Source organism: Silene latifolia, chromosome Y (assembly GCF_048544455.1).
Source record: "Silene latifolia isolate original U9 population chromosome Y, ASM4854445v1, whole genome shotgun sequence".
In the NCBI taxonomy this organism is placed as follows: domain Eukaryota; kingdom Viridiplantae; phylum Streptophyta; class Magnoliopsida; order Caryophyllales; family Caryophyllaceae; genus Silene; species Silene latifolia.
The window spans coordinates 323,221,406-323,280,833 of record NC_133538.1 but is presented as its reverse complement, the minus strand read 5'-3'; the positions used below and the strand labels follow the sequence as shown (position 1 = coordinate 323,280,833).

Sequence of the window (59,428 nt, the reverse complement as noted above, 5' to 3'; positions counted from 1 at the left end):
TGTCGGCATACCAAGGAGTATTGGCTTCCAACATCATCAAAACATCATCGACGAAAGAATCATCAATAGGTATATCAATACCTCCATCATCATAATTTAATCGCGATAGGTGATCGGCAACAACATTTTCAGCCCCTTTCTTGTCCCGAATCTCAAGATCAAATTCTTGTAAGAGCAAGATCCATCTTATGAGCCTTGGCTCGGCCTCTTGTTTGACTAGGAGATGCTTCAAAGCGGCATGATAAGTATGAACAATGACTTTGGAACCACTCAAATAAGAACGGATTTGTCTAAGGCATAGACAATGGCAAGTAGCTCTTTCTCCGTGGTGGCTTAATTGATTTGAGCCACATCCGAGATTTTGCTAGCATAGTACATAGCATGGAGCACCATGTATTTTCTTTGTCCTAGCAAGGCGCCTACCGCATAGTCACTTGCATCACTCATAAGCTCGAATGGCAAGTCCCAATCCGGTGATTGGATGATAGGTGCGGAGATCAAAGCCTTCTCGATCCTATTAAAAGACTCAAGACAATCATTAGTAAACACAAATGGAGCATCTTTTAAAAGAAGCTCTGTAAGGGGTTTGACAATCTTAGAAGAGTCTTTGATAAAACGGCGGTACAATCTCGCATGGCCAAAGAAACTCCTTACACTTTTGACATTTACCGGTGGGGGTAGTTGTTCAATAACTTTGACCTTAGCACGGTCCATTTCAATTCCTCTTTCGGACACAATGTGACCAAGTACCACTCTTTCATTCACCATGAAGTGGCACTTTTCCCAATTCAATACCAAATCAACCTCTTCACAACGCTTCAAAACTGTTGTCAAGTTAGCCAAGCATGCATTAAATGAATAACCATAAACTTTAAAATCATCCATAAACACCTCTGTAATAGATTCAATGAAATCAGAAAAGATGTTTATCATGCAACGTTTGAAGGTAGCGGGGGTATTACAAAGACTAAAGGGCATTCTACGGTAGGCAAAGGTACCATAGGGACATGTAAATGTGGTGTTCTCTTGGTCATCCGGGTGAATGGGTATTTGAAAGAACCCGGAATAACCATCTAAGTAGCAAAAGTACTTGTGACATGCCAACCTTTCATCGTTTGAACCGAGCACTAGACTAAATGTGGTTTATTTTAGATTTTAACTTGACTCAATGAGTGATCAAGAGGGATAGATGACGAGTAGCATCTCGAAAGAGATGCCCCCAGAGTGAGAAGATGGCAATTTGGTAAAAGCAAGAATCGGCAACACCTTCAAGAAGAAGCCCCTAGTAGAAAGGTAAAAGATTAAATTTTTAGCTGAGTGAGCTGGTTTTGAGGATTGATGGTGATGATTGAGACTGAAAGGGGTTGTTTTAAGGGATTAAAATGATGTATTGGAAGTGATGGACTGGGATTTACGTTGGGAAGGGATGGTTATATGGGATTGGAATTGGAATTGGAAATGAAAAGTTGTAAAATGAGTGTCTTTATGAAAGGGGTGCGGTTGTGAAAAGGGTGCGGTTGTGAAAAGGGTGCAATTGTGAAAAGGGTACAGTTGTGTCCTTGTAATAGGACTTCTTACGTATTCACGTGACATGAAATCAAACCAGATCGTAGTTCTTTCTTTGTTTGAAAAATGGATTATAAATTGAAGGTGTGTGGGGGTGTGGTTGTGTCCTTGTATTAGGACTGACTACGTATTCGCGTGCTGCAAAACAAACCAAATCGTAGGTCTTGCGTGTGTACCTAAGCTAGCGGTTAGGACCTTAAAGTGTGAGGGTCACGACGGTATATTCCGTTTGATGACTCGAAAAATTGATTTGAGAGATTTCTCACTTGATCATGAATCGAAGAGGTATAATTTATGAAATTGTTCCTTGTCATGTGAGCACACTAAAAAGTGGACCCTAAGAATGAATTGGGCATGTCCCATGCTTGGTAGCAAAGTATGCGAAGACTCCGTATCTAGGTCAGGGTGAAAATAGCTTTGTCATTTTGGAATGTGAAGCTTGGTAATAAGAGGCTTGTTTGACAGATAAAAATTTAGAGCTTGTATTTTTGTGGTGTTTAGGCTGACGGGTTTCAGCTTGTGATGTGGTGGGGAATGGGGTCTCAGGCTTAATGTGGCCCAAGCACGAAAGGGTTTGCAAATAATGCGGGATCAGATTTCCATGTCTGGACCTTAAAGGTTAAGATGTGATATTTCGAGCTTGAGGGAATCCACATAATCCTAGATTGGTCTTCTTGTAACAATCTCTAGAAGGACTTCGGGTGAAGCAACGGTTGGGTGTGATCTTGCAGTAAATCCCTAAGATTATAGATATGTCTCCTCATGGCAATCTCTCGGAGGATTTAGGGGTGAAGAAAGGTTGGGTGTGTTGTTAGTTGACCAGTCTTGAGATCTTATTTTAGCTCTTTGACATCAAGGTTTGGTGTGATGGTGTCTTAGACTTATTGACCTTGGACTTTCGTGTAAGAAAAGATTGGGTATGTTGTTAATTGATCAGTCTTGTACTCTTATTTTAGCTCTTTGATCTCAAGTTTTAGTGTTTGCTGTTTTGGAATTATTGATCCTGGATTTTGCTCCGATGCTGTCTTTGGATTCGGCCGTTTGAAAAAGGTTTCGGTCTTGTTTTCTTTTGATTTTGGATTGGGTCTTAGCCTTTGCCTTGAGCGAGTAGCTTTTCGCTTTGGCTTTTGCTTTGGGTGAATTGGCTTTGGCAGCGGCCTTTGGGTGAATTGGCTTTGTCTTTGTCTTTGGCTTTAGGTGAATGGCTTTTTTTTCCTTCGGCTTTGCTTTGGCTTTTGCTTTATCTTTGGCTTTGGCTTTGGCTTTGGCTTTGGCCTTTTGTTTTGGCTTTGGCTTTGGGTGAATGGCTTTTTGGCTTTGGTTTTTGCTTTGGCTTTGGCCGTGGCCATTGGGTGAATTGCTTTTTTCTTTGGCTTTGGGTGAATTGCATTTTGACTTTGGCTTCGGCTTTGGCTTTTTGACTTTAGGTGAATGGCATTTGGGATGTTAGGTCTTCTGAATAAGACCTTTGTTTTAGGAAATTGGGATGGTGGCTTGTCCCTTTTGTGCTGTCATTGTTTTGACAGGTTAGTGCTATCTATTGTTCTTGCACTTGGTCACGATCGAATTCACGACCATTGTGGAGTTCTAGTCCATTGGATCCTCCTCCAAGGGCATCAGAGTACTAGACTACTTTAAGGTTTTGAATTTTTATTCTGGTTAGACAAACATTTTTGTTAGATGTTTGTTTGTGTTTTTTGGGTGTTTCTTTTTCGTGAAGGAATGTGCCATTCTTGAAAGATATAGGTTGGTGTTTTTGATGGGATCTTTTCGTGGGGATTGGGTAATTCTTGCAAGATGCAAGTTGGTGTTTTGTGATGGGATGTTTTTGTGGGGAATGGGCTTGCCTTCCGTCATTGATTACGAACAAAGAGATGTTTTGGGTTTGTTATCTAGGTTCGTCATAGAATTCCTTTGATAAAAGATCGCTTTATATTGGGTCATAATGTAAGGTTTCTATTGCCAGACATGGTAAAGGTAAAGAAAATGGACACAGAGTTTCAGGCCCTTTGCAGTTCAGACTGGGACATCACTTAAGTGTACTCATACTGTGAATACTACGGTTTTCTAAGTGGGCTACTAGGCCGAATATGGCTTACTCGGCCGAGTAAGTGTGTCGTGTGTTTCTGGACAGTTTACTGCCCAAGAATACTCGGCCGAGTATGGGAATACTCGACCGAGTAGAGGATACTCGGCCGAGTATACTCTATACTCGACCGAGTATCCGGTCTGACGGAGATTATTTTCGCGGTTTGATTAGAGATGGTTAGAGTTATAAATTAAGATTCACTGCTTCACTTATTACGTTTGACAAAACCTAAAACATTCTACGTAACTCTAATCCTCTCTAATCTCTCCCAAGAGCATTGATGGTTCGTGAGTCCCTATGCTTTTCTCTCTTGCGTCGATTTCATTGGTAAGTCTCTTATGCCTTGTAATCAGTTAATAGGTTGTCTGTTAGGGTTTTGCCTAATTATTGTTTTGGGTTAATTTGGGGGTTTAGGGTTTAGTCATCATATATATGTTGATTGATGGTTATCATTGTTGTAGGTGACGATGTGGTATTTTTTATGCATATTGTATAATTGATTGCAGCATAGCGGATTGCGAAAATTGGTAGAGTTTCCCTACTCAGTTCCTGTTTAATTGATTTGAGATTATGTGGTATTGCGTACGATTGGTTGTCTGCTAATCATGGTTGGAGTTTTGGTGTGGTGTTGGTGTGGTTATGTTGTTGGTGTTGTGATGATTATGGTGGAGTTACTTGCGGGAGTGGCTTCACACCCTAGTTCGCCCTGCGTGGAACTAGCCACGGGAGGGGATGTGCACATTAAGGGACAGGGATATCGCTCGTTGATGAGTGGGGTTTAGGTGGGGATTAGCTGCAGTCCCCCACTGGCGGCGAGGATTACCTGTTGTGATGGGTAATCTGGCACAGCTACACACTTCGGTGTGTATTCGGTTACTGTGTGAGTTCGGGAGACCGGAGGAGGATGATGATCAGCTGGTTACCTAAGTACTCGTGTTGCTTTAATTATTCAGTAACTGACCCCATTGTTGTTTTGTAAAATCTGTGGTGATCTATTCGGGGATGGTAAGCAGATTGTGACAGGTGATGCTGTCGTTTAGCTTTGGGGCAGTCATGGGGAGTCACCACGCAAGCTTAGCTTCCACTGTCAAGAGTTCTAGTCGCAATTTTGTAGTTTTTGGTTTTTAGATAGTTCTTTAATGTCGGATTTTGAGATTTTGTAAACCTTAAATCTTTCGTAGTTTAATAAATGTGATTTGGATTTTTACTTTTGATATACTAACATTGGGCAACCGAGATGGTAACAGCCTTTCATTCTAGGGTAGTCCTTGGTAATGTACCTTGGTATGAGGGGGTGTTACAAAGTGGTATTAGAGCCGACGATTCTGGCACCTAAAAGGAATGAACCCAATGAACATAGAGAGTCTAGATAAAATGAACCCGGGGAGAGATGTTTGGAGCTACCGCAAAGACTTGGGAGACGTCCCAAAGCCGCATTAAGGCCCTTACGATCTCAAGCCGGTCACTTGGGGGGGCTGTTGTGTGTCGAGTCATGTGTGTGAAGTACTTGTGGCATAAGTATTGTGCATGGTTGAATGAAAAGACGAAGGAAGTAGCACGTGATAGTAGTTGAAAGATGTATCGGAAATTTATTGATGTTAAACTTTGAGCATGGAATATGTTGGCATGTTAAATGTGTATTATGTGGCTTTCAAAAGGGTAGTGGTACAAGCGTATATGATCATGATAATGGTCATGTTTGATTGTTGGTAGTAGCATGTGATTAAGGTCATGTGTCTTTATACATGAATGTCGTGTTTAATTTTCATGTGGGTATGATAAAGCTTCATCTATGTACTGGTTTCTTGAAGTATTGGGTCGTTATTGTTTGTTTTATCCATGTTTAAGTTGTTTTGTTAAGAAAAAATGATTTGTATGAAAACCAATTTTGGAAGGGTTGTCTTAAAACTGTCATAAGTCGAGTTCTAAAAATGATATTGCTATAATTCCAATTGGAGGTAATAGCTTGTCTTCTTATGATTCTAACGATAGGTCACACGCCTGAAATGACCAAGTAATAAGTGCGAAATGACTTTTTTACGAAAACTGGACGATGCTGAGAACTATGTTGGTACTCGACCGAGTAAAGTAATACTCGACCGAGTAAGGGCTACTCGGCCGAGTATTCCCAATACTCGACTGAGTAATCCTTCTGCGACAATTGGGTTAGCTTCTGGAATCGAAAACTCGTCGAGTAATATAGTTACTCGACCGAGTACCCTGTACTCGACCTAGTATAATATGTACTCGACCGAGTACCTCAGTGGACGGTCATATTGAGTCGGCTATGTTCTTACATTGTTTTGAGTCGTAGTGTATGTACACATGTATGTTTTGGGTCTTAAAGCGTTCTTTTATATATGTGACGGTCTTGATACGTAAGTTACCAAATGCTATGATAGGGAGAATGCCGGCTTGTGAGGGATACGTGTTGGATAGGAAGGACCTGAGTTATATGTGATTGTGAGGGATATCGAAAAAAAAAGAAAGGGAAGATTGATGAGTTAATCGAGGCAAGGAGCATGTTTTGTGAGATATGATGAGTGAGATAGTCGTGTGTTGAGTAATATAAAAGTAAGTGTATATGGGCAAGGGTGATGTAAGTGTAAAGAAATGTGAGAATGAAAGATTGAGATGAGGGATATGAATAGTGGCATATTGGGATGTGTAAGGATTTATGGAGGGAGACGATTAGGATTGAGTTGCTTAAGGATATATGTAATAAAAGGTTGTTATAGAGGGATAGAGAAGAGGGGTATGTAGTGAACTTAGATGGAGTTATGCCGCGACGTCGATTTGTAGATAGTGACTGAGTTTGGTAGTTTGGATTATCAGGAGGTGAGCCTAGTGTATGATTCTTTGGACAATTAAGGGTTTGGGGTGAATGGTTGGTTTTCTAGGGATACGAAAGAAAGATACAACTAATTAAAGGGTAGCCGTTAGTTGTGGGGACTTGAGGGTGACAAGTGTGAGTGAGTAGTATGATGAGAGGGGATCAGTGATAAAGAAGAATATGAAGATATTTATATGAATTAATGGAAATTGAGTTGTAGAGCAACAAGAAGGTAATCGGAGTACTAAAAAGTTAGATAGAAGAAGAAAGGAGATGAATTATATATATATATATATATATATATATATATATATATATATATATATATATATATATATATATGTATGTATATATATGTATATATACATACATATATATATATATATATAATATATATATATATATATATATATATATATAATATAATATATATATATATAAATATATATATGTATATACATATATACATATATATATGTATATACATATATATATGTATATACATATATATATATATATACATATATATATATATATATGTATATATATATATATACATATATATATATGTATATATATATATATACATATATATATATGTATATATATATATGTACATATATATATATATATATATATATATATATATATATATATATATATATATATATATATATATATATATGTATATATATATATAAAAGCTGGGTTGAAGCGTTGTGGATGCGCCACGTGTCAACCCAGTTTTAAATACAAGTATTAATTACAGATGAACATTAAATATAAACATAATAAACGCTGTATAAATCTCAGCAAAATATTAATTATAACTTAATAAATTTTATTATAAAATTACATCAAATAATTATGATGATTTGATTCTAAATTTATTAAAAAAATATTTTGATAAAAATTCTAAAATGTAAATAATTACGTTTATTGCGAAAAATGCTTCAAATTGAGTATAATTTTCATTATATTTATTGAAAACTTTTAATTTGTAGAGATGATTAAAGTGAGTGTCTCATAATATTTTATGTTTACGTAAAAAGACATTTTTAGAAAGGTATAAAACTTAGACCATTAAATCATAAGAAAAATATATTTGGAAGAGTCATTGTATTTCTTAAAAACATAATTTAAAGAAAACTACTTAGAGATAAATTTTTATGTGGGACGGAAAAAAATTATATTGCGAGAAATTGAATAGATATGTGATTTTGGTAGGTTTAAATAGTGTGATAGCGAGTATGTGTATGAGTATGTATGTACACAGTGATCGCGAATGCATTTGGATAATCAAAACAAAAGTAATGATTATTAAATAATATAGTATTATAAAAGACATGAAAAAGTAGAAAAAAAACGTTACATTTTCCTTTAATATCTTTAATTAAAATACGTATACGTCAAGTATAAATATTGATTATGTCTAACTAAATATTACTTTTAGTTAAATATTTTATATGTTATATTTTAAATACTTAGAAGTTAATTCTCAAAAAATATTATTTGAGAAAGTTTAACCTATTTTATTTACAGTTAACTCTTAAACATCATTTTTATATAGTTGTTTAAAAATACAAAAGGTGCAATTTTTATAGATATGTTTGACACATAACAGATGCAAAACACAATCAAAACATTTGAATAGTTGAGTTTGAACTCTATATATTAATACATAAATATCACACGTTATAGAATAAAAGAATTAAAAATTACATAAAATTATATTCAAATTATTTTGAACAAATATTAATTAATTTGGAACCTAACGTATTGTGAAATGATATAATTTGAAAACTTAATGTTGATTGTTCCATTATTCGAATAAATTTTATTTTAATTAATATGATATTTGATGAGTCACAAAATAATTTATAAAACTTTGATCAACATAATTAATCATCACTTATAAATTTTAATTTAAATTGTATGTATTTTATTTTAAAATATTGTAAATAAACCTATAAAAATTAAATTTGAGAAAATTTAATTTATTTTTATTTATAAGTAAAATTATTAAAGGTCATATATAAATTATGTTATTTATCTTCAATTATATTTATTAAATTTTAAAACAGGCCGCGCAAAGCGCGGGATACTACCTAGTTAATTGGTATTATTGAGTGAAAATGGGGTAAGAGGGATGGAAGTAAGCTCAGAAAACGTTGACCGAAGTTAAGGAGCATGAAAGTGTAGGAAACCATGGAAATGTACGATAGCCTCATTAGAGGGTGTGAGTTAATGGTTATATAGGAGAACAGGACGACATGTTAGCCGCGAGTTTCGAGGTATTAAGGGAATAAGAAGCTTATAGAGTGTTTGCACGATCTGAAATTTTGGTGGAGAGTTAGGTGACGATACGATAAAGGATAGAATTGGGAATAATCTTGAGGTAATTTTTGTTGGTGGATTTGACATTCGTTATTGGGATGACAACCAAAGAGAGAAAACGATTGTTACATTAAGAAGTGATAGTAAGGGTGTAGTCACATGAGCAATGGTGATGTTGTGGTGTTGTCACTAGTGGTTAAGGGTGATGATAAATAGGAAAGATAGTCATTCTAAAGAGGTTGATTTTTGTAGAGGCCTGATTGGTATGAGGGGGTGTTACAAGGTGGTATCAGAGTAAAGGATGGATTTGTGTTGGGGTTGGTTTATTATAGATAATGGCAGTGCTTGTAGTAGTATGATGTTTACGAGTGTGAGTAAACTTCGAGGACGAAGTTCGTTTTAATGGTGGTGGAATGTAACATTCCGTTTTGATGGTTGATCTTGTTTGGTGGATTGTCTTGGTATTGAGTTTGCTTGTGAATCTTATGGAAGTAAGACAAAGTTGGTAACACTTATGTTTTGGGTATCCGATAGTATTATGGAGTTAGTATTGGGAGTCTATGCTATAGTTGAGACAATATCCTGAGCCATGTTGTGGAAGGAAGCGTGGTTGGTGGAGTTAGCGTTAGGTGTCCATCTTTTATAGGTTGGGTTGGAACTTCGGGGATGAAGTTCTTTTTAAGGGGGGAAGACTGTAATACTACGGTTTTCTAAGTGGGCTACTCGCCCAAATATGGCTTACTCGGCCGAGTAAGTGTGTCGTGTGTTTCTGGACAGTTTACTGCCCAGGATTACTCGGCCGAGTATGGGAATACTTGACCGAGTAGAGGATACTCGGCCGAGTATACTCTATACTCGACCGAGTATCCGGTCTTACGGAGATTATTTCCGAGGTTTGATTAGAGACGGTTAGAGTTATAAATTAAGATTCACTGCTTCACTTGTTACGTTTGACAAAACCTAAAACATTCTACGTAACTCTAATCCTCTCTAATCTCTCCCAAGAGCATTGATGGTTCATGAGCCCCTGTGCTTTTCTCTCTTTCGTCGATTTCATTGGTAAGTCTCTTATGCCTTGTAATCAGTTAATCGGTTGTCTGTTTGGGTTTTGCCTAATTATTGTTTTGGTTTTATTTGGGGGTTTAGGGTTTGGTCATCATATATGTGTTGATTGATGGTTATCATTGTTGTAGGTGACGATGTGGTATTTGTTATGCATATTGTATGATTGATTGCAGCATAGAGGATTGCGAAAAGGTAGGGTTTCCCTACTCAGTTCCTGTTTAATTTATTTAAGATTATGTGGTATTGCGTACGATTGGTTGTCTGCTGATCATTGTTGGAGTGTTGGTGTGGTGTTGGTGTGGTGTTGTTGTTGGTGTTGTGATGATTGTGGTGGAGTCACTTGCGGGAGTGGCTTCACACCCTAGTTCGCCTTCCGTGGAACCCGCCATGAGAGGGGATGTGCACATTAAGGGACAGGGATATCGCTCGTTGATGAGCGGGGTTTAGGTGAGGATTGGTTGCGGTCCCCCACTGGCGGCAAGGATTACCTGTTGCGATGGGTAATCTGGCATAGCTACATACTTCGGTGTGTAGTCGGTTACTGTGTGAGTTCGGGAGACCGGAGGAGGATGATGATCAGCTGGTTACCTTTGTACTCGTCTTGCTTTAATTATTCAGTAACTAACCCCGTTGTTTTTTTTTTGTAATATATGTGGTGATCCATTTGGGGATGGTGAGAAGATTGTGACAGGTGATGCAGTCGTTTAGCTTTGGGGCAGTCATGGGGAGTCACCACGCAAGCTTAGCCTTCCACTGTCAAGAGTTCTAGTCGCCATTTTGTTGTTGTTGGTTTTTGGATAGTTCTTTAATGTCGGATTTTGAGATTATGTAAACCTTAAATCTTTCGTAGTTTAATAAATGTGTTTTGGATTGTTGCTTTTGATATACTAACCTCGGGCAGCTGAGATGGTAACAGCCTTTCATGCTAGGGTAGTCCTTGGTAAGGTACCTTGGTATGAGGGGGTGTAACATACTGAATTAGAACATGTTGTTTTAAAATCAATTTTCAAATCAATTATCGTTGTCAGAAGAAATGGTAAAGGAACAGAAAAAGAATATATGAGTTGAAAGTTGTGCTTTTATTTAGATAAATATGAGGTTAACAAAGACTCGAAGAACTTACATGACTCATAGGTAAAGCCCCTAGTTGTCACTTAGGAATAGAAAGACCGACACTAGGATAGATCTGAGAAAGCTTAAGACTCGGACAAGGACTCTGACTCAATCTCAGAAATGGACACCTAATCATCACTTTCCTTCTCGAAGGTCTCTGCTTCAGCATCCAGCGGGATGAATGTTTGGTCTTGAGCATTGACCCACTTGCCCACTTCATTGACGTTGTTTGGGACGATAGGAGGACAATAGTCTATGAGACTTTCATGTCCATATAGAATGAGACACCCGTTAGGGTTGTCTTATTCACTTGGTCAGCTTAAGGATTAGACCATCATATCATGGTTGTCGATCATATCTTGAATAACACGTTTCAGTTTGTAACATGTTTCTGTGTCATGACCTTTTCCTTGATGATAGTGGCAATATATATTGCCATCCCAGAAACAGGTTTTCTTGTTGGTAGATGGATCTGGAGTGGGTCCAATTGGTTGTAGCTTCCCTTCAGTCATAAGCCTTTGAAGAGCTACGGCATAAGTTATGTCGAGGTTGGTAAATGTCCTTTGAGAGCATTCAACTTTGCAGTTTGACTTGAGACATCCAAGTTGATTGTCTTGACTGCGAGGCGCGGCCATGATTTTGCCAGTTTCGATCATATCTTGAATGAAATTCTTCAGCTTGTAACACGCTTCGGTATCATGGCCCTTGCCTTGATTGTATAAACAATAGGCATTTCCATTCCAGAAACGGGTTCTCTTGTGTTCAGGTGGGTCCGAAGTCGGACCAAAGGCTTGTAGTAGTCCTCTTGAAGCTAGTATCTCTAAAGCGGTGTCATATGACATTTCTAGATCTCTGAATACCCTTTGGTGTTTCCCATGGTTCCCACATTGGTATTTTTAGGGATGTTTTTCTTAGTTTTGTTTTTGTCAACCCTAGACGGAAACAGGATTTGGTCATTGTCAATGGGCAGTCTTTGAGATGTTACTTGGTATTTTGATGGGTATTTTGGTGAGGCATTTTCATGTTCTTTGTTGATGGGTTCTTGGATGTCGGAACCATCGGATAATACCTCATTTTCAGCAGTTATCGGCTGGTCAATCGAGCACTTGTTTTCTCCTTAATAGCCAGGTTCACTTTCGACATTACCAAACCTTTTCTCCAAATTAGCTACCCGAGTGTTCAAATCATAGATGACCACTTGCAGCTTTGAGAATGTGTTGTTGATGGAGACGGAGAGTATGAGTATACCGCTTTGAATTCCATCTTCATCAATTCCATGAATTTTCTCATCGTTAGGAGGGAGGAGGTGAGAGTAGTCTACGAAAGGTTCCTGACTGTGTTCAACAGGGATTTCAGGAGGGTTTTTCTTGTTGCTTGTTGAGGGACGTAGTGGTAAATCACCCTTTTCAATCATATAATGGATGACGCCTTTCAGAGGGAGACACATCTCAGTATCATATTCGCAACCTTGGTGATATTGACAATATTGTTCTTTGTTCCATCTTCGTCCCCGCTTGTGTGGAAGTGGATCCGGAGTTAGAACAATCGGCTTGAGATTTCCTTTGGAGATTAGCCTTTCCAAAGCTGTGGCGTAAGGTATGCCCAAATCAGGGAAGGACCTATGGGGCCTTCTGGTTGTTTTTGGTAGGATAGCTAAGGGATTGGCTTCAGTGGTGTTGATTGTCATCCAATTGGGGTTGGTTTTGTCATTGGCAAGCAGTCGGCTTTCAAGGAGCTTAACCCTTTACTGAATATCAGAAGAAGGAAAATTCCCAGTTGCAAGTTTGTCCTCAACACGGGAGAGACGAGTGTTCAAGTTTTCGACGGCTAATGTAGATTTATTGCCTTTTTAAGTTTCTTGTTTACAATCGATGGCACCCAAGGGTTTCATATTTGACAGAATGATAGGCGTTATAACTTGTCTTGGCAAGGAATTGCACAAACAAAGGCAACTACGACACATACGTACAAAAGGAAATTTTATCGTGAGGACAACACAATGTGACAAGATTATGAGTTCATGACAAATCATGAATGACTTCTCGTGTTTGGACTCATGGTGCGTGGTTTTGAATTTAGACTCGAGCGTCGACTTTGACATAGTGATGCCTAGACGGACGACTTCTGACGGGATTTGGAGGTTTGTTGATGGCGAGACGCCATTGGACAAGACATGTATACAAACTTAACCTATGCCCCGTAGTATAGGGGAAAGGTGGGTTTATTACCTGACAGGTATTGACTCTAGCAACGCCATTGGAGATGTCGTGACAACTAGGCGACACGACCTAGAACAAAGGGCAGGTAATCACTTCGGCGAAGACTCGACGTTACCTAGACGTTTTTTATTCGAACTCGACTCGAGGCTAAATCAGAAAAGTGGATTGATATGTAGGATGTTATTATTTTTAGAGGATTTTTGAAAATAGATAACTTCAAAAAGCGAGATTTACTTAGGATTGTCTTTTGAAAAAGGTTAAGTTTATTTTTAGAAGACGGGCTTGAAATAATTGGGGTTGCTACGGTTTAGAAAACGGTGTGTTATTTTCAAAGATGGTTTTTAAAATTCAAATTAGCGGGTTTCAAAATCGATAATCGAAAGTTTGTATGTTGAAATCGTTATGACCTAGAAGATGGTGCGTTGTTTTCGAAGACGGTTTTCGAAATCGAGGTTTCGAGGATTGAAACGGCCATTATATCGGCGCAAAAAGTGCATTTTCAAATGGTTCGAAAACCGAGTTTTGAAATTGCCATTATGACGACAGAGAAAACGGCTAAATTTTACTATGTGAGCAACAAGAGGAGACTCATGATCATAATTTTTTTCCAATGACCTTTCTCAGTTGCTGTTTGGTCTGATACTCTGACCTGGATGGGCATAAATCGTGTTGGTAAGGATCTCCTTCAGGAATTGGCGACTACTCTAGCCTGTCCAAGAAATGATAGGTGGAAAATAGCTTGGTTTCACATATCATTGCCGAGTGATGTTTATCAGCTATGGAAGGAGTGAAATGCTAGGATTTTCAAGCAACTTTTGACTAGTGATGCTGCTATTGTTCGTAGAGTTAATTACCTTATTGCTATTAGGGTGCTGATGAGATCCTCTAGTTTTGATCAAGCTTCTATTCTTCATAGCTTAAATAGCTAGCTTCTCCACTATTGGACCATTCCTAGTGTACTCTCTACTGGTTATTGCTTTTGCAAAATGTAATTTCCTTTCACATTTGAAATGAAATGATAATTTTTTGTAAAAAACAAAAAAAAAACGGTTAAATTCGTTTACAAAAGATTTGAAATTGGATTGAAAATTGTGAGGATTGAATTTGTCATTGCGACGGATTAGAAATCGGTTTTGATCTTTGAAAGATGGTATGGAAATTGAAAATTGTGAGCATTGAAATCGTCATTACGGCAGCTTAGAAAAGCTAAATTTTGTTTCTATAAAGATGGTTTGAAATTTGAAAATTTAGGAATTTAAATTGTCATTACCGCGGCTTGAAAAACGGTCAATCTTGTTTAACAAACGGGATTTGAAAGAATTGCGGGAATTGAAATCGTCGTTACGATGGCTTGGAAAAGCGGTGTTTCTCGATTTGAAAAATGATTTTTAATTTTGATAATTCGAGGGTAAAATTCGTCTTGGGAAAATGCGCTTTGATTTTGAAATTGAGGATCAAAATTATCATTACGACAACGTAAAAAGGGTTTTGAAATGTTTTGAAAATCGTGGATAGAAATCTTTATTACGACGACGTAAAAACGGTTTGAGGAGTTTTGAAAATTGAGGATATAAAAATTTGAAATTGTTGTGGTCTCAAAATAGTGTGTCGTTTCTGACGACGGTTTTCAAGTGGTCTCGAATACGGTGCATCGCTCTCGGGATTTGAAATGTCCTCAAAAACAATGTGTCGTTCTCAGAATTTGAAATGTCCATTATGCCGACGAAAAAGTGCTTTTTGAAATGGTTTGTAAGAACTAAGTTTTGGAATCATCATTACGACGACATGAAAAGGTGTTTTGAAATGGTTATGAAAATCGAGTATTGAAATCGTCATTATGATGGCATGAAAATGTGCTTTTTGGAACGGTCAGCAAAAGACCAAGTGTAGGCACGGAAAATTTATTAATGTGCCGAATAAATAAAATAAATTAATTATTTTGAGTTAATGCCAAATTTTAACTTAATTTAATTAATTTGTCCCGTTTAAATGAAATATGGGTCGATTCGGATTACAAAAGGAGTTATTCGGATCACTAAACCTAGAAAGAATCAAATTTGGGCCAAGGTTGCTAATAAACCCACAAATGGGCCTGTGACCGCCAAAGTCGAACAAGGAGGTTTGAAACTCTATAAATAGAGCTCTCCTTATTCATTCAAAGGGTTGAAAATTCATAATTGCAAAGGAGCTAGAGAGAACAAGGTACAAAATTCCTACAAATCCTCTCTGTCAAAATCATTGCAAGCAGTCAACAAGCACATCAAATCGTGCCGCCTGCGTTGAAGATTCAATCACAAATTCAAACCTTCAAGAGAGATTCAAGTCATCGCGACCCTCTCAAGAAATCAAATCTACATCGCGTGTATGGCAATTAAATTTGTCTACACGCGCACCCCTTACGTGCACCCCGTACACGTACCCCTTACGGCATATTAGAATCAGAGGATACATTAGAGATTGTACATGTACTTTTGATATTTATTAATAAAATTTAATTGTTTCCTTGTTTTGTATTTCAGTTATCGCAATACAAAATTTGCTGTTACAAATTTTGGTGAACCCGACGTGAAAGTCTCTACCTCTCATCTCTACTGCTGTTTTATTCAAGTCTACCAAAACAAGAAGATGTCTACCAAGCAAAGCACCTCCTCCAGTCCATCCAAGAAGACCTACATAGACATCCTGCAGGGTACCCCCATTGTTGCTACCTCCCCTGCTACGCAGTCAGTTGGCATCTCCACAAGAGGAATGGCGAAGAAGGCTCCTGTCAATGCTGCTGCTGCCAGTCTACGCTCTTCACACGTCCCAACTAGGCCGCGCAAGTTCTCTGTCGTCTCCATAGCTGCTGCCGCTACAGCACTCTTGGCTGCCTCATCTCCTTCACGCGAGGAGGGTAGAAGTGTTAAGGCTGACAAAAAAGCTTCTCCCTGCAAATCCAAGGCGTCGCCAAAGAAGAAAGAAACATCAACTCCTAGCGTCGCTTCAGTCATGGTGATACTCTTGAGGATCGAATGCAGAAAATGAATGAACTCCTTGAGAAGATGATGAAGGAGAATGAAGAAAAGAACAAAAAAATTGATGCGCTCCAAAAAGAGGTGGTGGCACTCTGTGACAGGAAGGCCGAGAGCGAGCATGGTGACACCGATAGGGATGCTGATAGCGATAGAGAAGTTGGCGATGATTGGGAAAAGCCAAACAATGAGATCAACAACTTCACTGAAGAGAAGCTGCAGGAGTTAATAGCCAAGACGATCAAGTGTCAGTTGGATAATAGCTCGACAAGTAGTGGACGCTACATCAAGCCTTACACTAAGAGGATTGATAGCCTGCGTATGCCATCCGGCTATCAGCCTCCAAAATTTCAACAGTTCGACGGGAAGGGGAACCCAAAGCAAAACATCACCCACTTCGTTGAGACATGCAACAATGCTGGAACAGAAGGTGATCGTTTGGTGAAGCAGTTTGTTCGTTCGCTCAAAAGGATCGCGTTCGACTGGTACACAGATCTGAACTCTAAGTCAATTGACAGCTGGGGTCACATGGAAGATGAATTCCTCAACAGGTTCTACAGCACCAGACGTGTCGTCAGCATGAGCGAATTGACAAAGACAACTCAATGGCAAGATGACCCTATCGTCGATTACATCAACAGCTGGCGTGCGTTGAGTCTGGAATGCAAGGATCGCCTAAGTGAAGCGTCGACAGTTGAAATGTGTGTCAACGGGATGAAATGGGACATTCTTTACATCCTGAAAGGGATCATGCCGAAGAGCTTCAAAGACCTGGCTACCCGCGCCCATGACATGGAGATCACAATCAAAGAACATGGTAGTGCTCGACCAACTTCTTCCAAGGCGCCAAGTGAAAAAAAAGGAGTTCAAGAAAACTGACAAGGGCGTCAAGTCATCGACAAAGGAGACAATGGTCGTCGAAACCAGCAGTGCACCTGTGAAAATCTCGTCAAAGCCTAAGTATGAAAAGAAGAAAGAGTCATTCTCTTATAACTACCAACGAGATAGGCCTACATTGAAAGAGTTGCAGGCTAAGAAACACCCATTCCCAGATTCTGACTTGTCCGGAATGCTTGATAACCTCTTGGAAAAGAAGGTTATACAATTACCAGAGTCCAAGCGCCCTCAGCAAGCAAACAAGACAAACGATCCCAATTACTGTCGTTATCACAGGCTGGTGAGTCATCCTATTGAAAAGTGTATAACACTCAAGGAAAAGATCATGCAGCTCTACAAGGAAGGGAAGATCATTGTTGACTTGGATGACACAGTAACCATAAATCAAACTACTGTAGTCCTGGAGCAAACTGACGAGCCAATTATACAGCAAGGACAGTGTGTGTATATGTTGCAGTTCGGAAGTTTTGAGCCTGTGGCATTACGGATCCAAGGGTCATTGCCGTCGCTACCTCCGATGTCATTGGAAGAAAAACTACCTTCTCGGGATAACAATGAGGAGAAGAAGCATGAAGATCACGATGAAGGTTGGACTTTGGTTACACGCAAGAAGTCAAAGAAACAAATAAGGCAGACAGCGCAACCTATTCACTGTCGAAGAAAACAATCAAAGAAGACTAAAACTCGCAAGACGGAGGGAAAGAAAAAGTCCAAAATAGTTGTCAAACCACATGTCTTGCCAATTGATTTGCTGGAGCAAGAACCACTAAGTCCCGTCACCTTAGAAGAATTCTTCCCACGAGATTTCATGAACAAGGTTACTGCGTGCACCATCTCAGCTACTGAAGGTGGCGACGATGAAAAGAAGAATGAGGAAAGAGGCCTAGATGTGCGGTATCACCACAACGGTCTCATACTGAAAAAGAGAACGAAATAGCGGCTAATCTCGACGCCCTTCCTACAAATATGGGGTGGAAGCAAATCTTTCATCTACCTAAAGAGAAGCGTCAGCTGATAATTCAAGGACTTGCGAAGCCAGAACTGTACGCGGGCAAGATGAAAGACAAAATCGAGCCTCCTGAGCAAACGACTGGATATGTGTCATGCAATGCAGCCTTGAGTTTTTCAGATGAGGATTTACTTCTTGGATCCAAGCCTCACAACAGGCCACTTTATGTGTCTGGGTACATCCGGGGGCAAAGGGTCAAGCGCATCTTAATAGATGGAGAATCAGGAGTCAATCTCATGCCAAAAGCAACCATGAACGAATTAGGGATCTTAATGGATGAACTCTCCAGTAGTCGAACAATGATTCATGGTTTCAACTTGAATGGGGAGCGCGCGGTTGGCATGATCCGTGTGAACCTTACCATGGGTGATATTTCTTCCGACACATTGTTCCATGTCATGGATGGTAAGACATCGTTCAAACTATTGCTGGGACGACCTTGGAAGCACGAGAATGGAGTTGTCGCCTCAACCCTCCATCAATGCTTGAAATATTATCGTGGTTGTGAAAGGAAGATAGACGGAGACGCCAAACCCTTCTCTAAGGTCGACTCTTTCTTTGCTGATGCAAAATTCTTTGAAGAGAATGGTACTTCTAGTGAGTTCATGCCAACCACCATCTCTTCAACAGGAAAAGGAGGTAAGCGGGAAAAGAATATCATCAAAGAAGATGGAGCTACAAGTCCTGCTAAAAAAAATGTTGTTAAGAAAGATGCAGATAAGGCCAACAAAACAGCTACTTTTGTTGCGTCACCCAAGAAGCAAGAGATGACGCAGAAAACTACACCACCAGTACTACGCTACATCCCAAAGTCTCGCCACAAAGATGGAGAGAGTCCTTTTGCAGAGTGTCTAATACCAAAGACAGAGCCTAAGGATTAAAAGTCAAGTCTGGTGTTCAAGCAGGAATGGGTGGCCAAAGTCGTTACACCTCTACCAAGTTCATCTCAAACGAAGATTGTGAGACCTCCTCCAACTGGTTTCGTCTGTTTATCCAGTCAATTATCAAGTGAGGAAAACAAGGGGATATTTGATTCCAATGCTTATAAGCTACTTGCGAAGGCTGGATATGACTTTACAAATCCGACTCCTCTCGGCAAAGTTATAGAAGTTGAGCCGTACGGTCTTAACAAAGCGCAACATGAAGTGTTCAAGCAAGATGGGAGCTTCATGGTGACCAAGGCCGGGCTGAGATATGAGTCTCCTGCGCCTGTGAAGATTGGTGCTCGTAGAAAAAGGGGCTACTACATCTTCTCAACAGATCACAGTGGAAGAGGTCGAAGAAAATGAAGAAGAAGAAAAGATACATTCATCTTCAGTCTTTGATCGAATAAGTCAACCTGCAGGAAAATCTCGTCCTTCTGTATTTACAAGGCTGGGAAGGCCAAGTGCTCCAATCAAACACACTTCTGTTTTTCCTAGGCTGGGCAATCAAGGTGAGAGTGAAGTCAGAACATCAACATCCTCGTTGCGCACAAGCAAGAAATGCACAATCTATGATCGCTCCATAAAAAATGGTCTTCAGTCGACTAGGGGATCCCAAGAAGATTTTTGATGAGGGCCGTCCTCTCTCAATTTATGCAAAACAAAATGAAGAGGAAGTAAGAGTAAGTGATGACTTGAGAAGCGCAATACCATCTCGCATGAAGCGTATCCAAGTAGTGGATATCATCCAACATGATCCACTCAAAACACGGAGGTGCGTAATAGTTCTCACAGGCCAGTAAAAAAATGTTGAAGAGCCTGCTTCTTCATATTCACGTCCCTCTGGTGCAAAGAAGCCAAGAGATTCAGAAGTTACAACGTCGTCATATCACATCACAGTAGAAGAGATACCTGACGAGAATGAAGAAGGTGAGACCAACGACGACCCTAAAACACTTGAAGACGGAGGGCAATCTACTGTAGATGAACTCAAGGAACTCAACTTGGGAACTAATGAAGATCCTCGACCTATTTATGTCAGTGCTTTGCTAACTAAAGAAGAAGAAGAAGAGTACTACAAGGTTTTGGTCGAGTACAAAGATGTCTTTGCTTGGAGCTATAAAGAGATGCCTGGACTCAGCCCAAAAATTGCAGTTCATCGCCTAGCAATCAAGAAGGGCACTGATGCGTGTCATTTATATGATGTTTTACACCTCATTTTACACGCATTTCAGAGCTCATTTATGTAGTTTAAGCTACCATTTCCCCTGTTTCCGTCTACTTTCGTGTTTTTGTACATTATTGCAGAAATGTGAAGAATTCAACGGAAATCAAGCTAAATCCGTCCCCGAGTATCCTGCATTGCATTTGACGTGAAGTATTCACTTAAGGAACGAGCTTGGTGCGCATTTCAAGGCCCAAAATACAAATCCACGAGATTTTAGAAGTCAAGTACCAGCTAAAGCAGTCGATCGACCAGTACCCTTAGTCGATCGACCAACCCACTGGATCCAAGCTCTCAGACATCGCATCCCAGTCGATCGACCGGTCCCAGCAGTCGATCGACCACACCGCTACTTCAGAAGAGAATTAAAAAGATCTAGATTTATCAAGCCCATGAGTTATTAGGTTTAGGAATAATAGCTGCGTACTTTTCTTATATAACGTAGCATGAGTTTTCAGACCAGCTATCTAGTTTTGACCTCGCTATACATTCAGTTTTAGTTTATCAAATAATTAGGGTTCTTAATATTATTTCATACTAATACTTTTGCATTCGGTTCTTGGATCCCTCTCTGCAATTCAATCGGTATTCTTCTGCTAATAATTCAGTTTGCTTTATTATCGTTTTGTAAGATAGAATTGCTAGTTAGTTTCCCGAAACCGAATTACCGTTTATGTTAATTGTTTGTCCTATTATTTCAAGCATGAATTCTTTTGCTTATTTCATTAATTTTATTGTTGCCTTTAATTTCAGTATGAGTAGCTAAATTGCTTGTGCTAGGATGTAGGGGAACTATAGTATAGGCGGCAATAGAATGAACACGGCCTGAATCGCGTGTCAGTCGATCGACTGCCATACCTGATCGATCGACTGACCACGTGAGGTTTTACCTTCGTTTTAATTGTTTTAATTCTTTATTCGACGAATCGAGTGCACACGACTAGTTGAATGTTTAGGATGTGACTGACCCATTAGATCGATAGATAGGGAAAGTTGTTAGATCACCAATTAAAATGACTAAACTATGCTGAGATCGAAAGATAGGTAAAGTTTAGATTATTAGTCACTTTTCAGGACGAGAGTCAGTATTAGTGATATTAGGGACTTATAGCGAGATCGAAAGATGCTATCTGTTGAGAGTGGACCGAGAGGACCTCTTGTTTTCCCGCCTCATGTGTTTGATTTAGACCAACTTAGTTTGCTGCCGCCGAAACTATAATGAACCGACCTTCCTAATACCCTTCTTTTTATTTTATTTAATATATTTCTTTAGTTTAATTTTTATTGTTATTAGCTATAGACCAAATCAACTCAACCCCAACTCTTGTTACCTTAGATTAAATTTAGACAACTTTTAATTACCTTCGCCTCCTTGTGGTTCGACCCTGTTACCACTAGCCTAGGTTAGTTTTAATAGGAATTATAAATATTATTTTTGGTACTCACAACGACGGGTATCAAATTTTGGCGCCGTTGCCGGGGAGGCAATTGTTCTAATTTTTAGTTGTTTATTTTTAGTCTTTCTTAGTTTAAGGGACATCTGTTCCTTAAACTTTTCTTATATTGTTTTTGTACTTTCTTCTTATGCATAGGTCACAGGGTGGTGAACTAGTACCGTTCAATCCTGAGATTGAGAAATCCTTGCGCGAGTTGAGACGATCATCAAGGGTGTTGCCGACAGAGGAAGAGCTGAGTACTCTGTCAAGTTACTACGAGAACGCTCTGTTCGAGGAAGATCCACCTACATCTCATGCTTCTATTTCATCAGCTGAGACAGTCACTTCTCCAGAAATTCCAGTCATGGCTGAAGAAGCAACTATAGCAAGTCATTCTGAGCAGAAAGCTGAAAATCTTTACAAGGGGTTCGAATTACCTGGAGCTGATAGGAAATTCGAACCGAAGCCTTCCTATATCAACTTAGTTGAGAGGAACCAGTTCGGGGGAGCTTCAAATGAAGATGCAGACAAGCATATGGAGATATTTATCGATTACTGCTGCTCTATACCCCCGCCGACCGGTGTGACCCAGGATCAGATAAAGGAGACCATGTTCATATTCTCACTCCGTGATGCTGCAAGGGAGTGGTATAGAGATCTGGACCGAGCCGCTCATGGGATCACCGACTGGAATTCCTTAGCCCTGACATTTTATAAGAAGTACTTCTCTGCCTCGAAGACGAATGCCATTAGAGCTCAAATCATGAGCTTTAAACAAGGGCCGGATGAGAATTTTCATGAGGCATGGGTCCGTTTCAAGAAGCTGGTGCGAACCATACCGCACCATGGGTTCGAAAAATGGAGTCTTTGCAATCAGTTCTATAACGGGCTGTATGACGATCAGAGGGCTATTTTGGATGCTGCAGCCAATGGCCGATTTGCTGAGAATATGGGAGAGACTAAGGGGTGGAAGATCATTGATGACTTAGCCACCCACAAGGCTGAGTATGGGAATTCTAGAGGGAATCAAAGGAGGAGTGGTTAATCTCCTTCTGGAGCTGCACTTGAAGCTCTCACTGCGAGATTTGACAAGTATGAACTGGGAGGAGCTTCAAAAGGAGGTATTTACCAGGTGAATGCTGTTTTAGACGGTCCTTTCGTCTGTAGAAGATGTGGAGCTGAGGGACATGTCTCAGAAAATTGTCCTAGTACCTTTGAGTCTTGTGCTGCCTTTCAACATTATAGGCAGACAAACACCTACTATGAGCCTAATGTTCATCCCAACTTGAGGTGGAGTATCCAGAATGTCCTAAATCCAACTCCACCTCCGCAGCAGCAGCAACATCAGCAAGCCTATGTGCCCCCTCATCATAAGCAACAACAATATCAAAAACCGCCCTATGTGACACAACAGCAACAATCCCAAAATTCTGAGTTTGCTGAATTGAAGAATATGTTGCAAAAGGAGTCCCAAGCTAGAGAGGCCGGAATGAAGCTTTTAGAAAGCCAAATTGCTCAATTGGCTAGCAAGATTACCACTCGAGCTCCGGGACACTTACCGACTCAAACTGACCAGAAAGAGACCGTAAATGCCATTACTTTGAGGAGTGGGTCCACCCTGGAGGGGCCTGCTATGGTCGAGGATGCCCCTGAAAAGAATGAGGCAGAACCGAGTCAAAAGAAAGCTGTAACGAAAAATAGCAAGAACAAGGCGTCTACCAGGTATATCAGTCGATCGACTAATGTACCCGGTCGATCGACTGAAGTGTGGGTTACAGGAGCTTCTGGAACTGTAGACCTCAGTCGATCGACTGAGCAAGGTGGTCGATCGACCGAGGCCACTGCTGATATTGAGAATTTCGTCCTCCAACGCCCAATAATTTGAGAGACCATTTGTTTCGGGCTACGACAACTCCGAAAGTATTGGGGCAAGACCCGAGTGCCGATGGGTTCGTCCCGGTTTCGAAGTACGACCCAATGTCGATCAATGGTTCCTATTTGAGACGGTCTGAAGAGGGGTCAAGCTTCAATAAGGAGAAGGTAGTGGACTTCCAGCCTAAGTCCACGGATGCCGGCATGCGAGACTTAGAGGAGAGGGCTAAGCTACTTCTTTCAGCCCCTTATCCAGAGAGACTAGTGCCGACAAAGAAACATATATCTTTCAATAAATTTGAAAATGTTGTTCGTAGTCTTAACGTACAAGTACCTTTCCTTGAATTAGTGAATCAAGTGCCCGCTTATATGAAGTTCATGAAGCAATTGCTTTCTAAAAAGAGGTCACTTGAAACAGTGCATACTGTCGCACTCACTAAAGAGTCATGTTCTTATCTGACTCACACTGCACCCCATAAGTTAGAGGACCCGGGTAGCTTTTCCGTTCCTTGTAATATAGGTACCTTCTCTATTGAGAAGGCATTATGTGACCTAGGAGTTAGCATTAGCGTCATGCCCTTGAGTCTAGCTAGAAAGTTAAAATTGAATAAGTTTGCAGTCACGAACATGACCGTTCAGATGGCTGACCGATCTGCGGTCCAGCCTATAGGAGTCCTAGAGGACATCCCTGTCCAAATAGGGAAGTTTTTCTTCCCTATAGACTTTGTAGTCCTAGATATGCCTGAGGATGCCCACATACCTATCATTCTAGGTAGGCCATTTCTACACACCGCTGGTGCAGTTATTGATGTTGGTTCTGGGACCTGACCTTCAAAGTGGGGAAGCATTCTATTGTCTTCGCCCAGTCAGCTAGGAAGAAAGACCCCATGTGGCCGTCACCGTAATACGATTTCGAAAAGAAATCATACTTTGTGCTTCCGATATGCCTGTCTCTATTTCTATTCTGTTATAACACCTCCGCCCTGCATCGGGAGCAAGAAGGAGGAAGATTTGCATTTTAGACATTGCAAGAATCGGTTTGGGGAAGGAAGAGCCACGGGTTGCTCCAGCTGTGAAGGAGCAAATTGTTTCGAGAGGCGGTCTTGGATGCCTGAGTTATGGCACTGATGAGGAGCTTGAAGATGAGCCAGCCAAAGTGAGGCAGTCCGACTTGGATTTTGATGAGCCGGAAGAGGTCATTGATTGGGGAGATGACGAAGCTGTTGATCCGTCAAGCTCTACGGATGCTGAAGTTGAGAAAGGTGCAGCTGAGAAGATGAGCACCGTTGAGGCTACCTCTTGTAGCCAGAAGCCGACGAAGTGGGCCATACCGTGGCCGTTCTTGATCAACTATTAGTTGATCACATGCCTTACAAACATTTTATTGTTTTTTTTAAAAAAACTCCTTTTTTATTGCTTTTGTGTGCACGAGACTTCGCATTTATTTTTGGTTGCTGATGTGAACATTATTTGCGCACATTTAGTCCCCTAATTGAGCCTATTTTGCATACTATTATAACTTTCTTTGGCCATTTTATCCGTCAAAACCTTCCTATTTGCTTTTCTATCGCATTTCATATGTTTTGTAGAAAAGGAGATAATAAGGCGGAAATTCCCGTCTTTCGTGCATATTTGGAAGCTTATTGATGATATTAGATGGACTAGTATGAAGAGGAGGCAAGAATGATGGCCAAGTATGTAGGAATAAAGAGTATATAGAAAGGTCATAAGGTTTAAAGCAAGGAGGAAAAGCAAGGAAGCCATTCATGAAGAAAATTGCTCGGAACGCAAATCAAGGGCTGCTCCTTTGGCTCTGAAAGTATGCTAGTTGGAACGGCGTCGAAAAAACAAGTGATCTAGGCTTTTGAATCACTCCAATAGGGGTCCGGATGAGAAAATGACGTCCGTTTTACAATCCGAGGTCAAACAAAGAAGCTGTTCGGGAATCCGCGCGTCCCTAGAAGAAGACGCCCGTCTTCCCTACAATCCGCCCGGATTGTCCCCAATCCGCCCGTCTTCTGGCTGGGAAAAACAAGAAAATTCACTGGAGGAGAATCCGCCCGTCTTCTCCCAAATCCGCCCGGATTGCATCTTTAGAATCCGCCCGTCTTCTCCCAAATCCGCCCGGATTGCATCTTTAGAATCCGCCCGTCCCGACTCCAATACGCACGGATTCCTGCACAGCACAATTTCGTCTTCTCCAAGCTACAAAGAAAGAAGCCCTTCCTCCGAAAAATACCGACTCCTCCCTGCTTTAAACTCAAAAGTGTAATTACTAAATTAGCCTTAGTTAACCCTAAATGCATCCACCTAATTTCCACTATAAATACCCCATTTGTAATAATCAAAAGACACATCTTTTTCGCTAGAAAATCCTTCTTTAGATTAGATTAGGAGTAGATTAGAATAGATTACTCTTTAATCTTTCCACAAATTACACATTAATCTTTCCATAATTATTGTTCAAATTTATTATTCAAGTTTATTATTGGGTAATTGAAGATTATTGGGTTATTATTGGGAGATTGACAACCTTCCATCAATCACCAAGTCCTTCTATTATTCTTTGCATTATTATTTTGGAATCTCCATAGGTATAACTCTCTTAATCCTTGTTTTAATTATTGTTAATCTTTCTTACTTGTTCATCATGTTTTACCTTGTTAATATGATTGACAACCTTGTTAGCATGTTAAACTTGATAATGAGTGAGTAGTTACTTAGCTAGGATTAGTGGGTAATTAAGGGAAACAAACATGGGGATTGATTCATGCTTAATCTAATATGTTCACATGATTAAATTGCTTGCTTGTTGTGATGTCAACTTTATGCACATGTTATGTTTGATGAAATGCTAAGCCTATGAATCCTTGCATTTACAACCATCTCTTATCTATTTAACTTGACTTGTAAGATATAAACCAACTCGAGTCTTGTTAGACCATGCATAGAAGTTGATTAGGAGGAAAGTAAGTCGACTTGTAGGTGTTGTACAATCTAATCGATTCGGCTCCGGGACCCAACTCTTCCTAAGAACCGTAAGACATAACCCAACTCGGTTCCTCCACAACATTAATTGCTTGCAACCTTGTAAACATGTTTGTATGATCAACACCATGAATCCCCTATGACCCCATGATATCCTAGCACTTTTAATCAATTGTTTACATCTTTCCTTTTATTGCTCGTTCTACTTTATTGCTTGCATTAGTCTAGACACAACTAAAAACCCCATCAATTGTGACACTAACATAAATTGAGATAGATAGACTTAGAACCCAAAGCACACCGTCCCATGGATCGACCTCGACTTACCACTAACTAGTTGTTTGTTGAGTATTATAAATGTGTTTGATTGGATGAGTGACGACATCGTCCCCATCAAAATGGCGCCGTTGCCGAGGATGGTGCTATGTGATTAAGTTCTTACTTGTTTGTCTATTTTAATTGTGCTTTCACCTTGAGGAACTTTTTCCTCAAGGATCGTTTTTACCGTTTTCTTGTAGTTTCCATGTTTGTAGTTGTATCTCCATCTTGACCAATGATGATGACCCAAGACTTGACATATGGAGTATGTGGTGAATCTTTGGAGTATGACTATGGGTATGGGGAGTTTGAGGAGCAAGTCAACACAAACCTACCTTATTATTTGTACAACGAAAATCCTAACCACTACCCCAATTTTTCCCACCAAAATCACCACACCCAATATCAACAACAACCACCCACCCAATACCCATTTCACAATGAGTTTCAATTGCCACAATACAACCACTTTCACACCTACCCACAACAAGAAGATGAACCCGTTGAAAATGTGATTCTCCAAATGATGGGAGATCAACAAAACTTCTTCAAACAAATGCTAGAGGAGAGCCAAAAGAGGGACAATGTTCTTCAAGGCATTGTTGCCCAAGGTGAGGAGTTGGAGATTCAAATTGCCCAAATAAGAGAATCCCAAGAAACCACCCCCCACCACTCCTTGGACATTGACCATGAATGTGAATTTGAAGGAGTTACCTTTGATGAGAAGTGGGAAGAGCCAACCTCTTTGGGCTCTTGTGGGTATGAAAGTGTGGTATTTGATGATGAAGACATGAGGTTGAGTAAGCCAAATACTCTTAGCCTTTGTGAGTATGAGGGTGTGTCATTTGAAGTAGATGTTGAGGTGTTGGAGAATGAGTTGGTGAAGAAGAGTGAAGCCCCTATTTATGATTCATATGGAGAAAGCGATGATGATGCATCTATGGAAGAAGATGATGAGGGAAATATGGACTCAAATGATGAAGGGAGTTATGGGATTAGCTTTCTTGAGGAACCCATCCTTGAGAAGTTTGAAGATTGCTTCGATGAAGAGGAGGAATGCCTTCATGAGAACCTTTTTGCACCCACTATGGAGCCCATGATAGTTGGAGATGACATTATGGACCTTCTCACGAAAGTCAAATCGTCATACAAGAATTACTTAGTGGGGAAGCTCAAAGAAAAGGTTAAGAAGGAGTCTATATGTGGAAATTTGGCATCCACTATCCCAAATCCTAAGACATCCCATCATCAATGCCATGGAAGTTCGCCTTCTATCCTTGGAGAATTGACTAGTCCAAGCATTCGCATCTTCAACTTTGGAAGAAATAGGAGCAACCGGAAAAGCCCCCATGACAAGAATCTCAAGTTTGCTAGTTTTAAGAGCCGGGAAGGCCACCATCACAAAGCAAAAGAGAAGGGGAAGGAGTTCAAAGGGAGGTCCCTCATGGATTGGCCCTACTCTATTTGGCAATGGTTCAAGACTTATTCATGCTTACTTGAGGACCATTCACAAACCTTTGATCAACTATTGAGAGCATTGAGCTCCATGGATAATGGAATATGAATGAGTTTGGTGGAGTCCTCCCTCAAACCACCATTTGTAAGATACCCTTTCCTTTAACTTTTCATTAAATTTCCACTTGCATTTAGTTATATACATATACATTTAGCTTGCATTTGTATTATATTTCATATTGCATTTACATTAGTTAGTTCATAGTATAGTTGCATTGTAATATAATTCATATAGATAATTGCATGTAGACTAGAATTCATGCATTGTCACTAATGGCCAAACCTATTCATTTCTACACTAGAAATAGTGTTTAAATCGGTTTGGGGAGGTTTGATCATAGGTGACCATAATTTAATAGAAATCATGCATCATATAGTATAGTTTAGATTGCATTCATTTGTTATATATGTCATATAGAATTGCATTTAGTTAGAGCATGCATTCATTCATATCATATCATTGCATTTGTACTTTATTCCAAAAAATTCAAAAATCCAGAAAACATGTACTTTCTTTTTTATTCCTACTCCTACATGTACATTGAGGACAATGTCCAAAATAAAGTGGGGGATGGGAATTTATATTCCAAAAATGCATAAAAATTGAAAAATTTCGAAAACAATCCCAAAAATATGTCTTTTAATTTCATAAAATCAAAAACCATAAAAATTTGAAAATTTGAAAAATCCAAAAACAAGTTCATTTCCTTTGTAGTGTAGTCATGTATATATTGTTGTATATATTTTGTTTGTTTTATCCTTGTTCACATTGATTGACTACGCCACATCCGAGACATGAGGATATTGAAGACCGCATGGTATGATCTTTCCAATCTCCCTTTTTCTCTTTATGTTAATGACTATGTGGCTTTATTTTGATTGATGCGGTATAACAATGTGAATTTAGGAGTTGCATTTAGTTTATATGGCATACTAGTTGGTAGAATCATTTGCATTAGGTTGTATATATGCTAGTTGCATCATGGCATGTAGTTGCATGTTAGGAAAAATTTTGCGAAACCGTCTACTTGGGAAGCTTGACTAGTGTATATAGGCCCTAGTAGATGCTTTTTCTTCTAAAGAATTTGCTTGTTAGAATACTTGTAAAACACCCTAGGATGTTTCATGCTAGTATCCCTTGACCCATGGATTAAGGCCTAGTCAAGAGTACCTTGTGGTGTGATAACTCCTTGGCTACCGTTTATTCCAAGGTGACCCTTGAAACTATGTATCCATCCATCATTCATCCATGTTCTACCACATTTTGTCATCAAAGGGAATGGGCACAAAAAGAAATTGATTTGAGTTGAATGAAATGAAAAGTGAAAGAAAGTTTGCAAAAAATGCATCAAATGAAAAGAGGAGCAAAAATAGAACTCCTAAAGCTTCAAATATAAGGCACCCTCACTACATATGGGGTGACTTTGAAAATGTTCAAAAGAAAAGTGAAAAGTTGTCAAGTGTTGAAAAGCCAAAAATGAAAAGAAATGGCAAAGGAAAGTGTTCTCAAATGTTATTTGCCACAAGAAATTGGGGGGAAAAACAAAAATAAAAGCAAACTCCCAAAATGAAACTCAAATTCTATCGATCCCTTTATCCATCGTATCCATTTTTGTGCATGGTAGAGAGGGGACGACCCTTCTTCTTGTCTAGGCAAGAGGGGGAATTCCGCGATCCTCCAGTGTTTCTAACACCATAGGGAGTCTATTCTTGACAAAAACATTTAACGATTGAGGACAAAGGTACCCTAGCTTGACACAACTTGGAGGTGATTTATTGGTATCTTTCTAGGCTTAGTAGTTTGAAGAAATTGTATATATGAAGGAGTGTGTACCCTTGAATTGCGTCCCTTGTAGATAATTTCCGCCACTTAGATGAGGAAAGTGGCTATTCTTTTGTAGATGCATCCATTACTTGATTTTGTGTGCTTAATGATTGGATGTGTCGCCATTTTGGCAAGACCCACCTTTCCTTGCAAGAAGGCATCCTACCTCATGGTTGTCTTGTTGTGAGTTGAAGGGGCGGAGTGAGACCCGCTAATTGTCTCATATCGGTTATGTTATTAGGTTAGTTTAAATAAAGGTCTAGTTTTAGTCACCTCTTTACTCGGGACGAGTAAAGGTTCGGTTTGGGGATATTTGATGTGAACATTATTTGCGCACATTTAGTCCCCTAATTGAGCCTATTTTGCATACTATTATAACTTTCTTTGGCCATTTTATCCGTCAAAACCTTCCTATTTGCTTTTCTATCGCATTTCATATGTTTTGTAGAAAAGGAGATAATAAGGCGGAAATTCCCATCTTTCGTGCATATTTGGAAGCTTATTGATGATATTAGATGGACTAGTATGAAGAGAAGGCAAGAATGATGGCCAAGTATGTAGGAATAAAGAGTATATAGAAAGGTCATAAGGTTTAAAGCAAGGAGGAAAAGCAAGGAAGCCATTCATGAAGAAAATTGCTCGGAACGCAAATCAAGAGCTGATCCTTTGGCTCTGAAAGTATGCTAGTTGGAACGGCGTCGAAAAAACAAGTGATCTAGGCTTTTGAATCACTCCAATAGGGGTCCGGATGAGAAAATGACGTCCGTTTTACAATCCGAGGTCAAACAAAGAAGCTGTTCGGGAATCCGCGCGTCCCGAGAAGGAGACGCCCGTCTTCCCTACAATCCGCCCGGATTGTCCCCAATCCGCCCGTCTTCTGGCTGGGAAAAACAAGAAAATTCACTGGAGGAGAATCCGCCCGTCTTCTCCCAAATCCGCCCGGATTGCATCTTTAGAATCCGCCCGTCTTCTCCCAAATCCGCCCGGATTGCATCTTTAGAATCCGCCCGTCTTCTCCCAAATCCGCCCGGATTGCATCTTTAGAATCCGCCCGTCCCGACTCCAATACGCACGGATTCCTGCACATCACAATTTCGTCTTCTCCAAGCTACAAAGAAAGAAGCCCGTCCTCCGAAAAATACCGGCTCCTCCCTGCTCTAAACTCAAAAGTGTAATTACTAAATTAGCCTTAGTTAACCCTAAATGCATCCACCTAATTTCCACTATAAATACCCCATTTGTAATAATCAAAAGACACATCTTTTTAGCTAGAAAATCCTTCTTTAGATTAGATTAGGAGTAGATTAGAATAGATTACTCTTTAATCTTTCCATAAATTACACATTAATCTTTCCATAATTATTGTTCAAATTTATTATTCAAGTTTATTATTGGGTAATTGAAGATTATTGGGAGATTGACAACCTTCCATCAATCACCAAGTCCTTCTATTATTCTTTGCATTATTATTTTGGAATCTCCATAGGTATAACTCTCTTAAACCTTGTTTTAATTATTGTTAATCTTTCTTACTTGTTCATCATGTTTTACCTTGTTAATATGATTGGCAATCTTGTTAGCATGTTAAACTTGATAATGAGTGAGTAGTTACTTAGCTAGGATTAGTGGGTAATTAAGGGAAACAAACATGGGGATTGATTCATGCTTAATCTAATATGTTCACATGATTAAATTGCTTGCTTGTTGTGATGTCAACTTTATGCACATGTTATGTTTGATGAAATGCTAAGCCTATGAATCCTTGCATTTACAACCATCTCTTATCTATTCAACTTGACTTGTAAGATATAAACCAACTCGAGTCTTGTTAGACCATGCATAGAAGTTGATTAGGAGGAAAGTAAGTCGAATTGTAGGTGTTGTACAATCTAATCGATTCGGCTCCGGGACCCAACTCTTCCTAAGAACCGTAAGACATAACCCAACTCGGTTCCTCCACAACATTAATTGCTTGCAACCTTGTAAACATGTTTGTATGATCAACACCATGAATCCCCCATGACCCCATGATATCCTAGCACTTTTAATCAAATGTTTACATCTTTCCTTTTATTGCTCGTTCTACTTTATTGCTTGCATTAGTCTAGACACAACTACAAACCCCATCAATTGTGACACTAACATAAATTGAGATAGATAGACTTAGAACCCAAAGCACACCGTCCCATGGATCGACCTCGACTTACCACTAACTAGTTGTTTGTTGAGTATTATAAATGTGTTTGATTGGATGAGTGACGACATCGTCCCCATCAGTTGCTTAGGATTTTTAAGTACTTTAGACTTTACTCTGGGTTTTGCGCAATTTTGGGCGCGTATTATTGTGCATTTGCAGGTTTTAGACCTCATTGGTTCAAGTAATTGAGCAAATACGAAGAAATCTGAAGTTACAGTAGTATTTCCAGTCGATCGACTGAGCTATGTGGTCGATCGACTGGTCTGCAGTTTCCAGGAGCTACGGTTCCTTTCGCCTTAGTCGATCGACTGAGTGATATGGTCGATCGACCACCCTGCACTGCTGTACTTGTTCACGACCTCTCCCCTGCTGTGTTTGGTCGATTTGCGGAATTAAGGGAGTTTTCTACTCCACTTTATCTTCCGTCATATTATTTATTTCTTCTATTTTTCTCAATTATGCACAAAATATCGCTTCTTTATTGCTTTCTCGGTTTTATGCGTGGTATTTGTTTGTCTTTCAGGTACTTATTGGTAGCACTGCTGGCTACTGAAACCTCCTAGCTTACGCTGGTTTGGGGAGGTTTCCTTTGCTGCGCTTAAAGTCCTGTGAGTTTCTAAGTCTTTACTTCATGTCGTATTCATTTGTTTTCTCGCAATTTCCCGTTTCTCTTTTCTTCACTACATGATTTTGCACAATGGGGACATTGTGCGATTTGGTTTGGGGAAGGGTTTTGCGTCGCATATCATTTGCTTGCATTCACGTTTACATTATTGCCTTGCATTGTTTTTTTTTTCATTTCATCTATATATACAAAAATTCAAAAAAAAAAATTGAAAAAAAAAAATTTCAAAAATTCAAATAATGTACGTTTATTTTAGCATATAGGTCAAGTCGGAACGGTAATATTTCAATGATGACATTGCATTTGCATCTGTTTTTTCCTAAGCCGTGCTAATTGACATGTTATTAGTAGAATCGTATAAGTGCATATCTACGAGTTTTCGTTAAATTATTTGCTGAACTTGAGACTTGACTTAGAATTTTGGCAAACTACATCATATTTCTGAGTTATTAGAGCCTATAACTGGTGACATCTATGACCAGTTTATCTAGGATGTGAGTAGTACTCCTTATGAGACATGTTACATTAATGTGCATAAATATGAACTTAATCTGCTAAATACCTGTATGCATTCGGGTTGTGGTTTGTTGACACATGTGCTAGAGGTTTCCCTTTATTCATTTTGCCCATAAGCTCCACATTGCCAAAAATATCTTTTTTTGTCCTATTTACTACATCCTACATTTAGCCTGCCTTTGTCAAGCTAGTAGTTTAGTTTTTGGGATTGTTACTCGTTTTTGGTGGTATATACTTTGTTGGGAAGATGAAAGGAAGGAAAGAAAAAGAAGTTGAAAGGAAAGAAAAAGAAACAAAAAGAAAAAAAAAATGATGCCAATTCTGGTCGATCGACTGAGATTCGAAAGAAAAGAAGAAATCAATTCGCATAAATTCAAAATCTTTATCTTATGGCGATTTTTGCTCCCATGTTGCATTAGTATCTTATGGGGAGTTAGTAGATTACTTTTATACTGGAGATTGTGAGTTTTGTGCTTGCTATAGCACCATTTCGTTTGATTATGAGAAAGAAGAAGGAAGTTGCCATATGGTTCCGTTTTGGTACTAGCTTGATCACATGTACCTTCACTTTCCCATAAATGTTTTGCCTCTTCTTACCCATACCTCACATTATCCATATTTACCTCGGCATGTGTCATGGTCATTTGTTAGTTGGAATGCATATGTACGGTTATAGAGATTGTTTTCATATTAGATTGCAGGCATGTTCTTATTGGTCGTAGTTAGGTGAGAGTCTTTACAAAATGAATTCTTTCTATCCTCTTGCATATATTCACCTGTGCTTATGTGTGATATGAGCGACCCGTGAGAGTCCAATTTGATAAGTCTCTATAGTTAACGGTTCAGCAGTCTTTAACGACTTCATAACTCGTTTGCAGGATTCGCATTGCTAATTGATTGTTAGTCATTGCATTAAAATGGTTTAGGCTTTACATGTTGTAATTCGCTCTGAGATTGAACTCGTTCCATTAGGTCATTAGATCGAGCCTAGTTCTTGCTTGGGGACAAGCAAGGGTTTGGTTTGGGGAAGTTTGATGCGTGTCATTTATATGAAGTTTTACACCTCATTTTACACGCATTTCAGAGCTCATTTGTGTAGTTTAAGTTACCATTTCCCCTATTTCCGTCTACTTTTGTGTTTTTGTACATTATTGCATAAATGTGAAGAATTCAACGGAAATCAAGCTAAATCCGTCCCCGAGTATCCTGCATTGCATTTGACGTGAAGTATTCACTTAAGGAACGAGCTTGGTTCGCATTTCAAGGCCCAAAAGACAAATCCACGAGATTTTAGAAGTCAAGTACCAGCTAAAGCAGTCGATCGACCAGTACCCTTAGTCGATCGACCAACCCAGGGGATCCAGAAGCTACTGTACACTGCATCCCACTCGATCGACCGGTCCCAGCAGTCGATCGACCACACCGCTACTTCAGACGAGAATTAAAAAGATCGAGATTTATCAAGCCCATGAGTTATTAGGTTTAGGAATAATAGCTGCGTACTTTTCTTATATAACGTAGCATGAGTTTTCAGACCAGCTATCTAGTTTTGACCTCGCTTTACATTCAGTTTTAGTTTATCAAATAATTAGGGTTCCTAATATTATTTCGTACTAATACTTTTGCATTCGGTTCTTGGATCCCTCTCTGCAATTCAATCGGTATTCTTCTGCTAATAATTCAGTTTGCTTTATTATCGTTTTGTATGATAAAATTGCTAGTTAGTTTCCCGAAACCGAATTACCGTTTATGTTAATTGTTTGTCCTATTGTTTCAAGCATGAATTCTTTTGCTTATTGCATTAATTTTATTGTTGCCTTTAATTTCAGTATGAGTAGCTAAATTGCTTGTGCTAGGATGTAGGGGAACTATAGTATAGGCGGCAATAGAATGAACACGGCCTGAATCGCGTGTCAGTCGATCGACTGCCATACCTGGTCGATCGACTGACCACGTGAGATTTTACCTTCGTTTTAGTTTTTTTAATTCTTTATTCGACGAATCGAGTGCACACGACTAGTTGAATGTTTAGGATGTGACTGACCCATTAGATCGATAGATAGGGAAAGTTGTTAGATCACCAATTAAAATGACTAAACTATGCTGAGATCGAAAGATAGGTAAAGTTTAGATTATTAGTAACTTTTCAGGACGAGAGTCAGTATTAGTGATATTAGGGACTTATAGGGAGATCGAAAGATGCTATCTGTTGAAAGTGGACCGAGAGGACCTCTTGTTTTCCCGCCTCATGTGTTTGATTTAGACTGACTTAGTTTGCTGCCGCCGAAACTATAATGAACTGACCATCCTAGTACCCTTCTTTTTATTTGATTTAATATATTTCTTTAGTTTAATTTTTATTGTTATTAGCTATAGACCAAATCAACTCAACCCCCACACTTGTTACCTTAGATTAAATTTAGACAACTTTTAATTACATTCGCCTCCTTGTGGTTCGACCATGTTACCACTACCCTAGGTTAGTTTTAATAGGAATTATAAATATTATTTTTGGTACTCACAACGACGGGTATCAGGCACCAATCCCAAAAAGCAGCGTCAACGTCGTTTCAGGCCAGAACATGTACCTTAAATAGAAAAGGAAGTCAACAAACTCATAGATGCGGGTTTCATTCGCGAAGTCAAATATTCTACCTGGATAGCAAACATTATCCCAGTGAGAAAGAAGAATGGACAATTGCGCATATGTGTCGACTTCAGAGACCGTAATGATGCATGCCCGAAGGATGATTTCCCTTTGCTAGTTACAGAGTTGATGATTGATGCAACCACTGGTCATGAAGCACTCTCATTCATGGATTGTACTGCTGGTTATAATCAAATACATATGGCACCTGAAGATCAAGAAGCAACAGGTTTTCGAACCACAAAAGGAATCTTCTGCTACACGGTTATGCCGTTTAGATTGAAGAATGCTAGCGCTACGTACCAACGCGCAATGCAAAAGATCTTCGATGACATGCTGCATAAAACAATAGAGTGTTATGTTGATGACGTGGTAGTCAAATCAAAGAAAAGAGAAGACCATATCAAAGACCTTCGAACCGTCTTTGAAAGACTTAGAAAGTGTCAGCTCAAGATGAATCCACTCAAGTGTGCATTTGGCGTCACATCTGGGAAGTTCTTGGGGTTTGTGGTCAGGCATAGAAGCATTGAAATTGACCAAACAAAAATCAAAGCCATCAACGAAATGCCGGAACCAAAGACATTGAAAGAGTTGTGTGGCTTGCAAGGACGTTTGGCATACATCCAAAGGTTCATCTCTACCTTAGCCGGCCGTTCCCAGCAGTTCAGCCATATCATGAAAAAGGATGCTCCATTTCAATGGGATGAAAAATGCAACAATGCTTTTGAGAGCATCAAGAAGTAATTGGCCAGCGCGCCAGTGCTGAGGGCACCAATTCCAGGAAGGCCACTTGTCCTCTACATTGCAGCACAAGAACGCTCACTGGGGGCAATGTGTGCTCAAGAAATTGAAGACTGTAAGGAGAGAGCACTCTACTACTTGAGTCGTACCTTGGTTGGAGCTGAGTTGAATTACGCGCCCATAGAGAAGATTTGTCTTGCTTTGGTGTTCGCCATCCAGAAGTCGAGGCACTACATGCAGGCGCATACCATACATGTGGTCTCAAAAGCTGATCCAATCAAGTACATACTCTCAAGACCAGTCTTGTCTGGAAGACTTGCGAAATAGGCAGTGTTACTTAAGCAGTATGACTTGGTGTTCGTGCCTCAAAAGGCTGTGAAAGGTCAAGCTATCGCCGACTTCTTTGCTAATCATCCAGTGCCAGCAGAGTGGGAAATTTCATACGACCTCCCAGGAGAAGAAATTTTCTACGTGGACGTTCTACATCCATGGCAGATGTACTTTGATTGTGCTGCAAGGCAAGATGGAGCGGGAGGTGGAGTTGTATTCGTAACTCCACAAAATCATCTCATGCCATATGCCTTTACACTCACTCAGTTGTGCACAAATAATATGGAAGAATACCAAGCTCTCATACTCGGCCTTCAAATGGCGATCAAAATAGGTGTTAGGGATATGGACATATATGGAGACTCAAAGCTGGTGGTCAACCAAGTCCTTGGTGAATATGAAGTGAAAAAGGAAGACTTGATTCCCTACCATCAACAGGCATTACAACTGCTGAATCAACTTGACGACATCCATGTTTGTCATGTACCAATGAGTGCCAGTAAGTTGGCTGACGTGCTTGCTAATCTTGCAGCCACTTTGGCACTGGGGGCAGAAGAGTCTATGCAAGTCCGAGTCTGCAATCGTTGGGTAGTGTCATCGCTTGAAGGAGAAGAAAATGTAGATACAACCAACATGATATGCGTCTACACAGTTGATGAAGATGATTGGCGTCAACCTATCATTGATTTCTTGGACCGCCAAAAACTACCCGACGATCCCAGACACAAGGTAGAAATACGTCGACGTGCTCCAAAGTTCATTCACTATAAAGGGACACTCTACAGACGTTCTTTCTCAGGCCAATGGTTGAGGTGTCTAAGCAAGGACGAAGCTACTGAAGCAATGCATAAAGCTCATTCTGGCATTTGTGGTACTCATCAATCTGGGCCTAAACTCCATGATCATGTAAAGAGAATGGGGTATTACTGGCCAACCATGGTGCAAGATTGTTTGGACTTCGCGAAAAAATGTGAACCTTGTCAGTTCTACGTAAACTTCATACACCAACCGCCAGAACCGTTGCACCCCACTGTTTCTTCATGGCCCTTTGAAGCTTGGAGACTTGATGTTGTGGGACCTCTTACTCCAAAGGCCTCAAATGGACACGAGTATATCCTCGTCGCCACTGACTAATTCTCAAAATGGGCAGAAGACATCACACTACGGGAAGTGAAGAAAGAAAATGTTGTGGACTTCATTCGAACCCAAATCATCTACAGATATGGTGTACCTCAGTGTATCATAAGTGACAATGGGAAACAATTCTTCAACCATCTGATGACAAGTCTGGGAGAAAAATTCAAGTTCAAACAGTACAAGTCATCCATGTACAATGCTTCTGCAAATGGTTTGGCTGAAGCCTTCAACAAGACTCTTTGCAACTTGTTGAGAAAAGTAGTAGCAAAATCAAAGCAAGACTGGCATGAAAGGATTGGTGAAACATTGTGGGCATATCGTACCACATACAAAACACCTACTCAAGCAACCCCGTATGCATTGGTGTATGGAGTGGAGGCCATGTTGCCATTAGAGTTGCAGATCCCTTCCTTGCGCATCGTTATTCAAGAAGGGCTCACGGAAGATGAAAATGACAAATTGCGTTTAGCAGAGTTAGAGGCTCTCGATGAAAAAAGATTAGAAGCTCAACAAAAACTCCAGTGCTATCAAGCAAGGTTGTCACGCGCATTTAACAAAAAGGTACGCCCTCGTTCTTTCCAAGTAGGAGACCTCGTCCTTGCAATACGAAGAACAATCATCACCTATCACAAGCCAATTGGCAAGTTCACCTCTAAGTGGAATGGTCCATACGTGGTACAGGAGGTCTACATAAATGGTGCTTACAAAATTGTGGATGAAGATGGCGTTCGTGTAGGCCCAATCAATGGGAAGTTTATGAAACGTTACTATTCTTAAGCCCCAACAGTGAAGGCTCCTAAGAAAGAGCGTAAAATGCAAGTCAAAGCTCCTAAGCAAGAGGTTAAACTGTATACAAAAAAAAAATCTACAAAAAAAAAAAACTCTATCTTATGAACTACGTCGGCTTGATCTTGTGAAATACACATTGTGCTTCACAGGTACGTAGGCAGCTTGGGTGAACATGTAGCTCAAGTGCAGCCACACCTCCAAAAAAAAAAACAAAAACAAAATCGATCTCTTGAACTATGTTGGCTTGATCTTGCAAGTTGTCACCCCTGGTAGCTTTGCGAGTACATAGACAGTTTGAGCAAACACCTTGTTCAAGTGCAGCCACACCAAAAAAAAACAACTAACAATAAAAAAAATCGCTCTTGGCCCGCAAGAGCTTAAACTGTGTACGGCTAAAATTACAGTCAATCATCAACCAAGTTTGTAAAAAACCAAGACCATGTTAATCGGTGATGAGTTCCACTTGAGCTGGGCTTTCACACTCTTTACTTTACGGTTAGCCTTGGATGGCACTTAAAAAAAAAAAAAAAGAGGTCACATCGCATACAAATGATGAAATGGTGCAGTACTTTGGCACATAAAGGCTTGGAACTTCCTTACAATCGACGAGCGGGTTCATTGTATGGTAACTCCAATGGGTTCCCAAGATGACCCATCCAGGAGTAGCTCGTACTCTCTTGGAGTTGAGGAGTCAGGTCCATTGCAAGTTGCAGCCCTGGAAAAAAGAAGGACAAATACAAGTGAATATAGAGAATATGAGGAAGTCTTTTAGAAGTAGGAGGGACATCAAATCAAGAAATGTATTCATCCGGCATGTCTCATGGGAAGAGGGTAATGAAATAATAGTCTTCATAAAGAGACTCATTGCATAAGTCTTCAAAACTATGTCGCGATGACCCGAATGGGTTCACCCTGACACAACCTGTCGCGATGACCCAAAATGGGTTCACGCTAACAAGTAATAAGTCTTCGCCCTGTCGCGATGACCCAAAAATGGGTTCACCCTGACAGGTAGTAATTCTTCAACCCGTCGCGATGACCCAAAAACGGGTTCACCCTGACAAGTAATAAGTCTTTACTCTATCGCGATGACCCAAAAAATGGGTTCACCCTGACAAGTAATAAGTCTTCACTCTGTCGCGATGACCCAAAAAATGGGTTCACCCTGACAAGTAATAAGTCTTCAACGGTGAACAAATAAAATTGGCATGCTTGATAAGGTTTACAAGTGAAGAAAGTCGGAACATGATACCTGCATGGACAAAATCCAACAAATAAGCATACAAGCAAAGGGCGAGATATATGTACGATACGATCAAGGAAAAATAAAATAAAAAAGAGACATAATTACTACCTTGAGAGACAACAAACAAATTCCTATTTTACTTGTTGAGTACTACATCAATGACGAAAGCTCAACTCTAAGCTGCAAATTTCAGAAAATAAAAAAATAAGCTATTATGAATTTGTCTGGCGAGGTGTACGGTAAAATCAAGATGCAATTGGGCAGATTATTCATGAAGGTATTATTCGAATCAGTTCATGATGAACTCTAATCAAAATTCAGGCCAGTATTTACCGGAAATGGGTCGAGATTTTCAGGTTAACGGTGCAAGCATCAACTGATCAACAAAAAAATTAAGAAAAGGTATTCATCCTATTCTGTCCAGGTTTAAAAGATTGTTGCAAGCATCGAAGATTCGAAGCGGGTTTCAAGCATCATCAGCTTAGCATATAAGTAAGTATGGTTGGCCAGAATATTGTAACAAAGGCAAAAATCCGAAATAGTTGTAGCCGGGTACTGGGAATAGAAAAAAGGAGTTCAGGCCAGCACTCAGCGACATCTTCAGACGAAAGGTTCATGTCAATCTAAGTGGAGTGCAAGACAAACTTACAGCCGAAAAGACGAAATTCAGGTTTATGCTAGTCAAAGCTTAAGCAGCAGTTCAATTCAAACTTTAAGGGAGTAATTGGACAAGGAAGAAGAAAAGCAATATAAAATTACCCGAATCAGTCGGATCCGTCTCACAATGAAGATGAACGCGAGAAATCAAGTTGAAGCTAATAGGAATATTTATAATAGTTGGGCCTCAAGCATCACCTTAAGGTTTTGGTTGAGATGGTTCATCTATCATGGTATCAGAGCCAGTGTGACCAAAGGTCACAGGTTCAAATCTTGGCAACCTCAAAACCCCTCAAAAACTCGAAGTGGAAACCCAGCACACGGTACGGGGAGCCGGTGCACAACTAACCACTCTTAAAGCCCAACGGGCATTTGAGTGAGGGAGCGTAATAGAAATATTTATAATAGTTGGACCTTAACCATCACCTTAAGGTTTTGGTTGAGTTGGTTCATCTATCAGAAACGCTTTTCGATAGCACGAGAGTGCTGTCTGCGCATGTAAACAAAACAAAAGAAAATAAGAAAAGTGAAGAAGCGGCGTCATATGAAGGATATTGGTAAAGCAAGAAAACAAAGTTGTAATTCACATGAAAATTACAGTGCATATATAGATTTTATTGGTAGATTGCATATATAAAAAGGAAATTTGCTCTCTCTGCACATGCAAGAGGTTTTATAGGAAATATACCGTCAAGAAAAGAATGCACTGATAATATGTACTCACGGTTGACATAATTGTCGTGTTCCGTGTCTATATATAGGTTATGGGATCCCTTAAACCCTACCTAGGTGAAAGAGTTTTTCGAAAAGTACTACTTTCCTAAACTTACAAGTAGTCTGATAGAGTTTTGGTATCACAAAATAAGCCAATTAATCAATTCGTATCTTTATTGGTAAATTAAACAATATGGCAAGTGTGTGTCTCCCGTAAACCCGTGAAGTTACACACTAGCGGATGGCGTGAAAAAAAAAAGTCGCTCGCCAAATCAGAAAAATGATAGAGTAACGTCAAAAAGATGGGTCATCCTTACGACAAGTTTGGGTACCTGTTGACTTTCAAGTCAAATACAAATTCACCCGCCAAGTTAGATAATGACAAGGTGACATAACAAGATAGAAGGTTATCCTTACGACAAGTTAGGGTGCTCTATATCGATTTCCAAGTCAAGCCAAGTGGAGGAGCCTTTCGTGACAAGTTAAGGCGCTCATCATCGACTTCCAAGTCAAAGCAAAATGTATCAAGACCTCGCCACGTCAAGACACCAAAAATGGCGCACGTGACAAGGTCCCGAGGGGGCAATTTGTAGGCACGGAAAATTTATTAATGTGCGGAATAAATAAAATAAATTAATTATTTTGAGTTAATGCCAAATTTTAACTTAATTTAATTAATTTGTCCCGATTAAATGAAATATGGGTCGATTCGGATTACAAAAGGAGTTATTCGGATCACTAAACCCAGAAAGAATCAAATTTGGGTCAAGGTTGCTAATAAACCCACAAATGAGCCTGTGACCGCCAAAGTCCAACAAGGAGGTTTGAAACTCTATAAATAGAGCTCTCCTCATTCATTCAAAGGGTTGAAAATTCATAATTGCAAAGGAGCTAGAGAGAACAAGGTACAAAATTCCTACAAAGCCTCTCTGTCAAAATCATTGCAAGCAGTCAACAAGCACATCAAATCGCGCCGCCTGCGTTGAAGATTCAATCACAAATTGAAACCTTCAAGAGAGATTCAAGTCATCGCGACCCTCTCAAGAAATCAAATCTACATCGCGTGTAGAGCAATTAAATTTGTCTACACACGCACCCCTCACGTGTAACCTGTACACGTACCCCTTACGGCATATTAGAATCAGAGGATACATTATAGATTGTACACGTACTTTTGATATTTATTAATAAAATTTAATTGTTTCCTTATTTTGTATTTCAGTTATCGCAATACAAAATTTGCTGTTACACCAAGGTTTGAAATGGACATTATAACGGCCCGAAAAGGGTGTTTTGCAAGTTTTTGAAAATGATACACAACGACATATGATCACATAGCACATAAGCACTAGTAGTTCATTATATTATGCTCAATGCATGCTGACATGGGTTTCGGTTTGATAGGGGTGGTTAAACACGAATCGATCAATCCCCGATCTTCGAGAGGGATGCCAATCCAAAAATAATGTGTAAGGAGGGCACCTTACCCTCGTTCACGTAAGAAATGAATGCTCTTTGACGAAACAAAAGAGTGTAACCTGAATGGCATGCTTGATGCAATCGGGATTCAAAACGCGGGGATGAGAAAACTCACGTTGACGAGACGAGGCAATTGCTCGATAAAGGTTAGGTTGTGGGCTTGGACAAGGAACCCGGCTTATGACCGTAATATCAATTAACGCACTTTAACCACGACCTCGCTTCGAGTTTCACCATCTAAGGATCACAAAGACACAAGTGTCCTAGTTATCCGCAGCGGAGTTACCAATCTGTTGACATGGGCCACCCGGATCACTTTAGATCGGTCGATTTCGTCTAGATGAAGGTCCCGAAATCATGCAGAGATGTTCAGAGTCGCCACCAAGCAATTATGGGATGCTTGAAAATCGTTCGAATCCGCTTTATATCTCGGTCAAACGAAACAAAAAGCGGTGCTTGACATAGGTACTAAAGATAAGGACTCGTCACCCTTTTAGCATCCAATCGCAGAATGACTCTCGTTACCCTGGATAAGGTCGCCCACTATCCAAAGGTTCTGTGTAACACCAACAAATTTCTCATTTTGACATTTATAATTTATTTAACCATTCAATTACTTTATTTTATATTTTTTAAAATTATTTAATTTAATTAATTTATTTTAAACATGATTTTATAAAGGTAATATTTTAAAGCTTAACTTATATAAAAATACAAATTTTAGTCAGATAGTAATAATAGGGATAATAATAACAATAGTTTTCCGTCTTAAGTTAATATAGACTTGAGACATTTTCCCGTCTAGCATAAGACCGTCACAATTTACTTGTAAGCCTAGGTTTAATCTTGGACTAAGCAAATTTTGACAGCACACTTACCACCTACTCTCTCACAATCCACATTTATATAATCCTATTATTATTATTATTATTATTATTATTATTATTATTATTATTATTATTATTATTATTATTATTATTATTATTATTATTATTATTATTATTATTATTATTATTATTATTATTATTATTATTATTGTTATTATTATTATTATTATTATTATTATTATTATTATTATTATTATTATTGTTATTATTGTTATTATTGTTATTATTGTTATTGTTATTGTTAATATTATTATTATTATTATTATTATTATTATTATTATTATTATTTTATTATTTTATTATTTTATACCCCACTTGTCCCCCTCTCCACCTCACACCCTTCTCTCTTTCTTTTTCGAAATCACCATGCAACAACGACAAACCAACAGAGCTGCAACACCATTCTTTTCCCGTCACCTTCAACCTCAGATCCCGACCTCATTTCTCAACCTTTTTCCTTAATTCTGGCGCCAAAACCCTCCTTATTCCGTTCTCCATTCTTTTATTTAAGAAAGACGCCAACTTTCACTACAAGAAAAACGCGGGTTAGTGACGGCCCTACCGACGGAAAAAAGAGGCCGTCAGAAAACACGGGTTACTGACGGATTTGTGACGGAAATTCCGTCAGTAACGTTTCCTGACGGACATCCCGTCAGTATCTATTGGCGCGTTGACCAAGTCAAAGGCGCCAAAAACGATGTGACGGAAATTCCGTCAGTAATCTCTTAATACTGACGGAATATCCGTCAGTGAGCTTCACACGTTAAATTGGTGTACAGCTGGAAACAACCATTGGACCACTGACGGAATATCCGTCAGTCTTTTCAAAATCCTGACGGATATTCCGTCTGTGGGCCAAGATATTTGAATGCTGTGTTGATGACAGGCTGTCACAATAATTGGACCACTGATGGAATATCCGTCAGTATTTTGAAAAGACTGACGGATATTCCGTCAGTGGTCCAATAGTTGTGACATGTACTGTCACTTGAATTATTGGTGTATAAAAGTAAGCATCTGACGGATTTTCCGTCAGTAAAATGGGAATACTGACGGAATTTCCGTCAGGATTCCTATTTTACTGACGGAAAATCCGTCAGATGCCCTTATAAACTAAAGCACGCGAACACTTTCCCCTCACTTTACCAAATTTCCCCCAAATCAATTAAAAATCGTCAACCCTCCTAACCTCCTTAAAACCCAACACCACCACCACACTCCTCCACTTCCGGCGCCACCACCACCACCACCACCACCACGCCGTCGCCATCACTATAAGGTAATTAACTTTATCTTTTTTTTTTTCTATTTCCTTTATCTTTTTCCTTCTCCTTCATCCTTTCCCTTCTCCTTTTCTTATTTATCTTTTTTTTTGTTAATAGTAGGCCGCCGCCTCCGCCAGCCGCCGCCTCCGCCGCCAGCAGCCGCCACTGCCCTTTCTTTTTCATTTTTTTTGTCAAGTTAATTAGGTATTACTCCTTTTATTTTTTTTAATTAGTTTAATTAATTTAGATTATTAGTTATTGTTTTAATTGTTGTTGAAAAAGGGTTGGTGTTGATGCATGTTGACTTAGGATAGAAGCCAATGTTGTGACGGATGTATGTTGTTAATGTATGTTGTTAATTTAGACTATTAGTTATAATTTTTTTATTTTTAATGTATGCATGTTGACTTAAGATAGATATTTAATTTTATTATTAAAAATTAGATTATTGTTAAATGTTAATTAGAATAGATATGAATTAGACTAGATATGTAAAATGAAAAGTAAATCATGTTAGTTTTTGTTAATTGAAAAAGTAGTCATTGTTGTATGTTTTGTTTTTAATATTGTTAAAATTATTGTTCATATTGACCTAGTACCCGTTCAAAAATTACTCACTAGGAGTAATTTTTGAATAGTCCCCGTTTGGGGATTTGTCTTTGTACGCGTTTTAAGTCACTTAGGTAGTAAAAATGTGCTTGTGATTTGTTAATGAGAAAAGAGTTTGGTGACAATTCCTTTAATGTTCTCTAAATGCATATATAGAGTAATTATTTATTCTATATTGTGTATTTGGAGAACGGATGGGAATTCTTTGCCGAATTTTTTTTCTCATTAATAAATCACAAGTACATGTTTGCTAGTGACTTAAAACGTACATTGATGGGTTTAGGTTGGAGTGATAAGGACCCAATTCAAAGAAATACAATATTTATATTGGTTAAAATGTTAAATTATTGTTTATTATGCTTGATTTTGATTGTTGTTAGGTTATTATCTTTTTTAATGACATATATAAATGTGTAGATATATAATAACATGAAAAGATTAGAACGGCAGTGGATGTATGAAAGATTAGACGAAAAAAAGAAACCCAAGAAAGCATATGCAGAGGGGGTGAAAGAGTTTATTAAATTCGCGGAAGGAAGTAGTGAGTACAAGAATTTAGGTGAAATGAGGTGTCCGTGTAAGAAATGCAAAAACCTAGGTTTTAAAAGGAAAGCAGATGTTCAAATTCATCTTTGGTCGTATGGTTTCACCGATAATTATTATGTATGGACGTATCAAGGTGAGAAACTACCTAGTACAAATGCTAGTGAGAATCCTTACCGTGAGTTCGTGGAAAATGCATTGCGTGATACTGTTGACCAAATTTTGGAGGATCGACTTAATCCTGATGACCTTAACGATGAAGAAGTGCGTTATGAAACCCTGAACCCCCAAGTTTCTTCGTTCTTTAAAATGTTAGAGCAAGCTGAACAACCGGTGTTTGAGGGAAGTGATATGAGTTTGTTTAAGCAATTTGCTAGGTTGTTATCACTCAAATGTGAGAACAACATATCTCTTAGATGCGCTAATGATTTTGTGTCGTTCGTTGGTGACATAATTCCAAAGGTAAATCAAATGGCGCGCAATTTTAATGAGATTAAAAAAGTTCTGAAGGGACTCCAACTTCCCCATGAAAAGATTGATGCATGTATCAATGGATGCATGCTTTTCTGGGAAACGAGGCGGATTACCACTCTTATTAATGGACTAAAATATAACAAGAAACCGCCAAAGTGGGTGCCTGCTTCTTGGTTGGAGAACCTTAGGAATAGGCCAAATGATCCTACTTTTGCCAAACATTCGAAAATCAACACGACAAATAGGAAGTCGGGTGGGAAAGATGGAAAAGCATTGGGCACCCACACTCTTGGTCGGAAGAGTTGCTCCGATGCTTTCAAGGAATTGGTAAGTATTGTTTATATTGCTTTTAAAAAGTGGTTAATATATATGATTGACAAATATATACTTGATTTTACTTGTTTCCATAATAATTTCAGGGTCAAGAGGCCACCCCCCACAAGATGTTCATGAAGACGAAGAAAAATAAGAAGGGCGAGTGGGTTAACCCTCGAGCGGCTGATATTGAGGTAAATTCTTGAATATAATTTAATATTTATTTTTATTACAAAGAACGATAATCTCTTTCTTATAAAGATAGGTATATATATATCATTTCTGACGATTTTCTATTTTTTCAGCGTGATTTCCAAGAGAAGATGGCCAGCCATTGCCACCTGGACAGTCTCCCGACGAGATTCAGGCCTACTACAAGGCTGTAGGAGGCTTTTACGAGAAGAACCGGATGTTTGGGACAGGAGATACAGGGGCCCAAATATGGTATGATCTTCCTCCTAACAAAGCTGGCCGACGGTCTTTATCTTATGCTCCTAGCATGATTTCACAGCTTTCCACCCAAATGAATGATGAGCAAGCCGCTCGAGTTGCTCTTGAAAGACAGGTTCGTGAACAGGCTGAAGAAATGGCGGCAATGAGAAAGGCTTGGGCTGATATGCAAGCATCTCAACCCCCAAACACGTGTTCACAATTTACTCCACATAGACGGGATGACTTTGGGGGTGGTGATGACGGGTTTGGAGGTATTGGTGGTAGTTTTATTGAGCCTATAAACACTTAGAGCCTTTAAGTTAGAGCCTTTAGGTTAGAGCCTTTAGGTTAAAACATTAGTTTAGTTAGTATTGTCGTCTAGTAAGTATGAAAGACATGGTAAGACAATTCTCTTTCGTGTTAATTTGTAAGACAATGTACAAATTTGACTATGTTTTTATGTAAAACAATTTGCGTCTCCTTCTCTTTTGTTGTCTATTGATTCCCGCATTAGCGGTCGACGTGAAAATGGATTCCGCTTCGCGGTCGACGATTGGATGTGTTTTGCAGGTTTTGTTTATATTAGAAACGATGCAAATAGGCATCGCGGCTTGGCAGCAGGCTGTATTTGAAACGATGCAAAAAACGCATCGTGGCTGGGCAGCAGGCTCCTGTTTCCATTCCAGTTTTTTAATAGATCTGACGGAAATTCCGTCATTAATTTAGAAAAACTGACGGAATTTCCGTCGGTGTTTTTCTTCATCATTTTCCCCAGAATTAACACTGACCTGCCACGTGTCTTGACAACTGACGGAATTTCCGTCAGTAAAGAGAAACTACTGACGGAAATACCGTCACTGCCCTCTTCTTATTGTCAATTCAGTAAATTACGTGGAATGCCACGTGTCAGATAACACTGACGGAATTTCCGTCAGTAAGGCAGAAAACTGACGGATTTTCCGTCACTTTTGACCTAGAAATAAAGACGGATTTTCCGTCAAAGATCCGTCAGTTTTTTGGAAGACTGACGGAAATTCCGTCAGTACAGGTATTTTACTGACGAAATAAGCTGACCCTGATTCCTGACGGAATTTCCGTCAGGAAATTGAAATACTGACGGAAATGCCGTCAGTATTGCCTTAATTTTTCCGTCAGTTTCCCGCGTTTTTGTTGTAGTGTTTCCTCTTGTTTCAGTTCGGCCGTCCCAAATATGGCTCGAAAATCCTTGCTAAGTTTGTGTATTGTGATGTTTAGGTGCAAGCTTGGACGACCCGGAGTAGTTTGAGTCGGAAATCGTGTTCATTGACCAAGTTATAAGGTAACAGTAATACGTTACTCGACAAAACATCGGGAAACTCGCCCTTCCTACTTGGTTCTTACTTTGTTTATCGTAAAGTTTAAGCCTTTATGTGTTTCCTCATGTATGGAGTTAATTTGTGAAGCTTGTGGTCAGTTTAATTGGTTGTTAGTCGTTCTCATGGCTTAATCTTCATGATATAGTCGTCTATGAAATCCGAGTGTTGCTTATTGTCTTTTCGAGGAAATGTGTACCTTTCTTGCTGATTTTCTGGGTTATTTATGGCAGGAGTTTGATGGTTTTTTACCTTGTTATCGTCGTACTCATTTCCGTCTCGAATTTCCCTTTTGTTGTTTTGTCTGAAATCGTACATTGCTGGGCTGCTAACTTCTTTTTTACTGCTTGTGTTTCTCTGGTTTTGGACGGACAAATCGGACCCTTGGAATGTTTTCCTTACCTGGTCTTCATGCTAATGTCGTCCCATGTATACTTGACATTTTTCCGCTTTGAAAACTCGGTTTTGGACTCTTGGTGCTCTGTTTCATACCGTGTTTAGGACTGTTTTACTCCCTGTTTTGAGGGCTATTTTGTGCCGTTGAATGGTGGCGCGAAGGGCTATGTTTGGCCGCGGCTGTGGGCTGACCATGGGTGGCAGTGGCTGTGGGTTGCACGGCCTCAACTGTGGCTTGTCAATGTCAAGTTGTTTGTCACGGTGGGAGTGTGCTCCTCTCTTATTTCTTCCTTTTCGCCTTAGTATTTCATTTGGTGAATAACAGTGTTGGGCTCACCACCTTTTATATTTTGGGCTCACCATACCCCATTTGTTGGGCTTGTCACATGGTTAATTTGTTGGGTCAATACTATGCTTTGTAGTAGGCTCATAAATGAATCACTTGTGCGTGTTTCCATTTCGTCCCGTAAATTTCACATGACGTAAATTATTCATTATCGCTTGTTATATTTTATTTAACCGACATGTTAAATTATGAAGTGGAATATTTATTAATATAATTCAAGTATGAAACATTTATTATAAATAATTACTTGTGAGGCCCAACCAATCTGTGGACATGCAGCAGTCGGAAAGGTACGCTCGGTGGCGTAAAAATGCTTTCGACCAGATCATTTTAGATCGGTCGGTTTCGTCTTGGCAAAGGTCTCGAAACGATGCAAGAGATGTTCGAAGTCGCCACCAAGCATTTGTGGGATGCGTGGAACTCGTTCGAATCCACTTTATACCTAGGTCAACCAAGGTAAAAAGCGGTGTTTGACATAGGTATTAAAGATAAGGAGTCATCCCTCTTTAGCATCCTATCTTTAGAATGACTCTCGTACGCCCTGGATAAGGTCGTCCACTATCCAAAGTTTCTGAGTAAGAGGTGAAGGTACGTATTGGGAAGCCCTTTTATCAGACATCCAAACCCGCCCGCGGTAGCGGCCTCTACTGATCGATCTTGGTTGGTTAAATGTAAAAAATGATAAAACGGGTAAATGCATGAATGCGCATCCATAAGTTTGAACCTAACATGTGAGCTTTCTATGTCGGTTGTTTTATCCAAATATCAAGTATTTGATGTCAAGTTGGATTTAATGTTAATTTGCATGCAAGACGGAAATTAAACATCCATTTACCGAGTTAGGTTTATGGTGCATAACGTGATCCATTTGTCTTAGTAAGGCGTTTTGCGAATACAATGTAAAAAAGCGGATTTGTCATCTGATCAATCCTGTATTCGGGTTATCCGAAGTCGGGATTGTCCTAGATAAGTGCAGGAAAGAAACAAATATAGGCGCGAGCCATCCGGCGATGCAAACAGGCCTGTCCTGGTTTGAAAATTGGAAAATGATTAGCCTGTTTAGGCGCGAGTTAGCAGACGGTTCAAGGGCGTCTTCTGACTGTTAAAACGTTTGTAAAATGGTTTGAGAAAAGGGTGTTTGAACCTGTCTTGGTTTGAAAAGGTCGTTTAAACCGCTTTAATGTTGATATGAGGAAAGAGACTTGAATAATCATCATTGTATTGACGATATTTGATGTCGGGTTCGATTTTGCAAGCTTGACATAAATAGTTTTGGAAATGATTATGAACTAATTGTTTTAAGTTCATTTGTTTGTGATTAGTCAATGTTTATCATCGTACTCGGGTTTAAAACCGACATGGTATATGGAACCAAGGATGATTTTGTATTTATGACTAATATGTTTGGTTTTGAAATGTAAAGAAATGAAATAAGAGGTTTTAAAATGCCTTTAAAATGTAATTAACCAAATATTATCACCGAAACACGGATTAAACCGTCATGGTATGAGGAACCAAGGGTGAAAATATTTCATGGTTAAAAGTTTATCATGAAAATGATTTGAGATATTTAAAATGGTAAAAACCGATTGGAAATAAGAAATCAAATAAAGAGGAAGATGCGACCAAACACGGCTGGATTAAGGCCTAAGAGAGGGTTTAGGCGCGAGCCTGCCTGCTATACAAGCAGCCCTTGTCTCCGGCTAAAATCCGGTTTTGGCTCATCTAACCTATATTTGAATCATGTTATGCATGTTTTAGCATGTCATAGTCATAAAACAGATGAAAAACATGATAGAAGAGGATTTTTACACCCTCATACTTACATGCTAGGCTTGAGACGAGAAATCGACGAAAGTGTATCAACTTGTTTGGTCGGAAAACTCGGTTTGAAAACTGTTTTAGCAATGTAAAAGAGTGTTTTAAGTTTGTGATGGTGTTGTTGGTCGAGATGGTCGGTCAAGTGATTTAATGCACGATGACGGTACCAAACAATGTGTAAGGCTTGTGTTTTCGATCGGTAGGTCGAAAACACGTGTCGGTTTGTGACTTGAGAAATCGAGTCTAGAATTTTAAGGGAGAGATGAGGGGGCGGACACTCGCGTAAGGTGTTATGGTGTGTGAAGGTGGGTGTTTATAGAGAAATGGGTGGTTGTGTGCATTTTGAGCGACGTGGCTGCATGGGCTGCTCGAAGAGGCGAGAGCCATTTCGCGGGTCTTCGAGGTGTCTTGTCACTATCACGCACTTGAAATCATAATTTGTTCTATCCTATATTTTGAATGACATTATTTGTACTTGACCATGAAGCATTACGGAAATACTTAACATGGAAGTCTTGAAAAGTTTTGTTTTTGTGTTTGGCTCGGTTTGACTCGTTGTTGGAGTCGGGATTTGAATTTTTGAGTCGGTTTTTGGTCCGGTGACGGTTTTGAATCTAGTTAGTGTCATTGCGACCCCGTCGTCATGCATTAAACACTCCAGGTACTTTTGAAAAGTTTTGAGATGTTTTGTTTTTGAAATCGTTTTAAGTTTTCCGACGTATAGTTTATACTAAACTGTCGATTAAACGCTGCGATTCCTAAGCATGTTATAGTCCGATAATCATCGGGTGTTTGTTGGAGACTCGACAGATACTGGGTATCTAGAGATCCCCCACTTTGACTGAGGCTTGGACAGGGCGAAAGTCAAAGTATAGCCCCCAGGTCAATCGAAGATTAGAACCTGGAGACCGAAGCAACGTCGAGGCGGCTCGAAAGGGTTCGGGCCGAGGACCTGCCGTCCGGAAGGGCGATGCCAAGGCGACTCGGGGATACGAGTCAAGGACCTGTTTTCGGGAACAGTTTAGAGTCTGTCGACTGTCCGTGCAGGTCGTTTAAAGTCCGTTAGACTACGTACGAAGGCTCGCCAGCCATAAGAAGGAGTCATACCTAAGGCATCTTCGGGATATGTCCTTGAGTTATTTCCTGTTTGCGGGCAAAGGCTCGCCAGCCGTGTTGTGGATATGAAGGGGCTCGCCAGCCGCGTTGCGGATATGAAGGGGCTCGCCAGCCGCGTTGCAGATATGAAGCGGCTCTCCAGCCGCGTTGCGGATATAAATGGGCTCGCCAGCCGCGTTGCGGATACGAAGGGGCTCGCCAGCCGCGTTGCGGATATGTAGGGGCTCGCTAACCGTATTGCGTATATGAAGGGGCTCGCCACCCGCTGTTGAATGTGATGCGTTTTGAGGCTCGCCAGCCATGCTGAATGTGCGTTGTGAGGCTCGCCAGCCATGTTGAATGTGATTGATTGTAGGAAATAGCCGCGTCAGACGTGTCTATTTCGGGAGGTAGTTTGAGTTTAGCGGGCTCCGTGAGGAAGCCTCCAATATCCTACTGGGGAATCTCGGTGTTTATGTCGGATGTTTGTGGTACCGGAAAGGGATAGGCTCGAGAGCCTGGCTCCCGTCGTTGGCGATCATTTTGAATCTCGAAGGGAGGTAACGGTTTTTATTGCCGTTTGTTGGATGTTTGTAGAAAACGGCAGATGTACATTCTGCCATTCGATGTGTGTTTGGGGATAGCGGTTTCGATTTTGCCTTCCCATGATTTGAGGTTTGTGAAGGGTAGTGAATTTCACTATCCTGTTTGAAGGTTTGACGGTTTTTAATGCCATAGCTGAAAATTTGAAATTTGTGGAAATAACGAATTTTGAATTTCACTATATTGTTTTTGTTCGAGAAATGTCGTTTTTTAATTCTGTCATTGAAGTTTTGTGAAAATAGAGAATCTGAATTTCACTATTTTTGTATTTGAAAAATGACGGTTTTTATTGCCGTTTGTTTGGGGTTTCAACATGTTGAAAATTTTGTGAAAAAAGCGAATTTGAACTAAACTATTTATTTTTGAAAGATGACGGTTTTTAATTCCGCCGTTGAAATATTGTGAAAATAGCGAATTTAAAATTCACTATTTTGTCTTTGTATTTGAAAGATGACGGTTTTTAATTCCGTCGTTTGAAATTTTGTGGTTTGAGTGGGAATTGGGCCAAAGCCCAAAATTTCGCTGAATAAAGCAGGGAACGGCTGATTGAGGCGCAAGCTGTTTTGCGAGGGAAGGAGGCATCCGTAATTCCATTAAAAGGATGAGAGAAGAGAACACTCCCCATTTCAGTCGTCTTCTTCAACACAACATCACAAAAGCCCACGAAACACGCCATTTTCGTCTTTGTTTCTTGCTTGACTTTGTGCCATTGTCATCATGTCATCTCAAGGTATGTAAATCCTCTTGAATCCATTTGAATTTCTTTGTCTTTTCGTTGATTGAATTAGGGCGAAACCCTAACCCTTCGAAAACGATTTGGGCGTTTTTGTTTAGCCCATTTTCGAGTGAAATTGATGATTGCATTAGGTTGGAAACCTGTTTAGGAGTATAAGGGTGCTTTTAGTTTGCATTTTGGTCCCCGTTCCCGCTCCCTAGGTTCGAAAAACATGAGTGAGACGGAAAACCGTCTTATTTCACAATGTCTTGTTTGTTTGCTTGAGTTGTGTGCCCCACTAGGTTGCATTGGAGTCGGGAAGACCGGCTTTGCCATATTGAACCTTCGTTGGGCGTTGTGGGCAAAATTTGAATTTTTGCCTTTGTGAGACGGTCTCATGGTGACGAAATAAACGTCTATTTGGGCTCAAGGTAAGCTGGTTTGTCTTGAAATGGACCTTAACGGTAGTTTAGGTCACTTTGAGACGTGATTAAATCACGTTGTTTTGTAGTGGTCATATTTCGAATTTTTGACCTGTTTGTGCCCGAATTGGCGTAAAATTGCCTTTTTTGAGTTGTGAAAAATACCCAGTTGTGTCGGGAAATTTTGTTGTTTATTTTGCGGGCCTTGTGTGGGCCTTGAGGTGTTAGGTGGTTTTTGAATTTTGGTCGTTGTTTTGACTCGTTTTTTGCTAGAAAAGAAGGGCGAGTCGTTTTTTGTGCGAATTTTGTGGAGTGTTTTTATTGGATAGGTTTGAGCGGGTTTACCCTTGTTGTGTTTTGCATTTGCAGGAGGTTTGTGTCTTTTTGGATTTGTCCATTTTATGCCGTCGCAATGCCGAAATTTCAGCTGACGCGTTTTGTTTTGTCCTGATTGCAGGGGACATGGTTATTGCCTTGTCCTCATCGAGTTGTGTTTCTCCGTGGTGGCCTTTGTCCAGCCTTTGATCAAGTGTTGATCATTGGTTGTTGTCTGTAGAGATTCAGACGTCTGATGATTGGGGTTTAAGACGGGTGCATCGTTCCATATTACCGCCTTCGATCGTTGTTGAATTCTGATGATTGGGGTACATCAACATCGGGGTGGCCCCCAATGTCATGGCCCCTTATTATCGCCAAATTCCGACGATTGGGGGTTAACATCGGGTTGATGCACTGAGTCACAATTTCTGCTTGTCATGTCATCCATAATCTGCCAGGCATTGTTTCCCTTTTTGGTATAGAGTAGAAATGAGGTATTACCGTCATGATAACCACCTCTGCTTCCGCGATTATTCCTTTGTTTTCCATGTTGCTCCTTTTCTTTTCCGATAAGAAGGATAGGGAGTGCTTAGTTCGGTAGGTGGCGGATAGCCCCAGTTTATTGTTTTTGGCCAGTGTCTGTATGATAAATACTAGTACCAGATCCTGTTTGTATGGTCAGTTGTTTATATCGAACGTGTGTCGATTTATTTTGCGTGAGGCGGTCTGTATATGTGTGTTTTTGGATTGTAGTTTATTTTGTTTTGGCTTTTTTTTGTTGATTCCCTTTGCTCTGCATTTGTTCCTGCATCGTTAGTGTAGAAAACAAGCAATAGTAGCACGTACGCATAAACGTAAACACGCAAAAGCATTTGGCAAAATTAACCATGATGACTGGAAGTTAAAATTTGAAATTTGAGATTTTGAAAATTCCGCGACAGGACCTCACGTTTGGATTTTTCAAATGAAATTGTTTTGAAATTTTGAGCAATTAACTTGTGTTTGAATTAAATTGCATCAAATTTCGCCGAAAATTGATTTGCAACTCGAAAAACTAAAACTCAAACCGTCATGGATGAATTTAAAATAAAAAATTTGCGAGTGTATTTGATTTGATATATCAAGACTCGGATTTGTAAGAGGTTGAATTTTTGAAGAAAGTTAACGTCGTGTTATAAATTCTCGATTTTTGTGGAAAAATGCGAAAAACTAAAAAAATTACGGAATTTTCGACTGACATGGAAACGATCTGCCGTGGATCGGGGCGACTAGCCCTTCCCCCCTAAAAAAAAGAGAAAAACCCGTATGTTTAAAACTGCGTCATCGAAACCATGTCGGATTTCGTGAAACGCAAAAACAAGGAAATGTGAGTGTGAGAAAACAAAAAAAATTCCCTGATAGGCCCGAAGAGACGCGAGCCTTAGGGCGAGAGAATCTAGGTGTCAGGAAGAAACACAACTTGATAGGGACAAATCAAGGTGCGGATCTTGAGGACCAGTCTAAAAAGGCGCGAAGCCATAGGCGATGGAAGTGAGCTTCCCCTTTTTTCGAGAAAAAAAGCGTTGATTGTTTTGTATAAATAGGGACATTTGTGCTTCATTGTTTCGTCATCCGAAACACGAAAAACATCTCTACAAAAATCTTTCTTCTTCTTCCATAAAATAATTCATAGATGCTTTCGAAGATAGGTTGCGACATTGGTGTCGGGATTTGTCGCCTCCCGAGAAGTATCAACTCGTTGTAATGGGAGTTGGTCAATTGTTGGTGCTTCATCAAGTCAAGGTGCAATCCTCGTTTCTTGAAGCATGCTCTCGGTTTTGGGATTCGAAACATCATGTTTTCGTTTTCCCGAAAGTTGAAATTTGTCCTCTTGCCGAAGAAGTAGGCGCCATTGGTGGATGGCCGACTTGTACTCCGGTGCTTCCCCTGACTCGGTTTTGTTACAAAGAGAAGTTTTGTTCAATGTTGGGCCTGTTAACAAGTCAAGTGAACTTTCTCCTTACTCCCTATGGTGTGGATATGTTGGCTCTTATCAACATTTTCTCAAACCGGTTGGATGTCAATGTTTCGGAGGTGCCTCTGAGAAGGGCTCTTGCCTTTTGCCTAGTGCACGCATACCTCTTTGTCGATGCCTTGAAGAAGGATGGGTCAAAGGGTTATGGTAGTACGACCCTTGTGCACATAGTAGAGCAAATAGAGCATGGTACGGATCCATCATAGTTGGTGCTTGGCGACATCATCCAAGCTTTGGACAAGAAGGGATTTTCTGGAGAAGCTCCCTCGTTTGAATCTCCAAGGATCCTCCAAGTGTGGATATTGGAGAGGCTAAGGTATATAGAGCCTTCGGCCGATTCTTCTTCTTATTCCTTCCGTCACCTTACTATGTGGAAGAAATTCTACTCGGATAGTTTTACATCCACCGAGGCCTATTGGACCTCGAGATTGGTGGAGGAGGGTGGTCCTCATATCCGTTGGGTAGTGCCATGGTGGCACTTAAGGTCCTTCACGGGGTTTCCCGCCTCGGCCGCTAGTTCTTATTCTTTGATGGTGGTGGGGTTGAAGGTTGCTTCCTTTATTTATCCCGAAAAGCTTATGAGGCAAATGGGGCATCAACAAAAGGCGCCCGCTCAAGATACTCTCGTCCAAGAGAGTGTTTTTCGAAACTCCAAGCTTGTGGAGGTCTTCGAAAGGTGGTGGACCACTTGGCCGATTTGGGAAGTACCAAACCCCGTTGCCATGACATGGGTGACTTCCGATTATGTCAAGTGGTCAAGAGCTCAAACCTTGGAGGAAAGGTCGAAGTCTCGTAAGGACGAGGTCCTCGACTTGAAATACAGAGAGGTTGGCAAGGCTAACCGCGCCTTCTTTGATGACTTTGTCAATGGAGCTAGCCCGGATGTAATGAGGCCACCAAAGAGGAGAAGCTCGGGTCCCAAAGAGGTAGTGGGTCGTGTATGGGCTCGACATGGACCGAGTATGGGGTCTTGCAAGATACCAGAGGCCGTCGCCGTTGTAGATCCGTTGAGGATCCGTTCCGGAGAGGAAGTCTAACCTAGGCGGGCCAACAAGAAGAACAAGGGGAAGATGTACCCCGAGGGAAAAGGCAAGGGTAGAATAGAAGAATGAAGACCTCCATTACCCGTTTTATTATTATGTTGTATTTGTGTTGTGAGTTTTTATTATGTTGTACTAGCTAGGTATTGTGTATTTTGTGCTAGTTTTATTATGTGGGATGTCTTAGTCGACATTCTAGCTTTGACAAGTTGTAGACTTGCCTAGCTTTATTTGTTGTCAAATTTGTAATCCTTCTCATTATTAATTAAATAAGAGGGTTACTTCTGTTGAAAGAAATTGTGAACGCTTGTTTCTTCCATCCGTTTTGTAAAGGCAATTCGTTTTGAATTATCCTAAACATTACACTTGGGAAAGGGATTTTTGTGGGAAGGGAGAAAGGCTTCCTTTTTTTATTTTTGTGGAAAGGGGTATGTTTTTCCCTTTTCTTTTTTTGAAGTCGATATGGGCGATGTTTTTTTTATGTGGGGATGGTTGTATCCTTCTTATGTAAGAAAGGACTGCCTATGTATCCACCTGAAAAGATGAAATCAAACCATCCTCGTAGTTCGAAAGGTTTTGTTAATTTTGATTGGGTTTTGTGGCTGTATCCTTCTTGTATAAGAAAGGACTGCCTACGTAACCACCTGAAAAGGTGAAATCAAACCATGCTCGTAGTTCAGGTGTTTTTGTATGAGTGCAAATGGAAGTTGCCTTTGACAGATCAAAGGATGTTCGAAACATGGCAGGGTGCCGTGACTTAGACTCGCTAAAACATGCAATTTCAAATCAGAACGTGTTTGAGGAACTTGCCTTGAAAGGGATATGGTGGTCACTAGTTGTGAAACTAGGGTAAGGTTCGTGGTTACTAGGGTTCAAGGGTAGTATTTCTTGAGTTGGTCTAGCTTGGTCGGATTTGTGAAATCCTCCCCGTCTAGGTCACTCAGTCTCACTGCGCTCCCCGAAAGTATTTTTCTTGACAAGGTACGGCCCTGCCCAATTGGGCCTTAATTTCCCCCTCGGATCGACGGGTAGTGCTGCTCGGACCGACTTGAGGACCACCTCGCCCTCTTTGATGTTCCTGGGTTTGACTTTTTTGTTGAAAGCCTATTGTATACGTCGTTGGTACAGCTGGGCATTGTGCAGGGCGGTGAGTCGCCGTTTGTCTAGAAGCGTGAGTTATTCGAACCTCTGACGGGTCCATTCCGCCTCTAGAACTTGACTCTCCAGTAGGATGCGTAGAGATCGGACCTCTAACTCTACTGGTTGAACTGCCTCCATACCGTATGCTAGGTAGAAGGGTGTGAGGTTCGGTATCCCTAGAGTGCGACTGGGTGTTTCCTTGGCCAATCGCGGTAATTATCTTGCATCTTCTTGATAATGGTGACAAGAGTTTTGTTTGCTGCCTCTACCGCTCCGTTAGTTTGGGGACGATGATCGATGGAGCTTGATTTTTTATTTATCC

The 59,428-nt window shown here is 39.9% G+C and overlaps 1 protein-coding gene across 1 annotated transcript; it reads left to right on the top strand.

Annotated features, from left to right (window-relative positions):
* The first annotated feature begins 19,652 nt into the window (after nt 1-19,652).
* LOC141631304 (uncharacterized) lies at nt 19,653-39,211 on the top strand. Its single transcript, XM_074443992.1, has 5 exons — nt 19,653-19,788; nt 19,879-20,253; nt 36,258-36,598; nt 37,295-38,217; nt 38,518-39,211. Exons 1-5 carry the CDS (start codon nt 19,653-19,655, stop codon nt 39,209-39,211), a joined length of 2,469 nt encoding a protein of 822 aa, XP_074300093.1.
* The last annotated feature ends 20,217 nt before the right edge of the window (nt 39,212-59,428 follow it).

Coding starts and splice junctions, on each gene's coding strand:
- LOC141631304 (XM_074443992.1), top strand. CDS start 19,653: ATGGTCTTCAGTCGACTAGGGGATCCCAAGAAGATTTTTGATGAGGGC. Junction 19,789..19,878: donor AATACCATCTCGCATGAAGC/GTATCCAAGTAG, acceptor AAAATGTTGAAG/AGCCTGCTTCTTCATATTCA. Junction 38,218..38,517: donor GATCATGTAAAGAGAATGGG/GTATTACTGGCC, acceptor AATCATCTACAG/ATATGGTGTACCTCAGTGTA.